A 72,089-nucleotide genomic window follows, 5' to 3' on the forward strand; every position below is an offset into this window, starting at 1 on the left:
AGAAGCCCTTTGATGCATTCAGTTTTACTGTGAAATAAAACACTGTGTATTTCTTACAGCTTTTGACGAGATTCATTTTGAATCTTTGTGTCAGGAGATGTACAAGTGTTATCTGTAAATGAGAAATGTATGCAAGGTACTCAACTACTGCTGAATTTCAATGAACTTTGTGGTTCTAATGTCATGAAGCTCTGTCAAATGTTAACAGAAATTAAAGGTAAAATTCATATGGAGCTTTCACAAATCACAGCCTTATCTGTCAACATTTTATAATAACCTAACAGTTATGATCTATCAAGGTATTAAAGTGCAATTCTGAGCCCCAAAGGAAAAATCATGACATTCTCAGACCAGTAAAATAACAATAAATATTTTTATTGAACAGAATTGTCAAGCTTTCCTTTCAAACTTCTCTCACTAATTGCATTTCAAACAACTTCTGTTACAAATGCTGAGAATAGACAGGAAAAAAACAGAGACTGTTATAACTTTGAAATACTTTAGATACCACTGTTTTTTGTTTATTTAACATTTCTTTCTTCCTGCATTTTTAAAAATAAAGCTGATTTTAAATTTTTGATAAGGTAGTTTTCTTTACAAGCACGTTAAACTGTGGCACTACAATTCTCATTTAGTAGGGCAGGAGAGACATTAAATACATGAAAGCATTCCATCTTATCTGTCAACACTTAAATTATATGAATCTAGACACTGTACAGAAATGTGTAGCTTTACATTCAACTACTTGGCCCTAACTCTGAAAATCTATCAGGCCTATGAAGTTCATTGTGCTTATTCAAAACTATATTAATCTTATTTTCTGCTGCAGAAAACATAAAGGCTTAGAGCCAGATTCTGGTCTGCATTACAGCCTGGTTTTGCTGCTCCAAGGTTCAAAGGGCTAGAAAGCCAATCATAAGAGTCAGTGAAGGGTTGGATCAGCTTCATCTGACTCCTCCCTAGCTTTCCAATGGAAAAGTCATGGAGAATTTCAAGCGTTCCCTGTTGTAACAACATCCGCTTGGAATTATCTGAATAAAAAATTATCTGTGAGGATTATATCTTAATTAGTTATCAATCTGCTGTTGCCTTTTCACTGAATGGTTCAGAAGTACATGTTTGTTCAAGGTGTGGAAAATCAAAGGTCAGTTCTTATATATGTATATATATACATGTATATATATGCATCTATATTATACACAGATATATACACATATATACACGCACACACACTGGTCTAGGGGGATTAGAGCTCACATACCGAGAAGGTTCTGTGATGTTTAAGATGTACACTACCCACCCTCTAATATTGAAACTATTTTTTTTTCTTACCTGAAATAGTTCAACATTCAAAACATCAGGGACAGGATGAAGTACCTTTGACCGCACAGTTGAGTGCCATCATTACAGCACTTCAGAAGATTGTTCTTACTGTTGTCTTAATCACTAAATAATCCATACAAAGTCAGAGGGAAGCGGGGCACCTTCAAATGCCTATTTTTTCAGTTACAAAGGTAGAATACTCAAGTTCAAACCTAATCTTTTTCTGCTTTGGCACAGTGTGTGATTATACAAGCAAGTACACCTAACTCTTAAATGGGTACCTGAATATTGGAAATAAAAGTGCATTTCGAAAGACATCTCTTTCTTGTATCTTACAAGTGATATATAAAATTTCTAGTCATTGTTTACATTGAGAATCTAAGTTCAAGGCTTACCCTCTAAGCCTGGTGGTTAGGACATGTGCTTTAGAAACGTAGGTTCAGCTCTCCTTAGCTGGAGGTAGCTGTTGAAACCATATTTCCCATGTGTCAGGTGGAAGTTGTTACCAACTGGTCTATTTATTAAAAAGAGGTTGTCTTCTGTTATGGGAGTCTGTCCTTTCATTTCCTTTGCAATTTTACACAAGAAAAAGAGAGCTTTTTGAGTTTTTTCATTTCAGCAACAAAAGTCCTAATCACTTTAAGTTTTGTCTGCTCTGAACTATTCTTTGAGGAACATTTTTCTCTTTCAGTTCAGCTGCCAAACCACAAATAATCTCTATCTCCTTATGTTATAAAAACTTAGTCTTAGGTTGAGGACAAACTGTAATAGCTATAGTAATTTTAGAACCTTTGAAGAGCTGCCTTTTTACCACTTTTCCTCTGTAGAAATACCAAGTAAATTTTTCATACCATTGTCCATTTAGTATCGTCTTTGTTTATTTGTAATTTTCCACAGAGATACCCTCTGCACTCTGTACATAAGTTTTGACACAGTTCATGTGAATCATTGTTTTGAGAGTTTTCATATTTAATCTATATGGCGCTGTCATCAATCCGGCAGAATTAACTTGTGGTCAAACATGCTGTTTAGGAGAAAGGCACAAAGTGTTCTGCTTCTCTAGCAAAGAAAGCGCTCCAGAGTGAGCCTGATGCCTTGGACCTGGAAAGGAGGGTGGCTGGGACTTTCCTTCCTTATGCAAGTGGGACAAGGATCATTGCATAGGGATCCTCTTGCATGGGACTGTTGGCATGTTGTGGAAAGTGTTTTTCATGTGCTGGGATAATTTCACTAAAACCAAAGCTAAACTAAAGAATACTTTTCCCACAGGGAGATTTCCTGCCTTCATTATAATCCTCCGTAGCTGTACGCAAACCTCTAGATGTTTGCTGCAGTTGCCAACAGGTACCTCATCTCAGAACCTTACTGGGTCTGCATTATTGCATTCACCATTTTCTCAGAATACGCTTGTTTTTTAGACCCTGGCACTTAATATTTCTGCCTGGACTTCAACTCCCTCGTTTGGCTTTTTTCCAGTATTCCCCAGATCTATTTCCATTCCTGATTAGATCCAGGAAGTGCAGCAATACAAAAATAATCAGTGGAAAATAGAGTAAAATTGATTTCCTTTCTAATTCTAAGAATAGTTATGAATGTTTATTTGTAGGGAATAACGGTCTGTGCTCTCTTCACTGTATGATCTTTAAAATGATTTCATGCAAAGATTATGTCTCTCCTGCGAAAGGAGCGCTTGTGTTCCATGCGCTGACATTCTTGACTTACATGCGTGTATGAAAGCAAAACTAGAATGCCTGAAGAAAACCCCCAAACTTTTCTCTTAAAATAAAAAAGCCAGGTTTTCAGCATTAGATCTGGGTTATGATTGTTACTGCATTCCAGCTTCTAGGCAGGAACATTGGGATAGATAGAACTATAGTTAAATGCTTGGACTGTCTCTCTTTGCTAAAGAGCTTCTGGTGAAGGAAGGTTGGTAGAAGGAAGGAGATTGCTTTCATGCTGCAATCTCTTTTTTGTCTAAGAACAGCCCCTGTACTGCAGAAGTACTAAGAACTACAGAAATAACACTATAAATATATTCCAAAGCCTGTCATTTCAGATGGAATTTCATACCATATCATATCAGATCTACAGTGGCCTAAAGATATTGTAAAACTGGTGAGTTTTGGAGAAACCAGTGCATGCACGTTTTGAATCCATTTCCGTTTGGAGAGTTTTCATCCTGAGATTATTCCCTTTGAACAGGAAAAAGATTCTGCTTGGAAAGATAAAAATGGAGATGAGAATTTAACAGGATCTAGAGTCCAGAAAAGACTACAAAGATACATTTCTTTACACATGTAAACATTCAGTGATTGAGAAAATGGTATTTGACAACAGAAACATTAAATCCCACTTTAAAACGCATCCTCTGTTTTTGTGAAATAAGTATTCCAAGTATGATTTGGGTTTTTGAAGTTACTTTTTTGTTATACTTAAGACACTGTGTTATGTTAGAATTGTGGGGTAGCTTTCCAATTTTACACATTTTGTGTAATACAGAGCATAACTTACATGCTTAGTTTTGAAGTATCCCTTTTGTTTTGGTAGAGAATGGATGTAAATTTTATGGTACCAGGAACTACTATTTTGTGGCATAATTCCTCCACAGCTAATGTCTCTTTCTTTTATGGTATTTTTGGAGATACAAGTGCCTGCAAATACCTAAGGGTATATACTATATTTTTGTCTCATAAGAAATATCCTTGGCTGTAACAGATAATACCGTACCTAAAACACAAGAGAGAATTTGTGGATAGCAAGCACAGGAGCTCAGTGTGTCTGTCTATGGTGGATTCTAGAATAATATTTTTCATTTTGAGTTTTCACCTATGTACACAGGTAATTAATATGTTTGCAGAATTGTATCACTGGGCACTATCTTGTGTCTCACTTGAGATCCCTGTGTCTTCAGCTCTCATCCTTTGATGTGTTGGATTTGAATAAGTAAAAAAATGAAAAGACTATGTTCTGGAACAAGAGTCTATAGCTTTGCTTTTGGTCACCAGAAATGTGGTTGGAGGACTTGTAATATACAGAGTTTTACTCACAGCCTTTAGACTGCAGCGAATTGGAAAGAGCTTTGGATCTGTAAATACAAAATCAGGTGAATTTCATATGTTCCAAAGATTTGTTTTTTGCATAGTTCTGTCTGTTTGCTCTAGACCCTAGCAAGTTTGCAATTTCAGCTAAAAGCTTATTCCTTAACAGGTGCCTGGACTTAGAGTCTACATAACAAAACTAGAAAATTGGATTAGGTGACTGGATGGAACCAAGACCATTTCATTTTGATTTTGCTTTAGTATTGCCTTTTTAAAACTAGTTTGTAGGAGCAGTTTAATTTTAATTTCCTGATTCAAATCACTGCACTCTACTGAATAAAGTTTCAATGAGCTTGAACACAAAAGATAAACAATAAGCATTTCTTTGTTTTCAGATAGCTTTTGAAGCTTGTTCACTAGTACCAGGCCTTGCTTTCAGTGAGATGCCCACTGTGTCTGCTAAAGCCTTCAGGGAAATGAAAGCAAAAACCAGATAACATGAAGACTGCATTAAAATGTGAGAAATATTTCAGTGTCCAAATTCAGCTAGTAGTGTCAAGTATACATAATGAGGAGACAATAAAGAACTTGAAGGAATAAAGGATCAGACAGTGTCTTTTGAACAGATGGGGACATAAATAGTCTAGCATATATCAAAAGTGCTACCACATTGTGTTTAGGAATGTTACTTTACTGTGTTCATAAAAACTTCACTTAATACAAAACAAAAATCCTTGCTTAATTAAATGTATATGTATATATATATATATAAAGTCTTCATGAAAAGCTTAATATTTGGCATCTTTTATTTTTCTGTTTAGATAAACTGAAAAATGAACCCTAATGATTTTGGTGCCCAAACTCCCATTAGGATTAGGTATTTCTAGGCTGCTTTGAAATCTCAGCTTTAATGGCAGGACAACATTAAAAGCAAAGCACTTGCTCCTGGAGAAGTTCTAGTACCTGATCATGCCCTGAAGGCCCTTTGTTGTCGTTAGCTAAGGGCTTTCTCCCTTGCAGCCCAACTCTCTCCTTGAAGCAGGGAAACCTCCACCCTCTGTAACATCATCCTGTCACTATGGAAACAAATGCATTGCTACAATTTCTGCACTGGGTGGAAACAGGTAAGCCACTAACCTGGCAGTGTGACTGGAATAATTCTGCTGATTCCAGGGCTAAACCTGAAATCCTTTATTTCACTGTCGGATGGAGAGAAAAGGTGGAATGTGAAACGGTAAAGCCTATGTTTAAACATAAGTGTCTCCAGTAATTACTAAAGTTCTTTTAGAAAACTACACAGAGGAGGGAAATATTTGGTTTGTCTTCCTTGGTATGAGTCCTTTGTTAGTGTGGTTCTGAATGCAGCTGTAGGTTTTGTACCTGCTGTGGTTTTGCATTTTTTATTTTTGCTTTTGAATCTCTAAGTCAAACTAAACCCATTCCTCAGTCTGTGCATAAACAAATCTGTATGTTACCTGTTTCACTGAAAAAAGTGCAAGGTGAACATTTGGCATGAGTTACTGAAAACATTTTTGGACAAATCTGGACAAGTTTATGACAAAAGCTGGAATCACGTAAAATCTCATCTGGTTCTGCTGAAATTTTTTTGTCAGTTTTCTCACAGCGTTCTCGCAAACCGTTGGCAACAGTGTTAACTTTAGCACTGTCAGAGATCTGGACTGGCACAAAAGAGCAATAAGGCATGGATCTTTCAACAATAAATGTGACACTAGACACCAAATCCGTTCATCACCACTGCTCTACAACCTCGTGCGGCACCTTTTGAGGTTTTCCATGTGAGGAACGTGTTGTTTCCCTGCACTAGCAGATAAAGCTGCTCGATCTGAACTACAAACAGGGAAGAAGCATTCAGCAGCTTCTGTGCTCTCTTTTTGAAAACATGTCTGTTTTATTCTTCTGTAGCCCCTGCTTCATACTGACATCTTTAAGTAACTCTAAAAAGCAGTTTTCACTGTGCTTTTCTTTCTACCACTTGTATTTAATCATTTTATTTCTAATATTTTTCTTTGCTTCCTCTTGCAGTCATCATCCTCTTTTGCTATTCCCTTTAGTTCTTTTCTGAAGGGAATATATAAAATATAGTTGAGTTCTTTCTCAATAGCTATTCATAACAGACAGAAAAAAGGAACAACATGAGTTTATCCTGTGTGGGAACTGTCTCCCCATTGTGTACCCACCTTCTGCCAGAGGGACGCTAGCTGATATGTAGCAATATGTATATCTCCTGAGATTCTCCAGTCTTAGAGTTGCCCACAGGGTTTTGTGTGCACGCACAGAGCTTCATTTACATTTTTTTTTTGCCTCCAAAGAAATAGTGTGTTTTGGACACGTTCCCCTATCATTCCTAATCTTAAAGGTGAAAACAAATTTCTTCTAGCAAAGCATTAAATTCTTGTCAACAAATTTGGAAACAAAGTTACAAAAGAGAAAATTATATATATATAAAAAATATTTTTAGATTATATTTAAGAGCCAAGTTGGTGTCTAGTTGCTCCTTTGCCCCTTCTTACTTGAGGGGCTGGTGACTCAGCCACCAATACTCCAAAAGTCTAACTGTACACGTTTGACCACAATGAAATGTACTTTATATTAAAGACAGCCTTTATACCCTGCTTACTTCAGTCCTTTGCTAAGCCAATTTCTCTCTGGTTCTTCTGCTGCACTTTCTTTCTCCAGGTCTGGTCTCCAGGTTCTTTACCTTTCTTTCAGTCAGTCAGTCCTCGTATAGGCTGCTGTAAATGTTTGCACTGTGAATGCTATTAGGAAATTGCAATCCCCAGTTGTCCTGGATGAAATTCCTGGAGCAAACAATGTTTATAGTTCAACATATGTTTTTTGTAGTCAGTGAGAAAAATAATCAATCCAAACCTCCTGTACTCCTAACAGACTTGCCTAAATAATATGCTTCGTGGCACCACTGGATGTTCTGGGGAAGCCAACATTGCTTGAATATTTCTCTTTTACTGCTATTGTTGCTTTGACAGCTCTGATTTTATAGCAACTTTAATCATGTGTATCCTATTCCTTCACCTCTGGCATTTTGCAAATATTCCATTTCTCAGTTTCTGCTACCATAACTACCTTCATCAAATTATAATTCATCAATCTCTTTCTCCTACACCCACAGGGGAAACCCCAAAAGGAGTCCATGTCAGCTAAACAAGAAAATGCTAAATGTATACATTTAAGAAAATCTATTAATTAAAAAAAAATTTAAAAAAAGAAGAAAAATTAGGTATATAAGTTAATGTGACCCCAAGGCAACATTGGCAGTAACTTATATGCTGACAGTTACGAGCCTGTTTATTCTATGCTCAACCATACATGGAAAAAAAAGTGCCATCAAGTAGAACAACAGAGTGGACTTGTGTTATGCTAAAGATACAAAGTAGCAATAAATCATATGAGGAACACTAATGCTATATTTACATTTTGCCCTAAAAAAAAAATCATTTTTAGAGGCTTTTATTTTCCTTATAACTTTTGTTTAGCTCCCTATTCCAGGCAAAGCTGTAGGAGTTTCTGCCTGGATTACAAAAGTTTATAGAGCTGTGCATGCTATCAGGAGCTATGGAGAATCGTATGTGCAGCACTCTTAGCAGTGCCCATTTCTTGGCCAGTGTAAGATATATTCTTCCTCATCACCTGTCAGCTTTTAAGTGGGGTGGGTAAGTATCGGGCCACAAAAATACTTCTGTCTTGAGTTATTTTGTGACACACTAAGGTGTATTGGCTGCTGGACCCGGCCTCTGAGCAAGACAGGATGTGGACACAGGCAGATTTCTTATAGTTTGTAACGCCTTAATTTTTTTTTTTAATCTGAAATCAAGCTTTGAGTGTGTTTCTGCTGCCACCGCCCCCCCCCCCCCCCAGCCCCTTATTGTCTGAGAAGATACCTGATAATAAATGTCATTAGGGAAGGCAGTACTGCCAGTCAGTCCCATGCAGAAGATAGTAGCTAAAGGTGGACAGCGGTCGTGCAGAATATGGTCCTGAGGCAAAAGCCAGTAAGCAGAACCAGACTGACAGTTTGCAGCACAAAAGGTGCTAGAAGAAAGTGAGAATGGTGAATGCAGGAAGCTGCAGTTGTGACACCTGCAGCTATGTGTCATTACCTGCAGAAATAGGTGATTTTCTAAGGGAAAAAGATCCAAAGCTGAATCTTTGATATGTCAGATTCCCAGATGACTCCATAGTCACGGGTAATGTAAGCAGTCAAAACTCATGAGTTAGCACTGAAAAATATGAGGTTGATTTTTAAGTATAATAGCAACTGGATTAATTTCATTCATCTTCTGGCTTCTGACCCAGGCTAGTACTACCAGTTCTCTTTTTATGTTCTTATTTGCAATCTGATTCTTGTTGAGTCAAAAGCGAGTCTGTTTTGGTCCAAGTTGGTTCTTTTGATGGTAGGCCTGACTGTACATTAATAAAGCACACTGCAACCATGAAAGCTGCATTCAAAATGTATCAAAATTACCTTTTGACTCAAGAAGGACCAGATGCAAAACTACCAAAACTCTGTAAAAGCTTCCTTTTAAGACTTGTCCCATATGATCAGAAATGGGAGTATATATTTCTATGCATGTAAAGGCATAGCATTTACTTGCTAAAATTCTGTCTAAAGATACAGACCAAGAGGTTCTAAAACTTTCTAAATAACTGAGTACTGTGGATCCTGACCCATCAAAAGAATAACCTGTATAGATTATTGCCCACACAGTATTCCCGGCAGATGCAAAGAAAGGAGGAGGAAAAACAACAATTACTGTTTGAAAAGATAACTGAGATGTAAAATGAACAAGTATTTTTCTAAGCGATGTCTGAGTTTCAAACCTGAACAGAGACCACTGAACTACACGCAAAAAAATGTGCTGTTAAGTTTTTCACTAGCAAATCGCTAATGACAGAGAGCTGTTGAGTAACACACCTTCTGCTGAGAATCTCCTGCATCTTACCTCAAGTGTAATCAACAGAGGGAAAAGGATCCATTAAATCCTTAATAATAGATGAAAGCATCAATTGATCTAAGTAGTAATTTAAAATCCACAGAAATATTAGAAATGTAGAAAAAGAGCATGACTCCATGTCTTTACCCCAATCTTCTTCACTTAGAAGTGATGTCATTCCTACGTGAGATCCATGGGAGTGACTTGCAATTAGTAAGAGACCTTAAGCAGCTCAACATGCAATGGTGACATTCAAGAGAGCTTGTTATAATTACATAGTATAGTTAGTAGAACAAAGAGGTAATGGGAGAATCTTGCTATATAGCAGCTCGTCAATACTACTGATGCTACTCCTTATGCTTGACCATTTGGTCTGTTATATTTTATGTAATTAATTTTTCTTAAGGTGTTGAAAGCTTGTTTGTCATTTCCCTGCAGACTTAACTATGATGACACACAAAGCTTAGTGTTTTGTCTCAAGATTCATTTAATAAAATGGGGGGCTATTATGGTTAATTGTAATGCACTTTTGAAGCAAAGTAGCTCGTTTGTTTATGATGTAACATATTCTCCCTACTCAAATGCAAAAATTACTAAACTGATTTAAATTGCCAATTTAGTTTGCACTGAACTAACTACTATCATGTACCAAAACAAGAATTGACAGCTGATTTTTTCTTGGTATAGTGTCAAACAAATGAAAAAGATTTTGTTAATAGATAGACTGTATATACTGTGCATCTTTCTTCCCCCGCCCAAATTCTTCATCTCAGCTAAGGGCGTTGGTGTCTATTGCTAGCTACATATCTCCATGCCACAGCACAATGTTAGATAGCAAGACCCCAGCTGAGCATGACAGCGTAGTATGCCCAATAAGCTGAGACAGGGGGAATATTAACTCTATTAGCTCAAAAGGAATGTTGTGCCATTGCAGGTATATAGGTTTAGTATTCACTAGCATGAATACTAGTGAAGAGTTACGCTACAGTGTGCAGTTACAAAATTGAACACTGCAGATGAGACAAACGTCTTTGGCCCTTTTCAGTGACGGTCTGTGCACCAGATCCTTCCTGTTTTTTGCAGGTAGAAACCCAGAACGTAATCAATGGGCTTGATGCAGCAGAGCAAGTGTTACCAGGAGTTTCGAAACAATCCTCTTCTTCCCAAAGGCCCAACAAGGAAGGAGGTGAATACAAAGAATAAATGCCATCCCAAATGCTGTTCTCTGTGTTGCTCCTGTAGAGGTAACAGGAATTTATAAAAAGCAGTAAAAACTTATTTTTCCACCTCCAAGTAAGTAAATATTTCTCTGAAATATGCAGGTGATTGATTTTCTGACCAAGAAAGCTCCATTATGCACAGGGATTTTGTAACCATTAAGTTAGCAGTTTGGTCCTAAAGACTGTTATAACAATTACATGGCTGCAGGTGACTCCTTACATTTAATTTTCTATGAATGCCCCAAACTAATGTTGAACAGGATCCCTTTCAGAGATATTTCAGTCCTTTGCTTGTCAATTTTAATTTGTAGTGATGTGCATTGATTAACATGCTCTTGTTAACTGCTTTTGTAGGACAGCAATCCAGACTCTAAAGAGGCAGCTTTGCAGACTTTGTTGCTCTTTTTGCTCTTCCTTGCTCTATTTTATTCTGTATTAGAAAAAACTGTCTATTATTTACCAGTGCAGTTAGGCATAGGCACAGGTAAACGTAATTTCCACTATGTGCAATATAGCATATCCACTCACCGTCCTCTCTAGAACATCAGAATTCCCTGCAAATTTTACTTGCATTGCTAAACTGGGCAGGGATCTTCTATTACTTTATTAAAAACTAAAATACTTAGTCAGCAAATACTTTTTAGTAGCTTTTCTGGATAGATCTCCATGGCTACGGGTGCAGGTCCTGTTTTCTCTTAATCATCCATCTCTCAACTATGGTTAAAAAAAGACAAGCAAAGAAATGAATAGCTGTTTCATCTACTATAATCTGCTCCCACTCTGTGCTGCTTTTAGATACTGGCACACACAGTCCCTCCAACTTCTGAGCTGTGTACTGCCCAGGGTAAGGGACTGTATTTCTTTTTTCCTTCCACTTCCCAATACTGCCCTGCAGCTTTCCCTTCTTCCTCCCAGTGATCCAGTCAAATTAAATTCCTAATGCCAGTGAGCCCTCTTGAGCTGTGAAGAATTAGATTTCCTCCATTCTTTTCATTCTTCTCTGAAATATTATGTACTAGGATACAATAAGTTCTAGCATGCAGCGTATAGTGATAGGATTCTGCAATAAATCCATGCTAAGTGAGACCTGTTATACAACTCACTAATCTCATATATTCACCTGTGCTACATCTTGCATCTCATCTCAGATCTATCAATAGAAAGAAGATCCGTTTTTAATAATGTATTACAGAATTTACTTCTCCGTGTTGGTCCAGAATGTGTGTGAAATATAGACTGCTTATATATACTCTGCAATTTAAGCTGTTGTGGAAGTTTCAGACAAAAGTTACAGAAATTCACAAAGGCAGAGAAGACAGTATTAATACATTTTCTGTCAGGTGTGTAAGTGCAACAAGAACATAGGGCTGAGGAGTCTATCAAGACCACTGAATTCTGTCCCTTGCCTTTTGCACCACAGATTTAATTTGAAATATATAGTCAAAAGATTTACTCAGTTACTGTTAACTTCTTTTATGTTACTGTTATATTTCTTTATACTATGCTGTATTAGACTTTACAGTTTTCTCAATTGCATTCTTCCAAAACCAAAAAAGCACAAAGTATCTGCAGTCACTGATTTGACTGGTGGTGTTTTGTGAAAGTTTGCGTCTGCAAAGAAATGACAAGAAAATGAAAGAAACTGGTGAAAAGACAGAAGAAAAACAATAGGTCCTCCCCGAAGAAAACCTAAACCAAACACAAACTGAACTCCACCCCCACCCCAGTATGCTTTTAGTTTGGTCCTAAACAAATAAACGAATGAACAAAAGAGCTTGAGAGGATTGTTGCTCTAAAAACCGAGGGAGAAACTGTTTAAGAAACCTGTCCCCTGTGCTGAGAGGAGCAGGATTTAGCACATGCCTTTGAAGAAAGAAGCATTGCATCAGTTTCTTCAGCGAAGGGGAACAAAGAAGAAATTTCTTCTCCTGACAGAGTCCTGAACTTCAACTGAATGCTTAGGTCAAGAAAGGGCAGTAATTTGAAGAGCTTATCTTTAGTCAATATCATCCTGAATGATTAAAGCAATTTACCTCATATTTTTAAATAACATCAGCCACTGCTGAAATACAGACTTTTTGGATAATGCGTTTCATGTCATGTTGCATTTTCTGGACCACGTGCATTAAGTTTCTGTGTTTCTGTGATGTTCCTCCCAATTTTCTTCTGACCACTTTGTTGAAAGGAGTGTAAGCTACAAGTTTGCAGTGCCTGATCCTGATTTCAAACCTTCCTGCGTTCAGAAGTATTGAGAACTGTGGGTTTTGGTTTGGCCCATTTCTTATCGTAATTAAATATATTAAACAATATTGGCCTTGCTGCTCGTCCCTAGGGTATCCCACTATTAATCTTTCCTATACTGAGAATGGGCTATTTATTCCTACTCCTTGCTTCCTGCCTATTAACCAGCTTTTAATCACTGACAAGAATTTACCTCTTACCCTGTGGTTACTAAATTTCCTTGATAGTCTCTTGTGAGGAACTTTATCAGAAGCTTTTCAAAAGTCATATGTATATCATATTCATTGCTTCTTCTTTATCCACTGTTTTGTTTACCATTTCAAATAATCACAGTGGGTTTGAGAAGCATAATTCATCCTAGTCAAAGGCAGGTTTTCTTTCTTTATCATATTATTCTATATAATACAGTCTTCTTTCATTTAAATTATTGCCTTAATTTTTTTATGGTGCTGCAGTGTGTTCACAAAGTAATAGGAAATGTGCTGTACCGTCTTCAGTGATATGGCTTTATTTTTCTAGTACTCAAGGAAGCTTTTCTATCTGTATTTCTTTTCAAGTGCCCACTCTTCCATAATTCATCCTAAAACAAAACCTGTTTCTCTTTCTGTTTATACACTGGCTTCCGCAAGGGGATCTAACACACAGCTTGTATGTTGAGTTGGTTGAGAATATGTCATATTATCATTCTGAAAAATAGAAATATTTTTCTAAAGAATACAACATAAACCAGTCATATATGATTCAGTATAGCATCGCCTTAGCTTGGAACAGAAGCTTTGTAAAATAGAAATTACTCTTCATCTCAGCTATTAATTCTCAAAATTATTTAAGATCAGGATTTCAGGTAATTTAGGCAGATAGCTGTGCATCCCAATTTTATGTGTGTGAAATCAGGTACCTGTCCATGCCAATGGGCAAATAACCAAAGGGAAGGAAGATGGATGCAGCTTAAAAAGAGGGGTCATGAATTATCTTTTCAGTACTGAAAAGCCCAGCATAACACAGGCAATTTAGCAATCGGTCTCAGTAATCTTCATTCTCCTCATTGAGTAAAAATCAACTCTTGTTAGTTTCATGCTCAGCATGTGAAAGGATATCCAAGTCTGGCATGTGCACCAGAGTCCTTGAGTAAACTGATCTTTGTCTGTAGAAAGCAGCACGCAGTGTGTATTTGGGATATAGTGCAGCCCTGATTCTGAACAGTGGCTGTAATTAAAAATACAGGTTGTACCTCTTCTCGTAATGTTTTTATGGCATTCGGCAACAATTACAAAATTAATTAATTAAACAAACCCCTAACTACTATTACATATTGTCCTAAAATACCAAAGAGCAAAAATACCATATAACACTTCTGTTGTATTTTCTGGTAGATGATTTGTACACTGAAGAGTAATTAGCATGGCATTGAAAATACACCAAATAAAATTAGATGGTGGTACCGCCTTTAACAAACATGTTTCCAGAGAGCCTGTCACAACAGGGCATTGATCCCAGATTATGGTACTTAGGTACTACCATGGTATGAATAAATGATGATAGAATAAAACTTTCCACTGCTGACTGCAGTACTTCATATGCTCTTCCAGCTTTCTCGGCAGCCCGTCTCCCCCCACCCTCCCCTTACCGCTTCCCTGGTGCTTTTCTCTTCCTTCAGTCAATACCAATGGTTCAAGTGACAAATAAAATTTCTGTCTCTCAGTACTTTTCTAGACTACAGGTTGGAACAAATGAACCATTAGTCACTTCATGAAATCCTCCTTTGTGCGACCAGGCTGAGAGCAGTTGCACCTTTATGCATATTTTATGCACATTTATGGGCTGCATTTCACAGTGCTGTATTTAGTTCCATTACAGTTTTCCATCATATTGCTCTTTTATTATGGCATTAATTATGTATTGTTTTTACTTTATCTTACAGTATTTTTTTACATTATTTTCTTAGTTGTGTTTTATAATGCATATAAAGTTAATTTGTAACAGTAAGGGTAATTGTATCCTGGCACTTTACATTAGCCAAGTTGCTATTTTCTGAACACTTTTGTTTGGGTACCTCTTAAATTCCCTTTTAAAAAACATCAACATTAAAAAGTCTGAGACACTAAATAATTCATAAGCAAAGGGAATTTTTATAAAAATACAAGAGCTTGTCTAGGAGGATGAGCTTCCACTGTCACCATTCCAGGTCATACGAAGCAGCCATGTTGAAAGTGGGCCACAGTCAACCTGAGAGATGTGGTGAAACAGTGGCTAATGAAAGTGACTTAACGAAAATAGCATATAGACTTAGACTTATAGTGATATAAAGGCTTTTCTCACCATAGATAGTTTTGATTCCCCACACGTGATGATATGCAGTGAGCCTCTGAGTTGGCAATAACTACATGAGTGAGTCAGTTATCACTTGTGGGTTTTTCCAGAGGTAATTCAGCGCACTGAGAGGAGAATCCTATTGCCTTTGGATATGAGTCAATAACAGAAAACACTGTTTTTTTCAAAAGTCCTAATAGAAGGGTTACATATGCCAAATAATAGTAATGCAGGTAAAAGTGAAACATTATCATCATGAGTTGTTGGGGTACATTGTGATTTCTTGTGAAAATAATAAAATCGTTGAGCTTGCATAGGAGATGAACTTATACCCAATATTTTCATTATACTACCCTAAGAGAAAAAGAAAAACTGATTTTTGTGGGGTATTTAGAGGCTCTGATGACGCTTATTTGAGTAACATCACCCCAGACTTTGGAATTGTAATTGTGGATATCAATCTGCAGGTATCACCAAATAATGACTGTATTGTCATGGAGGTAATTTCAGTGATGCTGTCTGTGTTCTACTTAAGCTAGCGAGTCCCAGCAGAAGCCAAAAGAAGGCTGGAAGTGTAGCACCCTTTGCAGCCAGAATTATTCATACCAGGAGATTCTTACAGTGACCAATTTCTAGGCCGTGTTAGAAACATGGGCTACAAAGCATACTGGTGAGAGTACTGCAACAGTCTGGGTGACTTTACCCAGAAATACGAAGTGATTTGACTGTGAGGCCAAAGATGCTTCTGAAGGACATATTGGGTATGGGTGGCAAATTTGGTCTTGAGATCTGAGCTCAGATCTGCCATGCTCCGTAGTGCAGGTGCAGCTGGTGAAGATGAAGACTTACCCTGCAACAGAATTCATCTGCAACTGTAAGGTTGCCTCTGCTCAAGGAGTACAGCTCAGCCCTGATAGTGGGAAGTTACTGCAGAGGCAGCAGCAAAAAACAATGAGGACAGCCCAAGTTTTACAAACCCAGAGTATATCTCCCTGTAATTGAGGTTCAATGGAATAACATCATGAAGTCCTACCTTATATTTCACATGGAGACTTGATTCACTGTTTTTTTAATTTCCTGCCTGGTCACATACCAGTAGTTCTTAATTTTTCATGGGAAGATTTATTCAAATCAGTCTTGATTTATAAGATACTAAAAAATTGCCCAAGTCTGTATTAAGGATGGGTAAGAAATTCTGCGATATTGATAGAAACAGAAGAAAAAAATGTTAATTGACAAAAGCTTTGATTATGTCTTCCTGCCTTATTTCTGGAACTTTCAGCTCTTTGAATTTATTACTTTATAAATTCTTTTAAAAAATGTAACAAATAAGTTAAAAAAGCTGAGTGAGGTTTTATACATAATATACAGCTGCAGATCTCAGAAATTGTGGCTGCTGACAGCTTTTGAAAATCAGACCATGTTACATATCATATTGAGCTTTTCCATATATTTTCTTCTGTTTTCAGAGGACAGAATAAATCTTGTAAGTCTGGTGATCATTTCAGAACAGTCATTTTGAAGGGATTTGCCCATTTGAAACAAAGATTGAAAAAGGGAGGCAAAGGGAAAAGGTTGTTTTGTCCTTTGTGGCTGTTTTGCTGTTTTTAAGAGCACAAGAATTCTTTTGCCTCTTTCATGCTGCTTTTCTAGCTGCAGGCACAGCTGGAGTTCTAGCTTGCTTTCCTACCTGAGCACTGGCTTCTCTTTCCTATCTAATTTGGTGTGGGCAGGAAAGGAAAAATATCTAAATGTAAACAGAGAAAACAAATATTTAAAGATAACAGGTAAAGTGATCATGCATGTACTTTCTCCCTCATTAGATTTGCCATTTGCATCCTTTACTTAATTATAAGGGTCATATCGCACATCTATTCTGTTGTTCCTGCTTCAGTGGTATTATTCATTCCTGGCATTTCTATGGCAAAAAAAAAGTCATAAATCTTTCTGACAGAAAAATTCTGGGAATTTGTTCTCAGTTACACTTTCTTCTTTTATACGTAGGTGTTGAGCTACTTGAACCCGAATTATGGCCCATGCAGAGGCTGCAGGAGTTCCGTCTCCTTCCGTACTCTCTTGTCCCCCTTCCTTGTTTGTGTTTTTCCCATTCAGGGCCACGGTGCGGGTGCAGGCATGATGAAGGCAAAGGGAGGGGTGTGCGGTCACGGCTGGGAGCCCAGCTGTGCTTGGTACAGCATCAACACGTGGAGTGCTGGGATCAGCTCATCGCTGACTCCCTTTGCTCACTGTCCCTGCCTGTTGGTACGCGGTTGTGCCTCTCCTCTGGGGAGAAGGTGGCTGAGAGGAGGCGGGAGCAAAGCCCGATTAGTGCCCTGGTGGAAGTGGGTCTTGGCTGGCTTGGAGGAAGCCTCGAAGGAAGCCCAGTGGCAGGCAAGATCCGGAGCATGCAAGTGCAGCAGTAAAGTGTGGGGGCCTTTCTCCAGCTGCCTCGCCAGGGTGACTTGGTGATACTGCTGTCGGTGAAAGACTGAGGTTTCTTCCTCTCTATGTCCTGCTCCTTCCTTTCGTTTTGTGCTTTTGTGTGCAGTGCTTGACAGCTCTGGTGTACAAATCAGACACATTAGCAGCTTTCAATGAGCAGCACAACAGGTATGATTTGAGTACAAGAAACACCCTGCATGCCATTACAGAGCCTCCGGCTCGGCAGAGTGACAACAGCTCCTATCGGTACTCATATCCATGCGGGAGGCAGAGCAGAAATTATGAGTTGTTCCATGAATTTACTAAAAGTAATGGATATAGGTACTGCAACAATAACATATGAAGCTGAAAGCAGTACATTAAGCAGAAATCACTTTTTAAAGAAGGATCGTATAAAACAGCATTAAGTTCATTTATAATTGGGCAATTATTTAAAATTCATGTACCTTTTAAAATAATTAATTACATTTAAAATAGTAGTTTGTAATGCATCATTTTAAACTACACTTATGAATTTAGATATATCATTAGAATGAAAATAAATATAGAATTTAATTCAATAGTTGTGAAATAAACCTAGGTTATATATTTGTGTCTTATGAATATAATAGCAAACAAGGCAAAATAATTTTATATTAAAATCTGGGTAACTGCGGGGCATTTACTAAAACTAATATTATCTTAGTTAACTTTCAAATATAAAAAAGCGCTGGGTAAATAACTCTGTATGAAATCTGAAGTATAATTTATAATGAATTTGTACTAATGATATCTAATGTGCCTAGTTAAAATGAAAGCTTTATTGAGAATAAATGTTACTCATTTACTTCAAAGGGAGTTACCAGACATATGTAATTTGACAGTAATTTAAAAAATAGAACAATATTGGCTGATAAATGCATGATTTACAAATTTCCCTTATGAAAATAAGATGCATACAGTATAAAATTATATTTAATTGTGTAATATTAAAAAAAAAATCTCCACTTGAGAATATTTTAGTTGCAAAACAACTAAAAAAGAAATTCCTGAGAAGCTCTCTCTATGATGAATTCTTAAATAATAAGAACTGCTACTTAAATCAACAGATGAATAATTTTAGTGAAATGTTAAGTTAGCTATTATACTGGTACTATGAGGTGTAGCTTTCTGGAAATGTTCAAGGATTAGTATTTTAAGTTCAGTTAATTTTTATGGCCAAAACATACATGGGTCCTGATTCTGTAGAGTGTTGTCAAATAATTTAAGCAAAAGCAGGCTTGTGCCCCATATATATTTTATTCCTAATTTTTATACATAAAACATTAATATTAGCATTAGATCTGTTTGGGTTCATTAAGAGAAAAATGCAGCAGAAGGAACCACATTTTAGAAAACAGTCATTGTTTTTAATGAATGTATAATTAGTTCTACTGTAATAAAGTGAAAATCTATCCTGTAGATAGATTTTCCTCAGATTTTCTTCACAGGCGTGAAACTCCTAATTTAGTATGGCATCTTCTAAAATATTTCCCCCCGTATATCTTTTCACGTTTTACAGAGGAACCATTCAATCATGCTTATGGCTTGCAATATAAAAATTTGTTCCATTGTTAAGGGACTTGTAGAGACCTTTGCTCATATTACTTGTTCCATGGGGAATGTTGGCTTTTTTTGTTTCATTTAAAGTGAAGCAATGCTTAGTGCATCGTTCCTGTTTAGAATTCACAAAATGGGAGGTCTTGCAGTCTCACACAGCCACACATTGTCATGTCTTGCTTAATTTACATTAAAGAATCTTTAGCCAAACAAAAAGAAAATCCTTATCTCATGCTTACCTGAACCAGTATATTTCATATGTTCAATAGCAAATCCTCCAGTACGTTTATGTTTAAAGATATGAGTTTTATAACCTGGCTTCCTGGGATATTCAAGGAATTGCAGAGTCACATCTGTAAAGTGTACTGATGTTTTCAGCTTTTGCAGATGGTGAAAAGGCATTGTGGGGTTTGTCCGACTGTGGGCTTTTTTTGTAGGAAGTTGTCGAGATTGGTAGGAATCATATTACATCAACTGTTTTCTGCAGGGGCTCCTAGAGAAACTCTTATAAAAAACTTTACTGCACTGAAATTAAAATTTGAAACCTTTCTTATAATCTGTTCGGTAGCTGATATCCTAGGGCAGTACCTTGATTTGACTGCATTTTGCATCATTGAAAACTGATTCCAGTGGATTGGATCCGTTCTCCAGCGAGCTGAAGCCATTAGTGATGCACAAAAAATGAGAACAAGCTCTTCCAAAGGAGGAATTTTGCTGCTAAAAGGACAGTTATATCACTACAAATGCTAGCAAAGGCAAGGCAGCTCTCGTGTCTCATCCAGTTCACTAACACATATTAGGTATAACATGATAAAAATTGTTTGACAAAGAAGTCTTTTTATTTACTGAAGATGTAGACTTTTGAGAAGAGAGGTGCCTTAGTTTCTGCCCCATGCAGTGAGACCAGCAATACAGTATAGCTGGCCAGGATCATACCAGAAGAGGGATAATGCTTCCTGTTTACCTGACTGCCACATTTCTACCTACCTTTACATGGTTTTGTGCCTTGGCACATGGACCCTTAAGCCACTTGGTCCCAGTGTAGTTGTACTTGCTCCTTCATAAAAGCTTTGGCAAAGGCTGAAGAAGGTTCTTATTATTATGACAGTATGGCTGTGTCTAAGTCTGATTGACTAACAAAAGCATCTCCCTTCTCTCAGTGACAGCCCTTCTCCCACACCTGCTGCTACCAGTGGTTTTGGCTGCAGCAGTTTAGTGGCATCTCGAGGTAGCCAAACGCTCAAGTACCATCTCTGTGACAGAGATGCCATCTGCCCTGTTCGTGCAGTACTTGTGTGACACACTGATGAGCTCAGAGAAAGGGAAAGTAAGAGAACACATGAGCATTTTGTTAGATGAATGACACTTGTGGGTCAGTACCATTTGCACGGACAAAACTATCCAATTCCTTCCTATACATATGCTCATTCCAAAGAAGAACACTGTGCAAGGGAAAAGCCTCTGATTTATCTGCATATCAGCAAAACTGACTTTTCAGTAATGATACTCTAATGTGGCTTTAACAGCAGTCAACTCCTAACCAAATTAAAAGGGGTGTTTTCTTACCTTCCACATCTTGTGAAAAGTGAAAACTTCTCTGCTGTTGTCTGTGAGTCTGTTTTCCTCTCCTCTGGAAGAAAAAGCTATGAGACAGTGGGACAAGTGTTCATAAAAATCTCAGGATTTGCCAAAATCTTCTGAACACGCCTAGAAGGTAGACTTTGGGATCCTGTAGGGAAGTTTCACTGGGAAGTCCAGAATACTAGCTCGCAGTATTTTGAGTCCATTCCTGTTGTCTCTGAAAACCAAAACCCAAAAATGTCATGAAAGTACTGAGAATATGGATACTGTTTCTGTGGGCTATGGGGCTGTCAGAGACCTTCCTTTTTTTTTTTCTCCTTCAGATTTTGGATAGTTTGTTCCTCATTTTATTCTTCTTCACTTATTTCTATGCTAAAGGGGAAGCATGATTAGTACCTGCGCTGTGTTGTATACTGTCAGTTTAGGATGGCTGCAGACCTTTTCATCTCATCAGCACTCATGTGTCAACTAATGCAAACGTAACACTAAACATGTTCTGATCATCCCCCAGAGAAATGACATTTCATCTCTAGATGTACATTCTGAGAAATCCAAAATGTTTTTCTCATTGGACTGAACACTGGGTGAATATCAAGAAAACCAGCTAAATTCAAAAGGTCAAATTAGACAATTCTGAGGTGAACAGATGTGACTGTATAAGGTTACAGCTAGGTACTTCATGTGTTGGGAATTGCATTTCTGAAACAGTCTCATAGGTGCTGTTATGCAAATTCAAGTGTAAATCACCAGGAGACCAAAAACCAAGCAAGTCTAAACCCTCAGTAATACATTTGTTGCACATTAGATGAGTGAAAGCGAAGCCTAAAGACATTCCCTTTTGTGGAGTAAAACTTTAATTAGATGATAAATCTGGAATGCTATGACCTGATAAGTAATCTTAAGATTTTTTTGAATGACTTTTTTTTCAGTTAATAACAAATTATCTGAGGAAAAACACTTTTAGAGAGCATGTTCTACTGAGTGAAATATTAGACTGTTTCTCTAATGAATACACACAGTTCTCATAGCCATTGACCACAGGTGTCAGTGTACTGTCAAGTCATGTGCAGACCTCTCTATATATTGGGATAAACAGAACTGTATTACAGTAAACAAAGTGCAAAAATACCAAGTAATGTATTTTTATTGTGGGATTAGAAAAGGATTAATGTAATTTGATACAAATATTGTATGACGAGGTGAGAATGTTTTCTAAGTGAAAAATCCTGAAAGAAGGATTACATTCTCATCCCAACAGTTCAGAACGTCTCAGATACACTATATTTTCACTAATGCTGAAGCTATAAAAATTTCTGGGTATCCATGTTGACTGTACTGATAACAACTGACACATAAATTTTGCAAGTGTCCTTTGGATTAATGGATGCTGATGCCTCAGTGTATGAATTCCTAACCTGTTGGATTCTGCTGCAATTCACAAGTCAAAAAGTTGTGGCACTTCTCACTGCTGCGCTCTGCAGTTAGCAAGTTCCTTGACTATACAGAATTGATCAGAGGTCCCAACAAGAAAACAGTTCTTAGATTATATTAGTTTAATTTCATAGTTCCTGCATTGGGAATAAACTCAATATGATAGTTTGTAAAGATAAAATGCAGAGAACAAAAATTCATGTAAGTAGAAAACTAAATATAGCAAATGGTCCCATATTTATATCTCAGTAGTCAGAATACAAATAAACATCCTTGGTGAAAACACATCAGTGCTTCCAATTAAGGTAATATAATTGCATGCTTTGAAGTGGAACAATGGAAAATTCTGACAATCCATTGTATTAATATGAGGCACAGACTTCAGAGACGTATAAAAATAACATTTAATCTGTATAAAGCATCTGCTACTATATTCTTTTTGTATAACATTTGTGTATTTTGTGTAAACACACACATTAGATCAATAAATAGATACCTAACTAGATAAAAATATATTAGATGAAATCTGGTCCAATCTTTCAATGTTTTCCACAGCTCATAGCTTTAAAAAATTCTAAAGTTTTTACACATGAAATTTAAGTGCATTTTTAGTAGGCACAGGTGCTGTAATGAAAACATGTGAGGCTAAGGCCTGTTACCAAAGAAGGAGTCATCACCCTCATGGCCATAACTGGCAGAATTTTTACAAACTGAAAAGTCAATCTTTATGTACATTTAGTCCTTGTAAATTGCTCCTGGACTACCACCAGCAAGGTTGAAAATTGTCCTAGTGGGTGTTCTGACATTGAAATTTTTTCATTAGGAGTATAATGTGACCAGCAGCTTGTTGTAGACATGTACAGATATACGACCTGTTTACTTATATATAGGCTTTTCTGCTTGATGTACACTGCAAAAGTCTTTGAAGATACTAGTGCAATATTGCAACTTTCTTTTGAGGTCACAAAGTGTTGCTATCCCTAGTTTAGAAATAAAGTTTCTCAAAAAGAGAGGCAGAAAGCATATTATATTTATATATTACCAAAATGCTTGGGGTTTAGCCATGGATTAGCACCTTGCCTGTGCTAGATTTTGTAAATCTACAGATCGTGGGAATACCCTAAAGTCATCCATGGATCCTGTGGCAGAGAAGGAAAAAAAAAAAAATCTTTTCAGTGCTGACCTTTTGCTAAGATCCCTCTGAGCAACACCAGCTGGGTACTCCTTGGTCGTAAATGCAACAGTGACCAGCTTGAGTCACATTTGAGCAGGGGGCTTGCTTATGAAAGTATCTGTAGAGGCTGATTCCATATGTAGGCAGAGGTGGGAAATCTCACATTCTCAGTTTGATCAATCTGACCATACCCTAGAACAGTGGTGAGGCAGCACAGTGGCTCTGTGATACGGCAGAGCCTTGAAAGCCTGGACTAAGTTACTGATGGAAGTATTCAGTCATGCATAAAGTGAATAAATAAGATGCATGCATCTTTGTTCAACTGAATTTTCTCATTAGCAGTTGTAGTTATTGGTAAATAAAGATTATCGATGTTTCATCAATTATACCAATGGCTGAACAACATAAATAAATTACTGGTGCTTTTTCTCATTGTATCGCATACTCTTTATTTTTTTCTTATTTGGAAATTTGTAGTAGAGCATTCTTCAGTCAGAATCACCAAAATGGGTGTTTACATTTCAGTCTGTGCCCATGGGACTTGTTTGCCTTGACTATAAAATTGAGATCTTATAAGTTAAACATCTCCAACTAAAGCCAGCTGTTTTGTCATAAATATTTATTTATGGACAGAGGTTTACATTAGTCTTTTGTAAAAGATATGAGCTACAATTATCTTCTTCGGGTGCACTCCTGCAATAAAGTGTTCTGTACAGCTAGTATTGATTTGCTCACAGTGTCTTTCCATAGGAAGGGAAGGCAGCTTCCTAACAAAAATGAGTGATTGTTGTTTACTCTGCCTCTTCAACGGTCTGACCATTGAAGCAGTTTGTCTAAAATACTATTCGGTCACCAGTGGGGAAACTGGGCCAGGATGCAACTCCAGGCATGCAGATTTCACATCAGGAAGGCAGAGGGAGATAAAGTGGGTTCATCCCCAAAAGGAGTCATTTAAATCATTGATACTGCTTCTAAAGGGCATGACACAGGTTCTTTATGCCAGTGCAGAGCAAATGGGAAAGGGCATGTAAAATGCTGCTTCTCCGATTTGGAAATGTTTTAGACCCTCTTAGCACTTAATGGCAGGTTACAAAAAGGGCAGGGCAGAGAATCAGAGCAATAGGTTGACACTAACACCAGGTGCCTGCAATTGCCTCTGCTGCTCCCTGTACCGGGGATTTGAGAGTGTGGCCGTCCACCAAAGCTCACTGCATAGCTAGCCTTCTCCTGAGGGTGCAGGAAAAAGGGACACAGTGTGCTGGTCTGGCCGTGCCAGCCCCACGCTTTTCCTGTGGGTTTTTTTTCCACAGAGAGCATTGGCACTGTTGGCTTCCTGACTAAGAGCCTGGAGCAAGTTTCAAAGCTGAGTCTACAAAGTCTTTGGATGGTTTCCACGCTCCTTCCTTGACAGGATGCTCAGAGGCAAAGTATTTGAGTAAACCAAGGGGTTTGTGAATGGGGATAAATGAAATCAGAATATGTTAAGCTGGGATGTAAAGAGTGAGGGATAACAACATCAGTGACTGCTGTCGCTGGTTGGAGGACTGCAGAACCTGCTACTACACTTGCTGCTATCTCTGCCTCTGCTTTTGTGTATCACAGTTGCAATGTGCTGCCACAATTATACGAGTTGCCCTTGCTTTTCATTCTGGCTTTATTAATGTAAGGGCATTTTTACCGAAGCTAGGGTGAATTTTGTTGCTGATGTGTATGCCAGCTGTATTTTAAAGCATAAAATCTCTTGTGGCACCTGAACTGGCCTGGCCTGAAGCTACAAAGCAAAGACATTGTAATGATACACTTTTAGGAGGAACTGCTCTACATCTCCCTCTCTTTTGTACAAATTTCTGTTGCCAGCTAGTTGCCCTTGATGGCTGGCATAAATTTACTCCATTTTTTTTTCCACATGATCTAATGCCACTGTAGCTGAAGGAAGGTGCAATCGCACAGTTTGCCTGTAATTTGAGCAATATGTTCTCCTGGCCTGATGGAATCACAGAATAATTCAGGTTGGAAGGGACCTCATGAGGTCTCTAGTCCATCTGCCAGCTCAAAGCAGGGCCAGTTGGAGGTCAGACAAGACTGCTCAGGGCTTTGTTCAGCTGGTCCTTGGAAACCTCCAAGGAAGGAGACTGCACAGCCTCTTGGGTCCCTGCTTCACTGCTCGGATGGCCTTGTGGTGCCCTCAGTAAGCGACAAACCTACTGGCACAGCGAGTCTGGTGGCAGATAGGTGCCACTTTCCCTGCAGGAGGAGGTCTCCCACTACTGTCACCTGCTGCATCCTGTTGGTGAAGCTGCCCCAAACAGAGGTGTCTGCCCCTAGTCTGCTACCAGAGAACCTATTTTGCAATTGCAGACCTGCAGGTGGAGAAGGAGCCTTTGGTCTGTTGTCAGAAGTTGCAAGCCTTCAGCCTTCCCTATCTTGGGAGTGCAAACTATCGCTTTTTTGTTCTTGTGGTTTCTATGTATTTTTAAGGAATTTTTAGTGTTTGTGAAAAGGACACAATTGAATAACCCAGTAATGGATTCCTAGGGTAATGGTATCTTTACTTTTCCCCATTGGTACTGTATTTCAATCCTGATCTTCAAAAATCGTTAAGGCAGGTTAAGGCAGTAGTTCAGAGTCTTTGGCCCTAGGATAGCACCATCATGACAGACGCTTATCGTATAGTGTGTATGTGTCAGACGTTCAGAATATGTTTAAACGTGGGCTCCTACTACATTACATAGAGAATGCCTGGGGGTGATAGTGATTGTTCACTACTCAGTATTACAATATGGGGTTGTGTTTTTCAGTAGCTGCTATGTGAAGAAAAAGAGAATACAGAATTTTAAATAGGAACTGCTTATAAAGAATTTATTCCTTACAATATTTTGTCAGTGCAACACTGCCATACCAAAACACTCTGAATTTAAGAAAATGAGAAATGGATATCTTTTTTTTTTTCTTTTTTTTTCTCCTCTGTGCACTTCTCAGATGCTTAGTAACAACCTTGAGAGTTAAAAACTAAGTACTGGAGCCTAACTGTAGTTATGCTTTAAGTTTGGAGTGTCAGCCCTTAAAGTTAGTAGAATTACTTCACATACACTTCATTTTAAGTGATGATAATCTTATTTTTATCAGAAGTAATTATATGGTAATAAGCCTGTAGTTCAGAAATGAGAATGGGCTTGTGAATATGTAGCAAAATATTGGAAATATGGTAAAGTAGATCATTAGTGACAAAGTAATAATTGTCAGTGAAAAAAGTCTACTAAGAAACATTTTTTACTATCAGGCAAAAGGAATAAATGTGAGTATGAAGGTGTCTTCTTCAGCAGCTATTTCCTATGAACACAAGACAATGACGTGAACACAGGAAAGAAATGATTTCAAAGTACCTTTGCAATACCACTTGACAAAAGCTTGCAACAACCAGTTTTACTTTGCAGTTTATGGAGACTATTTAAAATGTATGTAAAGAAAGAAGTGTTAGGAATAATAGCCAGAGCTGGCCATGTTGCTGTATAAAAGACTATATGCTGCATTGCTGTTGAATTTGGGTCATCGGGCATCTTAATGTTGTTACAGAAACAAAAATATTCTGTGTTCAAAGGTCTATATTTACACATTTCTCTTACCTTTTGAACCATGTTTGTATTTATACATTTCTCACAGCTTTTGAGCCAAGAAACTTAATAGATTTTTATATTCTTTGTTAAATAACAGACTTCAATTAACTTTAATTGAATTCACCTGAAAACTCCATTGAATTCTGCTAACTAAGCTGCTGTCCTTCAGACGAAAGGACATCTCTATTTTTCACTGTCAGTTGATCCATTAGTGAGAGAGAACAAAGTCCTGTTTCTCAGTTCAGTTGCACAGCAAGCTCTTCTCTTTTCTTTTTTTTTTCACAAATCAGTCATCTTACAAGGAAAACTATCTGTTAAAAATACTTAGGTGTCATGGTTTAACCCCAGCTGGTAACTAAGCACCACACAGCCACTCACTCACTCCCCCCAGTGGGATGGGGGAGAGAATCAGAAGAGTAAACGTGAGGAAACTCATGGGTTGAGATAAAGACAGTTTAATAGGTAAAGCAAAAGCCGTGCGTGCAAGCAAAGCAAAACAAGGAATTCATTCACTACTTCCCATCGGCAGGCAGGAAAAGCCTACAGCACCCGGTATTCCCAGAGGGTCTCCCATCCAAGTACTAACCGGACCTGACCCTGCTTAGCTTCTGAAATCAGACAAGATTGGGCGTTCTCAGGGTGGTACGGCCATAAACCAGCCTAAACCAGCACATTAGGGAAATGAATGCATAATGGAAATGGCCTGTGCTTGAAGGCGAGTATGGAAGAAAGCATTGTTTGTTAGAGAGGAGTTACTAGATATTACTTAAAAACAAAATGATGGCGCTTCCAAAAATAAATACTGAAGTACCTGACATTTTGTTTCTTGTCTCCTCCTGAGGTATTTTTGTACCACTTCCTTTCCTTCTTGAATAATATAATCTTTGTTTCCTTTACAAAATACCTTCATTGTTTTCCACTGTACTTAATTTTCAGAATGGAAACATGACCTAAGAAGAGTATTGTTGTCTGTCAAGATAAAACACAATGCATTCCTGTGCTATCTTTCCCTTGTTCTGTCCCTATTTCCAGGCAGTTATTTGTGGTCCTTTTCAGCCCTGTAAGTAGTGAGGCGTTGGAGGAAGAACAACAACAAAAAAATGCTTAGCTGCAGGGAATAAATACCTTGACTATGGTCACAAGTGGGATCAAAGATGGCAACAGTTTCACCATCCATAATTAAAAAGAAAGAAAGGAAAACAGAAATACACTAAATGAACAAGCTGGACCAGAAAATGGATGGGGAAAATTCCAACTGTTTCTCTCTCTGGTATTAAGGTCAAGCAGATAACTTGTGTTTTAATACGCCATTTTCTCTTAGTCAGAACTTGCTCTACCTACTGCTATTGGGCATCGGTTAAGTTCATTCTCCATTTTATTAACTCGTCCTTATCATAAACTGCTAAGCGTGACTCCCAGTGAACTTTTCTGTGAACCCTGCCAAAGCTCAGGGCCTGAAGTCAGAGATATCTCTTATTCGTTTCCACGGACTATTCCTACACATTGCAGGGTGTACTTAGGGGAAGTCTGTCAGCAGTAATCTCATATTACCTACTCTAGATTTTTTTCATTTCCTCACTGTCTTTACTTTTCTTTGTGGCCAGTCCACATGTATCTGTAGCAGTATTTGTCAGGACCTGCTAAGTGGGTGGCTGGGCCAGTTGCATCCTGATGAATGTGCAGGGAGTACACAGAGGTCAGCCACAGGCGTGTTTTGCAGTGCAAGCAGCACAGGGCCAGATTGCTGCACAGACAGAGGATTAACTATGTGAAAATACAATTCAGACAAGACCCTTGACAAATTTTATGAAAATGATCTGCAGTGAGGAATTTGAGGAGGCACTCAGTGCTGCAGTCAGCACTAAATCCCTTGTATTTTACAACCCAATAATCAACCTGCTGCTGTGATTATCAGAGTGGGAGAGGATGAGTGGCGAGAGTAAGTGGCTGTTGGTATGGTGCCCAGACCTACCAGGGCCCTGAAGCAGCTTCAGCAGGAAGCTATCCCCATTTGACATCCTTGCAGTCTAAGCAGACAATGAAGATTTGGGGAAGAAGAGATGCATGTAGAAGGTCTTAATTCAGTTGCCTTTGTCCTATATTTGTTCTGATCAGAATCCTTTCTTCACTCTTTTCTCTATTGTCCCAAAGCCAATGAAAAAATAATAATGCCAAGAGACATAGTAGAACACTGTCACCTGAGGAAAATGTCATCTAACAGTCTGCAGCTTTACCAGCATTGATTTATTCTCCCAGACACAATTGTCACCAGCTACTAGGGATGCCAACATTTTCAGTAAAATATCTTTAAGAAAATGTCTTAGTTTTTCTTTTTTTTTCCATTCCTTTTTTTTCTGTAGAAAAAGTCCCATTTCTTCCCATCAGGAGACAAAGTTTTCTGGCAGATTGAAAGGTCTGCATCTGTAAAACCAGCAACGATAGCAAACTTGGGTGAAAATATCACCAAACTGGCTTTTCAATTTTAGTTAATGAATTTTTTTCCAGTTCCTTTTCAGTTTGTGGGAACTCTTTGGCATTTTTAATAAACCAGATACTCCTGGGGAGGTGTGAAATCCTATGGGTGGGAATTCATCCATTAAGTAAGAGGTGCCTACATAATTACTACACCAAGATCATGCATGAAATCTGAGACCTGCCCAGACTCCCTTGTGCCTTTGGCTGTATCCTGCCTGAATTGCTGTGGTCTCATGAGCCCTTACCCACTCCAAACCTGCAAAGAAGAGAGCAGGCAGTGCCCTGGAGAGCTGGCCATTACATAGCAATGGCATGAATGGTTTCCAAGCCAAACAGGATATTAAATAATACAGATATTGGGTAAGTTCAGTCAGTTCACCTTGACTGCAAAAAGAGAGATGAGGATTGGAAATGTTCCTTGTCCTGTAACTGTTGTGTCACCCTCCAAAAGTGGCAGTGTGTGATAAAGAGGTATAGTTGAGGCTAACCTGCTTTTAAGCTCTTAAGTGACTGTCTCCCTAGGATGAGACTGAAGTTAGCAACCCAAGTCTATCTTCTACTCTGTCCTCAACTGTGTCTTCATTTCCTACTTGCAGTCTTTAGTGAGCCCAGCTCAGCTGGACTGGAGGATCCAGTTTGGAGGGGTCACTTTTGTTGACACATGTTGCTTTCATCCTTATCTGTTGAGCTCTTTGCTCCAAGATATCACTGATTACAAATTATTGAATAAGAGCCCCCAGAAAATGACATTTCATATGGATAAGAAAAGTTTATTACAGTAGGCAACTTTCAGTTATAAAGGTTAGATGTGCTCTTTCATTGGCACAGAAGTAGGGGAGTGGAGTGAAGAAATAAATGCATTCAAAGGACAGGCTACTCTGCACACAATGTGGAATTCCAGCATTTCCTTTTGAGTTACCTAATGCAGCCTTTCAGTGGCAGGAGAGTGGTTTGTTTGTAATGAAGTTCAGCTTCTCAGATTCTAGGAAAAGTTGAACTCTTGCTGTTCAGTGACTTCGAAAAGATTTAAGGATCACTGATCAATTGCCATGCTTTCTTGTATGTGAGGGGGAGGATATCTGATTAATGCCCTATGACACAACCTTCACCTGTCTACAGGAATCTGCATACCAGCTGAATACTAAGATGACAAATTGACAAAGCATCTTGTACAGCCTTTATTGAAAAAGGCTATGTGGTCTGGAGGTCAGTTTAGCAAGTGCAAATACATGGTTATTTTTAATTATACATAAGCTTTTCTTATCCTCTGAAATAGCAGAGAGGATTGGGAGGGAGTTTTGCCATCAAGTTTGGAGTGTGGGCACACTTGTTCTTGTTTCTTTTATTGGTCTGGAGATTTCCCCGATGTTAATCCTTTTAGAACTCAACTCCATACTTTTTTTTTTTTAAATGAATGTGCTACAACTGACTCCTTGTTTATAAGCCTGAATCTAGTCTTTTGTTTAGTGAGGATAGACAGATTAGACATACATCTGAATGACCTATTATGCATTGTAAGGGCTGTGTTTAATTGGAAAAAAAAATAACAGCTGCTTAATTTATGGATATGCACAACAGGACAAACAATTTCAACATGGCAAGCAGACCACTCATCATTCATAGAGTTGGCATCGCTTCCTCACACATCGCAGTTGCAGTAGCAATCTCTTTCTTTTGGAGTTAATTTAGTGCTTTTGAAAGGTGCCGGATGGTAACCCAGGAGACTGCAGCCCTGTGCTCGGCACGGGAACAGGTGTGGTGCAGGCAGCACGGGCAGCGACGGGGCAGCCTCTGCTACAGTGCCAGCATTAACTTGCTCACCACACTAGGAGGGAAAATCTTCAAAGGAGAGAAAACTAAGGTGCCAGTGTCCCATGGCCTGTGTTCTGAGATTTTCAGCAGTGGTGTCGGTTTGGAGATAGACATCTGTCTACCAGGAACTGGGCTCTTCTCAGAAAGATGATAGTGAACACTCAGTAGATAGTAATGAAGCTTTTGTCACTACACTGGCACCTTCTCTTTTGTGAGGAATTTGCTCATTAAAGGAATAACATCCCTTTTAACCCATAGATATGATATGTTCAGGAAGAAAAACAACTAAATGACTGGAAACATGACTACACAGTCAGGTAGTCCATGCTCTCAGTTCTATACAGGCATTGTGCTGCACTCATTAATCTTTTGTGAGTGCCTTTCAGTAGATTGTTAGGCAACATCTGTTTAATTTTTATTATTTTATTTCCTTATTGCATTTTCTTTTTATTCTCAAAATATTCTCCCTAAGGGCAAGAAAGCATGCGTAGTGGAGGCTATGATTTTGACAGTATTACTGTTGGTGTTGATCCTCTCCTCTCCTCGCCTCGCTTCGCCTCGCCTCGCCTCGCCTCCCCTCGCCTCGCCTCGCCTCTCCCCTCCCCTCCCCTCCCCTCCTTTTTTTTTTTAATAACAATATGTCTTTTGTAAAGGTTGTAAGATTGCAGAAATGCACACTGAATTCATTTCTGTCTTCCATCGTTGGGGATGTACTGTCTTCTAGGTAGACAAGTTGTAACTCTCTGAGCATTATGTTACTGAAAGGGTAAAGCTGTATTTTAAGGTTGTGGATCCCAGAATTTTATTTAGTCTTCTAAAAATCTTGGGCCCAGGCTATTGTTTATCTTAAAAGTAGTAACTGAGCATTTCCCTTGATTTAAGAGTCAATAAGAAGTCACTGTAAGAGAGGATAGATTTGCTCAGGGCAGCTCATGTATTACAGCATGTTGTACTAATTGGAGTTTCCTAAGGTGTGATGGCTTCATGCCCAGGAACTACATGGCTGTAATCCAGCTGAGAGGGGACACATGTAAATAACCAAAGGCTGGGCTTCATCTGCCAAGATGGGATGGAGCCTTGTAGCAATCAGTAATAATAGGAACTGCTGCTTATGGATAGTGCTCTGTAACTTAGCTGCACCAAGGAATCCAAATACCCTCAAGCTATGTATTGAACTGGCTAATTTGGGGCCAACATCTTCAATCAAATAAGAATGCATCTTCCTTCATATTCTTTGTAATGCCTTTCTCTGCCCCTCAGCACTCTGTCTTTTTTAGATTCAAATGCAGCCAGGTGTTTTTATAAATGAACTGATCTTATCTAAGCACTTTGTGTACTGGAGATGTGGTAAAACATAGGAAGAGCTGAATATCATAATTGTTTTATTGACACATAAGTCTAGATAATCTGACAAATTCGCCTCGGTGATTGAGAGTAATATAGAAAATGACTGGAGAGAATTGATTCTTGTGGGATGCCACAAATGAATGAAGTAAAACTTCTCATTATTACAGTTTGAGAAGGACTGAAATCCATGTACTCTTGTCTCCTCTTTCAAAAGATACCAAGACATCTTCTGAGAAACTGTTGAATGCATTTTTACAATAAGGGTGACTATCTTCCACCTATTTACAATTAAAGTTCCATCACTATTTCTAAGCAGTTTCAGTTTCATGGTCCAGTTTTACTCTAGGTTGTTTCGGGTCTAGAATATTGGCAATCTTTTAATTCATTTATAGTTAAATTTGGTCCATCTCACTTTTGAGCCTTTTAAAGTATATGTGGATTACTCCTAGACTCTAGTTGAATTGAACTGGATATGCAGGGTGGTCTTATCAGTGAGGCCTGGGAAATCATGGCATATTTGAAGAAGGAAGAGAACAGTCTCAGTTTATATTGCTCACTGGCACGAACTCTTATACCAGAAATCAAAGGGGTTTCTGTCCTTTAACCATCCACCCACAGCTCTGGCACTCCCTGGTGTGCAATATGGTTCCTTAGTCTCTTGGGCCCATCAGCCCCGCTACCGTTGCACTGCTTGAATTCTTCATAGCTAGGCTATGATGATAGTCCTTGTTATAATGATGCACTGATTACTTCAGTCAGGAATGTCCTAAGCTTGGGATTTTTTCTGTTTTTCTTAAGCTAGGAAAGATACAGGCTGAATTCAGAAGTGTTACGATGCAGGATGTGATGGATGTGATGAAATGCCAGGACTGAAGGTATGCTATTGTTCAGCAGCTCTGGGCAGAGCAGCCCATGGGATTTGGGAAGGCTTTTCAGTGGATGTCATCTTTAAGTGTAACAAGGTGATAAGTGTGACTCAAGTCCTTGCCATTACTGAGTTGTCTGTTTCAAAACAAATCTTTACTATAATCAATAATGTCTGAATAATAGCATCTGGTATTGCAGAATTTCAAGAGTATCTAGTAAGTTTAGAAAATGAGAATCAACCATGGATCTAATTATATAAGCTGGTCTCTTGGTACATCTCATCTGGATAGAAGTAGACAGTACTGGGTATCTTTTAAAAGCCTGGTCTTACAAGATTTCTAGCTTCATTGGGGAGATCCATTAAGTATTTAAAAGTTAAGGAAGTTACTGAACCTCCCAGCCCTCTGAGACTAACTCTTCACCAGCTGCAGAGACCATTAAATATCTGTATTGTATGTTGCATTTTATGAGAAAATAGCTAAAGCTTTTTTTGCAGTCTGAGGGCACTTAACCTCTGGGCAGGATAACGTAGTCTGTGAATTAGGCTGCCAAGGCAGTATACCCTTTCTTTTCCAGACTTTAGTTTTAAGGCAAAGCGTATGTATCCACGACTCCGGATCAGTGTGTGTATTATTGTTACAAAATCTGATGTGCAAGTCTTAGGATTTGTTGAGGTGAACTGCAAAAATTCCTTTGATTTCAGTGGCAGATCCTCCTTGTATTTAGAAGGACACAGTAAGCTAAAACTCATAAACAGAACTCATCAAATTTCCTGTATTGTTAATTATACCCTAAATTATTAGATTGATGGAATTTTCTAAATGCAATTTATTTTTCACCACCTATTGCTGCTAGTCAACTTCCTGTTCAATTTGGACAGAGAAAGGATTGATCCTTTTATTTTCTGAACTACATAGTATTGTACTGTTTGGGTTAACATATAACACAAAGGAATGTTAAAAACCTAACAAATATTGTTTTACCTGGTATCATTACCTATGATCCTATATTTTTTGCACATTGATTAGCATGAAAATAATAAAAAGCTAGATCAACCTCAGCACATTTCTTTCTGTGAGAAATTCCTTATTACGAAGTGGACAGCACTACCTGTTAACGTGCAAGTATTCTGCTTGCCCTACTCTTAGAAGTGAATTTCTTATTGTTAAGAAGGAATAGTGCCATGAAATATGCTCTCTAACTTCGACAGAAGGGAAAAATGATTTAAAAAAAAATCTCACCCAGATGCAGACCTGATTATGATCTTTGGACATAATCCATTGGGAGTTTTTCATTACTATTTTTTTAAGTTTAAAAAATGAAGTTTAAAATATGGTCTGAAAAAACTGAATATAGACTACATTCTTATGCAGTACTGCATTGTAGAAAAAAATGAAGAGAATGGAAGTCTTCAGCATAATAAAATCTGATAAACTATAAAAACTGCATATATCAAGCAAACTGCAGTTTACAAGAGGCAGACTTTTATGCATGTGCATAAGGAACTAAGAACAAGACTCATGCCTGAACATAAATGAGAATTTAATTGACAGCTCCCACAATTATCTGTGTAACAATACAGTCACATAATTAGTATTAAAATAAATGTGCAAGCCAAAGATTATTATAGAAAATGCAGTTTTACTGCAACAAAGACTAGTGACAGGAAGACACTAAACTACAGAAATGTGCTTAGAGTCTCTTCTTTAATCACTCTCAAATGATATTCATTTTACTCACAGTGAAATCCAAATGGGTTTGTTTCAGCAGTGTTAGCATGGGAAAAGCAGTAGCTGAAGGGCACTTCTTGAAAATGGTCACTAACATGATAATAATTCTGTAAGCAACCAAACGTCTTACCCTAATATGAAGAGTAGATGAACACAGTATGTGCTACAAAGATACTACTTTTCTCAACTTTGGCTGTAGTTGCATCTCTGATAGCAGTCTGCCAGTGCAACCAAAATAATTGGCAGCCAAACTTGCCTGTTCGCATAAGGCTCTCCTGTTTCCCAATTCTTAATTCGTTTCTACCCCTGTGACATACACTAATGCTAGTGGAAATAACTATATATCCACCTTCCAGTCTCACTGAGAAGGAATTTCTGCCAGTCTAATTGAGAAGGAAGTTCTTGGCTTAATTATAGGAGGGAAAGTACCTGGTTATTTTAAGATCAGTCTAGAAAGTGTCGTCTTGCTGCTAATTTCTACTCTCCACATAACTGGTATTATAATGCTTCCATGTTGTGAGGCCTTGCAATGGTCCTGGAGCTATCATCCATCATTAAGGTAAAAGTTAGTAGGATACAGTTTTAGAGGAGATAAGAATGAATCCCTTATCTATAAAGATGTGCTACATAGTTCTAACATGAGTATTTTGAAATGTTCACTGTCTAAACTCACACCTTGTATCACTTTATTGCTGATACCCCTTATATCTAGATCACTTATAGCCGCAACATGTACAGTCACCACCTATGTCACTGCTACTATCCTCAACCTAAGTGAAACATTCCAGGGAATATCTATCACTATAAAGTCTGGGTGCAAAAAACCTTGGGATTTCATAAAGATGCCACTGTTTACTGTTCTTAGGTTTTGTGCTTTTGCTTATTGTGTTTCCACTTATTTATTTCCTGACCTTTCCTTTTATTTTTGTTGCATACCAGTATGTTGTTAGGTTATTGAAGTTTGAATCAAGAACTTTTGGCGCATCATCATGGGAGATGCGAGGTGCAGGGGGGAAGGGTAAGACAGGGCTTCTGAACAATGCAGTTCTAATTCCATATTAAATGTTCAGATTTTACCCACAAAAATTTGTTTTCTAAACATTGAGCCAAAAATACTATATTTTTCAAAGGGCAAAGATATTCTTCCTAGTCCCAGCAAAGCTGATCCTCCCCTTCCTTTCTTTTTTAAATGAAGTGGAGCACCTGCCATAGAATTGAAACTAATTGAAGCTAACAGAAATTGCGTGGGAAAAACACAATTGAAATTTTGAAGGATATCTTGAAGGCAAACAATCTCAGAGTTAAAACATTAGAGTGGTTTCAGTGTTCCACTGGAAACATTCCTCTGTTTCATCTAAATTCTTTTATAAACCAAAAGACTGTTTGCTGATGTTCTGCCAAATGCATATTTTGCCTTTTTTTGAGGGATCTGGAGCAGACAACTGATCTGGTTGCTGTCTTGAAGTCCCATGCACACTGGGGATATGTTTTTGGCTCTAGTCAGCTACTTGAAGGATATTCTGGGTTGCCCCTTATCTTCAGTAACTCTGGCAATCAGATGCATGGAGGAGGATAATCAGCCACTGAATCTGCTAGACTTAGAGAGACTTGGAAAACCATCACAGAGTTTGGTATATGGGGGAAGGGCTTTTACTCATCAAAGGAAAATAGAAGTTCCTTATTCCAGCCAGGAGATCTGCTAAAGATATTTGTCCTATATAATGCAGGATTTTTCACCTGATGGTGTCTCTAACAATTTTTGTTCAAACAAAAAGCTTTCATTTGTAAGACAGTTATTTTTAACCTCTAAAGCCAGAAGAAAATCTTCCTGCTACAACAACAGACACACTATACAATTTTGTAAAGCCTTTGCTAATTGTAAAGCTATTTAATTTGTTTTAATATTTCCTTTTTTCTTTCATTTTGCTTTTGCAATTGGTCTTTATGCTAAAGAAGAAGAAACCTTGAGAAAATAGAAGGCAACTGCTGTTTTCTGTAAGTGGTTTTAATTCATAAGGTTTCTTTGTCCGTTGCTCACCCCCTCCCTCCCGTATTACAACAGCTTCTATCTTATGCCACAAGCAAATATAATTTCTGTTGTTGCCTCTTTGCAAAATCCAATTTGTTATGATGTATTATGCATGCCAGTATAATTGCAGAGGAGGAGCTAAACTGAATGACAGTTTAAAGAGGTGCATTCCTTTGGCTGTGTCACTCACAAAGAGCAGCAAAAAGAAAAGTGGGACAAATTGATGCCCTGATGAAAGTATTAATCTGTTAAGATTTCAGATGAAACAATGGGACTGCCCTAATCAAGCCATATCCTCCAGAGAACAAAATAATGGCAGGGACTTCTGATACAAAGAAGATTACTATAGCCTCAGCAGCAATATCAGTGATAATATCTACCGTAGTCTTTGTGTATACATTACTATCAATTAAAAAAGTGATTGTCAGTACCAATCTTAGCATAAACCATTTTTTTCCAAGAAATGTGAGAGTTTTATGAGATCCTGTATAATGAGTTAGTCTTTTGCCATTTATTTTCTTAAAAAGAATAGAATAAAATATGTAACAATAATAAATAAGAGCAAAATAGCAAGGTACGTAAGTATTCCAAGTGAAATCTCTTTAAAGAAAAGGTGTAAGATTTTCACTGCAAATGAGGATAGAGGTTATAAATACAACAAATTATACCTTTGTAATTCTGATGCTGGGGAACATGATGTATCCATTAAAATAATGGTAAAGTGTTTTATACTTTTTATTTTCTTCAACAAATTGCAGTGGTAAAAAAACAGCTTTTAAAGTCAAGCTTTTATTTTTTACTCCTTACACCACTGAACTACAATTCCTTTGTAATATTTTAGAGATAACTGTTCTGAATACGTTTGTGTCATTTGTTTCTGCACCATTTCCTGAATCTGTTCCAGACAGCCAGATCAGATGGTAACAGATGTGTGGGGCAGGAAGATTTAAGCAGTAACCTTTGATTCACTGGAGACTTCTTCGTGCCTGAAACTTTCAAAGTTACTCACAGCTGCCTACTGCGGGAAAGGACCCTGCAATCCAGGGTGATTCTTCTCCCCCACTGCCTTGCATTATCCTGCCCCAGGTCTTCAAAAACATTTAGAGAGCTCCTCATGGTCCTTGAGCAGAGGAATGAATTTATTGTTGGTCTAAACTAGGTACACTGGTCTCTACAATACAGACAAAGTTCTGCATGCAACAGGAAAGTAAGACAGACCTTTCATAGTCTTTAATCTTGTAGGAATCAGATTAGATAAATCAGCTCTTCAAATGAGCAAACAAAAGTTTTGATGGATGAGTTGAGTGGGAATGGGCAGCAGAGTCAAACTGGCCAGTTGTAGTATCATATCAACTCTCTTCTTGAGGGGCATTGCATTTCAGAATAAAAGGTCCTGTCCGTTCCTACTGAACACCATGAACTAGGCACTGAAAACTTGCCTCTTACTCCTGGAGCCTCTGCTCATTAAATATCTAAATATTTGTATGTGCAAATCACCAATTTGCAAATTCACTCATGTTAAGCTATTATTTGTGGAAGCTTGGGCTTCCTGTAATTGTGAAAATCAACCCCCGGAACTTTTCACCATGTCTCAGTATATAAATTCTACAATCCTTACTAAGGACAATGTGAAATCTGAGAAAAGTATGCCAGGTCCTCCTTCCTTGATAAACTGGTTAGGTGTGAATACTACCAGATGAGAAAACAGTCTGACATTGTAGGTGCAACATTATGAGATCTCCCCAAGAATCCTGAAATGGAGGAAACAGTAACTTGGTTTTTTTTAAATTTCTATTTTTTAATGGAAATGTCAGTGTATTGCCATCACCTACTATTCCAAGAAACACTGAATTTTCTCCTTAGATCTGGCTTCAGACAGAATCAAGTCCCTGCATACTTATGGACTGAACAGGATCCTATGATAATAGTTTTATCCCAGTGAAGATCAATTCAAAGAAAAAGACCTCACGCATAAAAGCCTTTTCTGAGTGCTAGTTAGCAAGTCCATTATAAATAGAATCTGTTTATTATTTCCTCAGAGTTGTCTTATCAAATCCTCATAGAAATGAGATCTATCTAAAAGCGTCTTTAGAAATTGCAAACAGACATACAAATTGAAGCGAAGTGTTGCTATTCATGAAAATAATCTTTTTACAGGATATTTTTGTACAAAGAGAAATATTATGTTTGGTAATTTCTTTTCAAAGAGACACTTTAGGCTCTGTAATAAATAGTACTGTTATCAACACACACGCACTAAAGTCAAGTGACTACAGATTCTTATAGAAGTGTCATGTACTTCAGTAACAAACATTTCTTACAGTCACAGAGTTGTATGGTCCTGAATAGAACAGAAGTACTCAGAAAACAAAACAAAACAAAACCCTTCCAAGTTTTGAGCCTTTTTTGTGCCGGCTACCCCAGCTGGTGAAAAAGTAATGTACCAGTATAAGTATTGCATATGTTTTCAAAGCTGATGACCTAAATTTTCAGAACACTCGTCTTTCCCACTGCCTTCAGTGGGTGTGTGGGTGCCAAGTGCTTGAAACAGTCAAGCCACCAGTTCAAGTAAGAGCAGTCTAGCCCAGGCAGCCTCACAAAGCATCACTCCCAAAGAAAAGGTGAAAGAATCAGTATACAGATGCATTTCAGAAATACTCAGCTGCTGAAAGGACTGCATGAGCCTGCTCAAGATAGTCCTGGCATCTGCGTGGCCACCAGCCTCAGGATCATGGATCCACAGAATGGAGATTGCCAAGGCACAGTATTTCACAGCTGAGAGAAGCATAGTTCTCTCTCTAAAGTTCTGGTACTAAATGTAAAGCTGGAAAAAAAAAAAAAAAGGATTGGCTTAACTGTTCCTTTCCATTTCATAGCAGATGAGACACTGCTCATAAAAATCAGCACTGATTTCTGACATGGAAATCCTGGTGCATACATTCATTGAGTAAAGAATCTAGCACACATAGGATACATCAAGTAATTGATTTTAGAAATCAATAGTGAAATTAATAGAAATCAGTCAGTGGTCATTTAGCCCCCATTTAACCACAGTATTATCTCTGGGTATTTTTATTTTTCTGTTCTTTAGTTAGAATGTCTGTTTGGACAGTGTAGTTATTACGGATTTCTTTATAAGGGTCACTCTTTTCCCCTCACTGGGTGAAACACTTTTGGTCAGATAGTTCATTGTACATAGAAGCAGGCAGATGTGAAAGAATTTTGGGAAACCATTAAGCAAGACCTATAAAGTTTGGCTCAGGCAAGCTTTTTTAAGAGTGAAGAATAACCTTGTTCTTAAAGTCCAGTTCAGAAGACAAAGCACTGCCATTTCATGATGACTTCTGTAACTGGAGTCAAAATGCCTTCAGTGCAACAGGGGTGGAAGGTGGGTCTAATCCCTCCAGCGCACATTGATTTAGACTTCATGCTGCTCTGAATGATTCCTGGTAACCGGTTGTCCAAAGAAACCATACAGGCTAGATGGGATCGTGAGTTTCTCAATATAATGAACTTCAGTGTTCTTTAGGAAGATTCCCTTTGTGGAAGATGGAAGGAAAGAAAAAAAGATACAGCAGCCTTGCACTAGGTTATCCATAGAATAAGCCCTACGGTTCAGTTAAGTCATTTCAAAGGTGATTTCTGCTACCTTGTAAGTATGGCATAACGGAAGAGGCTCCACACATTATTACAGGAAAGCGAGTCATTCACTGTAAGGTGCCTTTCCCTTATTGCTCTACATGTTATAGCTCAAAGAAGAACAAAAAGCACATTTCTTTTAAAGGTATTGTATTCCAGTTGGTATTTAGAGTAACTCATCTGAAAATAGCTGCTGGCATTGTTTTTTCATCGGCTACTTGGATGGATAGGTCAGTTTGAAAAAGCTTCCTTCTCTGACTTTCAAATATAAGCTAGAAGAGTAGTATCAACCCTCTTTTTGTAGTCCTTTTATCCACATCGTATCATGATATAAGTGAGCATGAGTATTAATAGGGTCTTGAGATATATTAATCACAGGTTAAAAAAAATCAATATCAAGAAGTACAGAATTTAGTCTGGAATATTTAATACAGAAAACTCTTTTCTTGTTTTAGAAGCAGCTGGTAGAATTCTTTAAATTTTTAAGTACTGGAACTTCCCAAACAAGTTCAGTTTTTATCATCTTGTACTATAGACTATACATGTCTATGGAAATAGCAGGGTCACAGTTATTGGAGATTTAAAAAGACCTCTTCAGTCATTAAGTCAGCCCCCTTTCAACCAAAACTATGTTGTTTTCTGTAGAACATGTACTAATGCCTTATCATGGGAGACTTCTACGTTAGGGTACTGCCTGTTTCAGAAAAAACAGATAAAATATGAGAATAAATACTTGGCCTCTGAACTTTCCTCCTAAGCTCGTGCACTCTTCCGTTGCATAAGGGAATGACCCCATATACATGGTAACTTCTTCAGAAATGCCCCTCCTTGCTGTGCAGTGTATATTTCACCAGCAAGGTTTAAATCTGCACCTGCTATGATATTAATGTGGTTTCACAGAACAGCCCTGGCAACAATATGTTAAAGACTTTCAGAAGTCAAATGTGGGTTTCAGTGAATCACAGCTTCCTACCTAGACTTTGACCTGGAATCACCCCACACAAAGTCAAGAGCAGACAAGGACAGAGTAGTCCCATTGCTTTCACTTGCAGGTGTTCTGTGCAACTGTTGCAACTTGGAGTAGTCTTGAATGTGCCATGAATTTCATACAGGCCTTTAGCTCATCTTCTGGCCTGCGTAATCCCGAGCAAAGAGGGAGAGCTGAGGCTGGGCAGCCCGGGCTGGCAGGCAGCCTCAGTGACTCACGCAGAGTTTGCTCATGCTCGTGCTCTTGGCCCAGTGTTAGCGTTCTGAGCAGTAAGCAGCATAAGTACATAAGAACTTCTCTGGGGCAATGGTTCAGTAAGAAGATTAAACATGAATCCAACACGAAGCTCTGCCATGCGTCATGCAGAATCGGGGCCTGATTCAAGACTAAAGACTTTTTCTTTTATTTCTGTGCCTTTATGATTCATCTGAGTTTATTTCTTTGTTCTGAAATTTATTAAAAGAAAAACTGCATATCAAAAGGGAAACAGGTTTCACAATGTTAGCTTTGAAGCTTGTAATCTCCCACAGAAACCCGACTGAAACTTCCAATATGGTTTGCCCCACAGAGAGCAGGTGAAAACATGATTTGGAACAGCGTGACAATGGCTCTCAGCTCCAAATGCATCAATTAAAAAGAAAATCCTTCTGCCCGCAAATTCTGCCTGTGTTCAGTTAGAATGAAGATTTAACAGAAAACTAGATGGATTAAAGAGTACTTGTTTTTCTTTCTCTCCAGTAGCCTAAATTCAATATAATGCAACTTTGTTGTTTTGTTTGTACAGATCTAGTTGCTTGCTTGGTCAGGCATTTCTGTCCCAGCCTTCTTCAGCTACTAAAGCTGCTAGTGCCGCTTGCATTCTTTTCATATTGTGTATACAATGAATTTGTATTATCTATTGTTTGTTCTAAACTTCTGACTTTATTTTGCCAAGGCTATCTGTTTTTAAATTAGTAATTTTCACTCCCTCATGCAATTCTTCTAAATTACTTTTTGAAGTACTGGCTATTAATATTTTAGGTAGCTTTGATGTTGTACTTTATAGTCTTCAATTTTATTTTACATTTCACAGGTTCCTAGTTGCAAATAATCCTACAGGCAATTTTCTCACATTGCAACTATTCCTTGAAAGATATGCTAATGTAGCAAGGCACTTGCAATACTGGGGGTTAAGTTAATCACCCAAAATGAGCCGTATTACTGTCAGTGGTATATAAAGACATCCCATAGTGAATTACTAGGCAGACTAGCATTAAAGCTCCTTTATAAAATACAAGAACCTGAAGGTGTGCAGAAATACGCATTCATTTCAGAATCTGTTGAGCTAAGGAATCTGTTTTTTGTTACTTCTGGACTTGAAGGTACCAAACAAATAGAATGTTTGTGTTTCCTTTAAAAAATCTGCAATATTTTTTGAAAAGCCTTTGTGAATCAAAAAAGAAAAAAAATAGTAATTATTGCCTTTATGGTAATATATTTGCACAGAAAAAGGAGTTGCCTGCTCTTTGTTCAAGGTAAGCAGGGCACCCAAATAATAAACTGATAGACTAGATTACATCATTTAAAATGAAAATTGGAGCAATTCTCATAGCCTTAGACTTATTTGCAAGTAGCCAGAAGATATGTGCAATAGACATATATGTTAATTTATTCTTTATATAGTATAATTCACAGTACGTGTTTAAACAGTTCATTGAAGAGACAACATTTTAGGCTCCTACATAGTAATTGTCTGCCAGATATTTCTACATGTCCCCTAGAATTCCCAATAAAGTAAACTTCAGCTAGGATCCATTGGGATGTGAATGATGAACCTTTTATCCAGAAAAATTGAGCACTGTGCTGGAAATGTACCCCCCTGTACCTATCAAACGAGGTGTTCCTCTGCTCTAGCTGAGCAAAAAGAAACATTTAACTATGCAGGGTGAAGAACGTAGTTAGGAACTTCTGCCAGGTCTGATTTTTGTTGGTTGCATCATGTGCAATGCCACAGCGCTGTTCTGTATGGAGAGTAGATTAAGGAGTTTTGGATAGTCTTAATCTGTTCTGTCAGAAGGGTACTTTCTCAGCAGACTGACTGCTTAGAGGGAGGCAGAGGTACAGTTCAGGGCTGCATTTTAAAACAGCAGTACAGCAGTACTTACAATGATCTAGATTTCTGTTTCTTGTCTTGAAAAAAATTGAAATAAGATTTAGTTACATTGTAGTGATATGCATTTTTATGAGAACAAATATATTGCAAAGCAGAAAAGATAGGGAGTGTGCAGGAAAGGTTTACGTGGAACACAGTATTTATTTGCCATGCATATTTGATATGCGTTCATTAAATACGCAATAGAAATGTCAACATAAAGTGCTGTTTAGATCCTCCTATAAAAACAAACTGCACTGGTATTAAAATTGGAATGCACTAATCTTTGGTTAAATACAAGCCTTATTTGCTATCCAGCAAAGAAATGTTTGGTTGAGTGTTGTTAAATAACTATATATTTAACCTAATTTAATTTGCCCTTCATTTATAAAGTCTGATAGAGTGATACTGTGTAAGCGTAACCAGCACTTTCACATACCATCATCTGCCATTACATGGGGTTTTTTTCCCACTCTCACCCATTGACATTCAATCATTAACAATTATCACCAGCCCATGCCTAACTTGAAAGTATTTTTGCAGTCTCACTGAACCATGGTCAGTCCTTCTTACAAAGAGGAAAAAGCGTCTGTCTCTTCAAGGAATATTTTTGTATGACACAGTCATCTCACATAACCACAACAGATAAATCTATTCACTAGTAAAGTAACATTTGAGATAGATGGCCGCATTTGTGAGTTGGAATTTAGAACTAAATGCTAACCATTGCTAAGTTAGGGTATTTTGGTTTGGGTTGTTCAGGTTTTTTTGCTGGTATATCCATGCTGACTTAAAAAGTTATTCCTTTCACCAGATTGGACTCAAGCTTTTAAATAGTGTTTATAATGATGGCTTACATATCCTGAAAAGATTCCTCTACAGCAGTCATGGGAAAGGTACTTTTAATCAGGATATCCAATCAGGAATATAAAATACACCATACAGGATTGTCATCCAAACCTCACCTGGACCATCAGTTTATAGGGAGCTTTAAATTGGGGTTTATGCCCTGTAGCATAATAATATCTCTTCCTTATAGCCTTTGCAATTATTTCATTCTCTGTAACGCAATCGTGAATGTTCCTCCTGCCTATGTATCTAGTATTTTGGGAGGAGTCTTACAGCACTATACTATTAACTTAATAATATTTTTAGAAGGAGTTCCACAGGTGTACAATTTATCTAAAAACTGTCTTTCTACAAGTCTTTCGGTAGGTTTACCCAGCAATCATTCAAGTGCCTGCAGTGTAATGCAGAGAAACCTGAGCTAGATTTAAATTCAAACACGGGTAACAATCTAACCAAGGCAGCACTGAGCTCAGCACAGCCAATTTACTTTGCTGAGAAGCTGGGTAAATTAGCTCATGCTGAGCTCTGCGCTGCCGTAGCTGACTGCTGGCAGTACCTGGGCTCACTAGTTTAAAGCTAGTGTGCTATCTCTCTGGTGTACTGCAGTCATTGCTGATGTACTCTTGCAGTACAGTGTACACAGACACTTAAATCATTGCTTTTCTGTTTCAATGGGTGGCTTTTTGTTGGGTATGTTCCATGTAAGAATTTCCTAATTTTCTTGCTCTGCCATTGTTGTTATAATTGTTATCATATCCCCTTTTCTGTCTGTTTTTCAACAAACAACAGCAGTTCAATTTTTAATTGTTTTTGCCTTTGGCCTCCTCTCCAGTCCTGCCACGTGTTTCGAGTTGGAGTGACCAGAGTAAGAAGTATGTTACCTCCTTCCATGTGCTTCATACTGCTGTCTATGTCTGCCACATGTGAATGTCTTCTGCCTAAAACAAATATCTATATGGTGCCCCCACAGACTTTAGGGAGATTTAGTTAACATAATGCCATCAAGATTGCTTCCTCTCCCCAGTGTGTCTGGGCCCAGTGTCCCGAGGAACGTACATAGCAGGTTTACTGCAGCCCAGTACCCTGAAGGATGTACACACCACACGTTGCACAACTACAAAGGAGTTATAGTGTGCACGAGATATGCTGGCAAAAATTAAATTGACGAGGGTAATCAGAAATAAATTTTGAAAAAATGAAAAATATCAAGAATAACTGATGTTCAATCATTTTTATATTCCCTCTCCAAATGTTGGTATGCCTTTTTTTCTCTCCTCTTCCTGTTCCCATTTCTTTGTCCTTTTCTACTTTGCCCACTGTGAGTCTGACTCTTTCAAAATATGCTTTGATTGATACAACATTCTCTCAGCTCATTAAAAGCACAGAAGGGTTATGCATTGCTTGTGACAGAATAATTCAGCACATATCTTGGTACATGAGAAATACAAAGGAAGAGTAACACAAAATTTGTCTCATTCAACAGGTTTAATACAGTTATTTATATTTTTAAATAGCTGGTGAAATAGATACTACCATGAAGGGAGCCAGGCAGGTAGACAGACATGCAAGTAGGTCTCTGTACTTTATTGTTTTGGAGGATTGATGAAAAATTATCATCTTTGGCAAAAATTCTAAACTTTATGAGAGGAGAAGGCCACAGAAAAAAAGTGGTACTGTATTTAGGGATTTCATTACATCCTTCATTAAAGATCAGAATGAAAAACCAGGATTTTAATAATGAGGTATAATTCAAAATAATTAGAAAATTAGAATAAATGCCTCATTAAAATAATGAGATTTGTGTGCTATATAATGATGCTTGTTTTTTCCTCATTCCAAAAGATGGAAGTTTTGGTCAATATGTTGAACTCCTAGAAATGCTGTTCTGCTAAGGGTGGCTTTTATCTGAGCCCTGAGCAAGGACTAGCCTGGACTGCGTGGTGTTGGTGAGCACTGCGAGCTCTCACCACTCGGAGGGACACAGCATGTCCTTCAGAGCAGGTCAGCAGGGACCATACTCCTTAGCTGTCCTGAATGTTTTTTGGAAATCATGATGTGAATTTTGTCACTTTAAAAATGATCTTTTGGGGGAAATAGCCAACAATAAAATGGGTGTTAGAATGACAGGAACATCCTGCCCTCCAGGCTTTCTCATGAAAGAAAAGTATTTCGTTGCCATTTGAAACGACCAGAGACATATATTTGTTTGCATTCTCGTATCACAAACACCTAATCAAAATGGTATGAAGAGACAGGGAAAGCCATTACCAAGCTGAGCCCAAATATGCCAGGTTTCAGCCTGAGAGAAATTTGTAGCCTGAAGTTATAAGCCACTGAAAATAGGTGTTTATAATGGAAGTGCCATCTTAACCTTATCTGTAGTGGCACTACAGCTTTGCTATAATATCTCCTCTCCTAGCATCTGTGAAATTGTAATCTGTCCTATGGCTGGTAACTGAGGAGATGATGAAACCCAGGGATACGCTCTGAACTACCTTAATTTATCTGTACTAGGTTTTTACTGACACATAAAAAGGGAAGGTGAGCAGGGAGCGAGGGGCTGATGTCAGACAGCTGAGTACCTCAGACGTGCTGGGGAGAAAGGGAAACAGGGCACCAGATGACTGTCTGCATCAGTCACCAGATTATCTTTTTATACGTCAATATTTTTTCTTTCTCTGCAGCAAACATGGAACAAAATTGTTCATGATGTTTGAAGGTTTCATCTATAATATTTGTTTTTGAGTCTAGTGGACCTAAAAGCAAGCCAGTGTAGGACATCATAGTCCTGCTAATGAAGATGTTATCTCTGGAAACTTTCTGCGTTACTCAGCATTAATGCCATCCAGCTGCCAAATAGTGGTATGTGCTACACTGATTCTTTGTAATTAAAATAGCTCGTCTGTTATTGCCTCTATCATGTAAGCATGATGAGAGAGACCTGTAATTCTATCTTAAAAAAAAGTCATGGTAAATATTTTTGTTGTATAACCACCTAGTTATTTTTGTGTCTGAAATCCTTTGTTGCCTTACCTGACTTCTTTGTAAGTTGGCCAATTGTATCTTTACTCACACAAATTACCTTTAATGGTCCAACAAATTAATTTATTTTTCAGACAGTTATGTTTCTACCCATTAGCTCCCAGTAATGTTCAAGGATATAGGATTTGACTCCTTAGAAGTTTTCTTACAAAATTAACCATTTTCCCATTTGAACAAGAACACTTAAATATTGGGGGTACAAGTGATGTGAGCCTTGAAAGAAGTCAGGATTTTAACCTTTGGCAGAGAAAGCTTTGCTTATAACTTAAGTAGTAGCTCATGACTTTACCTGGGGTGAGGACCAAACAAGGTAGAACTTCAGTCCTGCTATCAGTCTGGAGGGCTGTTCAGACAAATCTGGTGAAGCTTTGGATTTGATTCTCTACAGGAGAAAGGGATTGGCAGAAGTTTCTGTTATACAAAATCCCTAAGTTTGAACTACTCCACTTAGCATATCTTTCTGCAGCCAGTTTTCATTTATTTCATATGCGTAACACAGAACTGCTAGAATGAAGGGCCAGAGGGGGTCTCTTTGGGGCACTATGCAATGCAGCATGTACCTGGCCCTCTGGCCTCATTCTCTCAGAAATTACCCTTGTTAATACTCTGCTTTATCCTTGCATTACCTTCTGATTCTCTTACAGCTGTGTGAGTGCTCTTATTCTGGCTCACACAGATACACAATAGTCATCAATGATTTCTCAGCACTTCACATTATTCAGGCTTCTGCTAATTCTGGGAACTATTTGACTATAAAGGACTAAATTTGCCTGAGGGTGTATAGTTCGTAGTGACCCTGGGGATAGACAGTGTAGGCAGAGTTGGAGAGGCAATTCATGTGTGTGCATACATGTGTGTTCAAGACTTGGAACATGGAGCGCTCAGCCTATGTGAAAAGAGCAGTCGTATTTCCCATACACAGATGACATTTATATTATTTTCAAATATACTATTCCTATATATTTTTTTCTGAAATGAGTATATAGAAGGTTATGAAAATCAATATAAAATAGTAGGTATTTTGGAAAACAGGAGAAATCCTAAAACGAAAGGGACATAGACATAAAATGCTGTCACCTTTAGGCCAAATCTAATTGTCAGGAACATGCAACACCGAGGTTGCAATTCATTACATTCAGAAGGATGTGTACAGACTCTTTCCCATATTGTATCTTGTAACAGTGTTTGCCTAATTATCAGAAGACTGTTTCAGACTGTTTCAAACTGTTTTGATTTTCTTCTTAGTAGTGAAATATTTTTTTTTTTTAAATTGACATTACAATTTCAGATGTCTTCCTGCAAAAAATGTGATTGCCATGTAAATAATGTTTAGATAAACAGGTTGCTTATCTGAAATGTCAGTTTTTCTAATACTTGTTAGGACACTTTAGAGCAGTTCCAATCCAAAAGTGCCATAACTCTTTTCCCATACTATTTTCTACCTATCCTGACCCTCTTGTTCTGTCTGTTATCCAGATGTCCTTCATTATGAAGATAATTCTCTGAACAGCTGCAACAGTGCTGGGAAATGCCACCTGAAATTGGAAGACAAGATCAAGTTTTGGGAAGAGATAATTTTTTATTTTATTAGTTTACAATAAACTGTACCTTCCTTGGCAACAAACAAATTAACTCAGAGACTTTTATCAGCTGTTTGGCTGACATGTGTTTGCATGCCTAGTTTTGAAATTAGGGTCGTGCTTCCTAATAGGTAAGTACAGAATGGCAAGTGAACAGAAACGTGCTTCCAGGGAGCACTTTTAAACATATTTGCTGCCTTTAGGTACATTGACTTTTTAAAGTATAATAAAATAAAGAATTTTATCAGCACCAGTACCATCTATAAGATAGAAATGGAGACTTTAATAGTGCTAATCATGTGCAGACAAACTGACAGAATGTCCTGCTAAATGAACAAGTAGGTGTCCACCTCAGTGACTGAGCAGTCAATTGTCTTCATCACACACGGGGTAGTTGCACACATGTATTTGTGTAGTACTGTAAAAGCATGTTTCATGCATAATAACTGGGCCTAAATATGTTCCCTGTTTGCTTTCCGAGATCTTGATACAGACTGCAGCAACATCCAGCAGCACTGGGTAAGTCCTCTAACTGTAGCCTCTCTCTCCCTTCCACATTAGTGTGTCTTCGCAGACATTTTTGTTTGGAAGAATCTGGGTGGCTATTTCTTGTCAGTCTGTCTTGTGTATCTCTCGAGCCATTAGTTAAGAAGATGTCAGAGCTAGAGGAGTCTTCTACAGCAAAAACTGTAGTTCAGCTCACTTGATTTCCATCTGAAACAAAGAAATAAACCTGCCAGAAATTCAAGCAGGACAATCCAAAGAGCCGGCAAAGTAAAACTTTTTGCTCCATCTGCATAGACACAAAAACGCCTGAGATATTGAGTCTTGGTTTCTGATTAAATTCTGTAGCATTTGGTAAAATAAATCTATCCTTTTAAAGTTAGAATATATAAGTATATAAAATCATATGTAAATCAAACAGTTTTGCCTTAGTGAAGCTAGGTTAAAAACATTCTCTAGAAGCATAAACCACAGGAACGGAAGCTTAAAAAAGCATTCATTGAAATTCATGCCTCCGGAATTTATACATTTATATAACAAGTGTGTTGTGCTCTTTCAAACTGGTGAGCTAAAGTCTTTACTTTGCAAAGATGATCCACTGCCTCCCCCCCGCCCCACTTACAACTCTTAGTTTCAAGTAAAAACCATCTGCTTCTGTCTAGTGGTTACTTTTTAATTACCGTGAGTGCCCTAATTCTGTTGTGAAAAAAGTTTGAGGTTTCCAAGTCCAGTTGTGTACTGAAAAATTGCTAGTTTGTGAGCTAGAACTGAAGTCAGAGCTCAGGTATTGATCTCAGAAAAAAATTACTGACCATTACGGGGATTTTGCTCTGACAAGAAAGAATGACTTTTAAGGCCTCCAAAGATGCAAAATTCTTTCAGTGACATGCATTAGTGATAATCAGTGTGTGTTGCTATGGTTCAGGAGAAGTCAGTACTGAACTTCACAAAACTCTTTCAACCTTTCCTCTCTAACTGTATAAATGTGAAAGTAACAATAAATCTTGTTGACAATTACTTCCACATCTATTGGCAGTCAGTCAGCTGCAATGTGAACAGCATTGTGCACAATATGTGCAGCACAGCCAACACCCATTAACTATCTCCCTAGTTTCTCCTTTGACTTAGAGAACATGTTATTTTTCCCCAGTGAGCAGCCCTTTCAAATGTTGAATTAGTAATATTAGCACCAAATACTACTAATTTGTCAGCCAGGCTGTGTTTTTCCAAAGTGTTCACAATGGGATCTGATAACTGCTTTGTAGTGCAGCAGAGCAAAGATGAAAATTCAAAAACTTTTGTAAATCATTTGTATAAGACACAAAGAAGTGGTGTAAAATTCATTTTTTTACCATTAGAATAGACAGTATGTATCTAAAAAAAAAAAGGTGGAATTTCAACCCTATTCAGCAACAAACTTAAATGCATGTATATGCATTATGGCATATATATTACTTATGGCAGCATATACATAAGTTCTTTGAAGAAACACAGCTAGAAACATTTTTAACAATATGAGATACTTGTTCAAAGAGGGTATTGTCAGGATCTCTATATTTTCAGATTTTAGTGGCTAGCTTAACATAATATTTATGAAGAAGAAAAGAAACCTCTGCTATAAATAACAAATTTCTATTGCATATCATGCATTCATTGCTTGCATACAGTTTTCATTGACATCAGTATGAAATCTGAGCAAATAATTGTGTAGCATATGAAACTGAAAAGCACAAATGGATCAGGATTGATAGTCTTATTTCTCTAATCAGTTTTCCTATGCAATTCTTACAGGCATATGCACATACACACTTATATGTGAAACCATACACATATAGATAGATAAACCTGTATCTAATTTTCATAAATACATAGCTATCTACCATCAGTAAAAACATGATATTCAAGAGACAACAGAGATTTGCTGTGGACATCTGAAAAATTAATTCAGCTTCTTTCCTTTCATGAAATTGTTTATTTTCAATTCATGCTTAGTCAAATACAGCATATGAATGATATATAAGTAGGGCTTGTTACAGCTAAAGCTATCCATAGTTTTCCCCATTGCAAGATTCACAACAGGTCAGCATTAAGCTGACTGATTTAGTACAAGGAGGGAAAGGGAACCACTTCGGTGGCTAGGGAAGATGTATAGGAAGTCTTTGCCAGAATAGTCTAAAAGTTGGAAGGAAGCTTGTGAATTATGTGTGATTATCCAAGGAGTTTTGTCCACATCTGTATAGCACTATTTTTTAAAGAGAGAGGATGTACTCTAACTGAAGACTGGATGGCGTTATAGGAATACTGACTGCAGGGAGAGCATATGTTACTGAGTAGCTTTGTTATCTTGCACTCCCTGGAAGGTTCCTCATTTCCAGGACTACAGAACTGGCTGCTGCACACTGGGAAGGGCCACAGCATGAGAGACTGGATGCTGTCTTCTGTGACTGCCAGTCGTTTCTCAACTGGACTAATGAATCAGTTCCAGCTTCTAAAGGAGTCAGAGAAGTCCACAGAGTCTCTCAAGTCTGCAACTTGAATGTCCTTCCCAGGTTTTCAGCTGAATCATTTGTGGATTTTGATACAATTTTAGGATGACTTTCTGTGTTGCTTTTCTGTGCTCTGAAAGTCATATCATAGGAAAACTTATAATGTAGGAAAAACTGTATTTTGTTCCTAGTGTATCAACGTTGAATTAAAAAAAAAAACAAAAACAAAAATGAAAAAATACATTGGGAGTGAGGACTGTGGGGTAGGTTCTGTTCTGGGAGTTATCACCGATTTACTTGACTCTAGACCAATCACCGGCAAACAGTTTCAATTCTATATAAACTGGATATCTAAATCCATTTTAGACAACTGGCCTGATTAACACCCACAGTTCTCCCCAAAATAGTGACTCAGACAGTTCCTTACAGATTTGATAATTTGGAGAGAAGAACATTGCCCAGGGATTCTGGAAATAAAATAAATTTCATTACTCTCTAAAACGTGTTCTGAGGTGCTTAACATCTAGTTCCCAGTTTTGTCATTAACCTTCCTGGACCCATTGTGTACATTGTGGAACTAACACAATTTCGACTTATAGTTTTTTGGCATGGTTAGTCAATATTTTTAAAACACTATAAGATCCTTCCATGGAAATTTCTACATAACAGAAATGAACTGCCCCTTGCAGAATAGATTAGATACTGCCTCTTTCTTTTGTTTTACTTGAATTTGGATAAAAAGAGTTAATGGAATTATCCAGCACTAGCAGAGCTGCAGCGACGATGCTGGTCATAAAAACTGCCCCTGTGCAAGAATGTTATTTTTTTATTGATGTGAGTCTTCTGTTTTATGCTCAGCAATTGCCCTGTGTTTTAATTCCCTCATAAGGATCACAAAAAAGGATGAAAAAAGGAAAATATAAGAGTATATGCTGTAAATGTTATGTTCACATATATTTTCCCCACAAAGAAAAGGAAACTGCTAGAAATGTTGATTTGTTTTAAACCTTTCAACGATTGGAGATTATTGAAATACTAAATTACTGGCACACAAGAGAACTAGATGATTGTTGTTCCACATTTACAACACAAACCAAATGATGGCTTGGAAAAAAACAACAGCAGCAAATATTTTGAGTCTTAATTATCGGGCTGAAAAGGCTGACGAACAAAAGAGAGAAGGGGGGGAATGTGTGGAATAGTGAATGGAAGGACAAACACGTTAAAAAAGATTTTAAAGCCTTTGTCAGGCTCAAAAAGAGAAACAGACTTAATTATTATTTTCTCTTCATTCCATTTTGGGAGCTTTATCTGAAACTATAACTTACAAAGAGCAATTATAAACAAATGGCACCCAGCATGAATACTTCTCTGAGGTTTGATCGTCTCATCCTTGGCTCTTACATCAGCACAGTGATGTGTTGCCCATTGGAAACCAGCATGACTAGGAGTGTAGAAGAGAAGCCATGCAGTGATTTAAACCTATAGCTTCATTTATCTGCTCCATATGGAATTGCAACCTGGACAATAGTATCAATCCATTAAAATGAAGGGCTTATTCCAATGGAACCTGGCTAGATTAGTTAAAGTATTCTGCAATTCATGGAGAACAGCAGAGAATATGGAAATAATTTCCTAGAATAATCCAGAGAATTACTTTATGCTTCTGATATAGATCGCTGGGGAAATAATTTAAAAGCATTTTTAAATATCTTCCATTTTCTATTATGAGCCTTTGGATTTCCACAGTTTGAGAGAAGTGAGACATTGTGGCTTAGAAAACTAATTACAAAACATAAAAATGCTCAAGTCTAATGGAACAAATCAGACAGAAAAAAGATTTCCACACAAAAAGATCAATGTTGGAATGGAAGCTACAGCTTTTACGTAAGTGTCTTCCTCTCAACATCTTTGTTATACATTCTCTTTGTTCCTGTTAGCTTACTAATTAGCTGTGATTTTTTTTTAATGCCCCTTACACTGGGTTAATTTTGTCTTACTCAACAGCAGGGGTTTGTGTAATAATAATTCACATAGCAATGTCAATGATTAAAATCCTTTCATTAACATGGTATCTTAAAGATAATGAATGTGAAGCTTTTAGCTAACCCAATCTCTAGGCTCAGAAAGGCAGTTTTTACAGAAAATAATAAAAAAAAAAATCCTTGTACAGATTAGCTTTTGCCAGCAGAACAAATGAGATCTTTGTTTGGGTGTATTACAAACACAAAGTCATACAAATCAAAGAGCATTTATTATGAATACAATGATGTAGCATGCTTCTTTTGACAAATTTTGAATTCTAATAATGTACTTGTAGAATGCAAAACAGGCATTCAGAAGTGCTAATTTTCTGGCACTTTTTGTAGACAGCACTGTCAAGGCACAGATAATCAACTGAGGGGTCAAAGTGCCTTGAGCTGAATGTTGTCAGAGATGTGGCGGAAGGTGCTTTGGGCTGGGTACGTCATTTCTCTTCAGCCTCTTCAAGAATTTTAAACAGGTTTATCTGTCAGGATACAAGAAGTGTGGTTCAGTAATTAGGGACACAAGACAAAATACTGTTTTGGAAAGTTTTAATAACTGCTAGAACAACTGTTCTACTGAACTTGCTGCCTTTTTTAAAAATACCTTTCCACCTACATTCTAATGGTTCTTACATTTCATTTTTACTAAGTGCAAAAGATGTTTGCTGGATGAATTCATCCACATACAAACACTATAACTAATAAAGAAAGGTGCCTTAGCAACAGCAGCAGGGTAACAACATTGAGAAGACCAGTAACTCTCATTCAAATCAGTCACAGCATTCTCCCCTTAATATACTGTGCTTTCACTTCTATAAGTCAAATCTTGGTTTTGAAAACTAATATATAGTGTATCTGTATTTTCTACCATCCTATTGTACTATATATCTGGATTTTTTTTAATGTCAAATAACATTTGTACAAGAGCCAACTAATTTACATGAATAAATTCTGGCTTTAACAGTTTTATTTAAAAACTAGGAAAAAACTGTTCTTGACACCATCTTTCCTAGTAAAGATTGTAGGATTTTTGTACATTTTAAACTGTTTTTTTCCCAATGCAATGGAAACTTCTAAATCTCAAGTTAAGGAATCATGCTGCAAAGACTCAAGCAAATCCGTGCCTTTATTTATGTAGATGCTGAAGTTAGCTGTGTGCTTGCTAAGCCTTTACTGTATTAAGGTTTTTAGCAATTGATCAACATGAACAGAATTCCTGAACAGATGAGCTCAGCTGACATTTTCAGTGGGGTGATAGCCAAATGGGTCTTTCAGATTGTCTCTCTGCTGCGTCATTCACTCAAGTAAGTAATTCAAGAAGGAGGTCAGTGAATGGGTAGTTAGTGGGAACACTGACTGCAGCTGTAGCTTTTCTGTAATTTTCCTGTGGATAATTTAATATATTTTTGTCTTTAGTGCATTGCTGTTCCCATTGCTCTTATAAGCACAAATAATTGCTTCCATTTTTTAAAGGAAAGAAAGCACAAGATAGCCCCCTAGAAAGCTGAGTCACTAAGCTGGCTACTAAAATTAATATAAATATGACTAAGTAAAAGTTTCATCTGATAACGGCATTAATATGAAAGCTGAAATAAATGCTTTTGTGTAAGATACTGTCAAGACAAAGCTTCAGGGCTTGATTTGCCCAGCAAGATGCAGAACCTGTGAAAATTCTTAATCTCATCTATGTAAACCAAAATGGACTGTATCTTGTTATTTTTCCTCATATTTTGGCTTACAGGCAATAATAGCCTGGTAAATTTGGTTCAGCTGAGCAGAGTGCTACACACTATGTAACTTGCCTTATAGCTCTCCTCTCAAAAAAACCCTGCACTGATCTGTATGGATTCTTATTTCCCAGAATGCTTTGCAGCCTGAAAAAGTAAGAAAAACCTTGTTCTCCAAATAAAACCATGCTGCAAAATATGGAGCAGCCGCAGTTTCTTTGAGTTCCACGGGTGAGGTCTGTTGCTAACTGGATGCTTTCAGCACTGTGCTACTTCCAGGCCTACGACAAAACAGAGCACAATGCTGGGACTTGCATAGTGATATGGCATCATATTGGGACCACAGAAAAGTTTTAGAAGGTATAAGAAAAATGTATAGGCACGTGGGGACTGAAGAGGGAATGTGGTGCATAGAGCAGTCACACTTCTAATGCAGTTACACCCAGGTAGTTCTGGTAAATTGGAAAATATCCCTTTTTACCCACTTAGAATGTAGACAGCTCAAAGGTGACATAAGACCAGCTTTCCCTCTTGCCACACTTTCGTGTTCGCTTTTGGTACATCTCTGTGTTCCACACCAGAACATAGTTTATCCCTTGTTACACAATCCGAACAACAATTTTGTATGATTCTTTAGATTTTATTGGCAAAACTCGATGACTTCTTCCTGAAGAAGTAGCATATTGAGTTCATGATTATAATTATTTATTCTCTTCTAGCAAATGCTTCCTAGACTCTTAATAACATCATTAAATACCACAAAAGGAATTCATTGGCCCTGATAGAGTCAAATCAGTATTTCTGTTTTGGCAGAGACAATGAAAAGGCTAACCCAAGAGCCTCAGAAATTCTCCTGGGAGTGTACTTTTAAAATGCCAATTTGTATCTGTTTAGTATTGAAGTAACATTTTCTGATTGAATATTGAAATAATATTTTCAGTTTGTTTGGTTTTATGTTTAGTATTTTTGGACCTCTTAAGTACTCATGGAAAAAGAAGTGCTCGACAGCCTCCTCGCTCCTCTTCCAGGGATGTCCTCTCAGCTCTGTATTTCACTAATTTCCTCTGCCTTTTTTCCATTCTGACGTGCAATCCTCCCCTCACCCTTCCAAATAATAATAAACTGTTTCTTATCAATAAACCTATTCCTAAAAGAATGGGCTCAAATGGATCAACACCCTGACCTCCATCCCTCTGCCCTGGATGGGCTGTGCTCAATGGAGACATAGATAGCTACCTACCAGGAGATACCTGCTTCAGTATCTCTTTTATATCATGCTATGCCAATCATATCTTATTTAATTGAAAAATGCATACCTTATAAGAGTTATAATTCTGTTCTCAGCCTGCAGATGTATGAGAGTGTATCTTCAGTAAAGACTACTAATAAAAGAACCAGACCTATTGCTCCTATACATATTTTGCTGTATTCTGATAGACATTTCAACTTCTATGGCAGGTGGAACGGCATACATGATAAAAGAGAGAGGAAATCAAGTGAAATTGAATATATACAATTGCACAGTGGATGAAGCAGTTATTTTTCCCCTAGAAAATATTTTGAAGTAGCTTATTCCTGTATGAATGGGGACTATCCTCCAGTTACTAGAAAGGCATTGGAACAACTTGATTTTTTTTTTTTTAAATTGGATATCTCTCTGGTCTGATTGCAAAAGGAAAAATAGTGAAATAAGTAAATAAAAATAGCTTCAGAGATTGAAATAATTGTTAGTATTTTTTTTTTTCCTGGAATGTCTGGTTGGGGTGTGAGAGCTTCTAAGTGTATTGGGCTTTTATGGCTCTCTCTCATTGTGGAGTTTATAAGAGGCCCTATTGCAACTAGCATAGCACTGTCAGTGTCCTTATTGTCTGGGCTGAGATTTCATTTCGGTACATCACTTGCAACCAAGACAACCTTGGCATTGCAGTTTGTTGCACTTTTTTATGAGCTCTGTCTCACTGAAGTGCATTCTCCCCAGCCTACAGCCATAGCCTACTAGTCTGGAACAAAACTCTTGCATGTAATGAGAAAAGTAAAATCATACCAGAGAAAATTAATGGCCAGTCCTTTCTACTGGCTTTGTAAAGACTATGACCTCAGCAAAGGTGAGTCAGTGTTCATGCTGCTACTTCTGCCTGGAGCCATGCAAGATTTCATACTTCTATAAATTTGGTCCAGGGGAAACATATTTATGCAGCCAAAAGCCAATAGATGTGTAGGTCAGGATTTGGTCTCATAGGTCTAAAGAATAACAGTATATTCTCAGCCTATATGTGATATAAGTAGGTGTTCTGCCAACTACAGTTTGTATCTTGTCCTTGTGCTAGACCTTGCCCCCAGTGAATCTTGTTGACTTGTTTCACCTACGGTATGGTGGTTGTGGCTTAGTTTGTGATCTAGATGTACTGTAAATCCAAACAGAGATTATTGCCCCCTTCTGACAGGCTTTGGAACAGCTAAAGGCAAATGCTGAGAGGGAAAGGAAGAGAGATTTATAATATAGAGATTGGCACAGTTAGAGTAAAAGTTTGCTTGATTCCCTAACCAAAAGGTTGTGAGGCTTTCTGCTTTGTGGAACAGAAACACAAGAGGGACTATAATTCCTTAGAGTAACCATTCTGACATGTAACTGCCTGAAATATAACTCTGAAACAACTCTTTGCTGTCTCCGGTAGGGACAATGGTTGCATATAACAGAAAGGTCAGATGCCAAGATGGAAAACCACCACTCTCCAAGTAAGAAAACTCTGAAAAGGTTTTGGAAGGATTGTTTAATTTCTGTGGTTTTACCTTTAAGAGAAAATATCAGATGTATGGAATTCCTCTCTAAAAAGAATTCCTATTGCAAATGCTAACTGTCACTTCAATGATTACTTGAAAAAAGCATCGTCTTTGACAGGAGTTCAGATTTTGTGTTTGCGACCTATCTGTACTGTAGGTGTTGTTTTATTGTCCATTGTTCAGAAAATCTCCATGTGGTGAAGGAAGTGGAAGCAGAGATGACTGGCAAAAGTTAATAAACAGTCAATACAGTCTTGAGCTGTAACCTGTGCTCCTTTCCTTACTATTCCTGAAATAATGAGATACTTAAGGTGTATCTGATCACTACAGTATGGTTTAAATCATAGAAACATGCTCCTCTGATCATCAGGTGATATTTTTATGTCTTTGTCTTGGACTGGAAACTAAACAGGGGTCCATAATTAACTGATCATTGCAGAATTACATGGCATTAAACTGAATTTATTTTAATAAGCTGTACTACTTGCCCAAATGAAAGGCTCAGTGCTCTGAAGGACCTCCTGAAAAGAACAGGGAATAAGCTCTGTACAACAAATATCTTTTCTGTTAATATAAGTTACTGATGTAATTATCTATGGTTAAAGAACGAGAGAAAAGTAGCTGAGCCAAATATGTCTTTAAAAACATATAATAATGGTAATTGCTGCATATCCTTATATCACAATAGGAAAAAACGAGAAGGAAAGATGAAAATATGCTATAGGAAAGAAGTTAAATTATAAAGAAAATAGAGTATAAGCACACTTGTTAAAATTTCTTAGGTTCAAAAGCTTACTTCAATGTGAAATTCACTATTGGCTGTTACAACCACTAGAAATGTACATGCTAATACTTAACTGTCTTGTTAACAAAAGACTGGTGAGCAAGGATTTTAGCCTGCATTGTCTTGAATTCACTGCCACACTCATTCTCCATTCTGCCACACTCCCCCCCGAATTCATGTCTGTCTTGTTTTCACATGGGTAGAACAATTTTTGGAGTTCATTTATGCTGCTTTTAATTTGGCTAGATGGGTCACCACCGAATGATGTGGACGATGTGTTTCTGCATTTTTCAGCACTTCCAGCGCTTTGTGGTCCCGTATCATGATAAAACCTAAGTTAACCTAAGTCCTTCCCACAAAACATTGCAGAAAACTAATCCACCGTAACTCAGAAACCACTTTAAGAAAAGGAACAAATTCCAACGCAGTAAGTTACGCTACTTGAACTCAGAATTACATAGATTACTCATACTGACACTCATGAGTACAAAATGGGCACATACATTTGTGCAAGTGAGATGGAATAAGGCATAGGAAAGATATAAATAGGATATGATCTGCTTTTAGCATACATCCTGCTAGTAGCTGCTTTATTGGTTCTACTTCTCTCAGTAATTTTCAACATCAGCAGGTCAAATTCAGTAGCAATGTTTCAACTATATGCTGGTAAATGACCCTATGATAAATCTTAGGGACTCCCCTGGAACAAAGTTAAAAATTATGTCAACTAAGAACTCTTTCTAAATGTGTTTAGATACAGCTCTGAATTCGATGTTATTTGTGTTCATGTCAATACAGATCACAGTAGATGATTTTATTGCAGAATACGTTACTCTCAAAATTATCTCATATTCACTGGGTGGTATCAGAATGGTCTTTACTCTGCTTTGCTGCAATTAGATGGTGGTGATGGTGTGATGACGGACATCACCACAGTGACAGAAAAAGGGACACGTAAGTCATCCTGAGTGTAATAAATGCTTGAGAATTTGACAATAACAATTTGAAAGTCAACAGGGAAGCTTGGCACGATGAAGTGCGGTGAATCAGGATGATCAAATGATTTTATTAGTTCGCTTTTATTAGTCAGATCTATTTCCATTTTTTTAATATGACCAGGGAAAAAAGAAGTAATTGTAATCAGTTTATCAAACACAACCCTGGCAGAGAGTATGCCACTGGTAACTTGATTTTGTTCTAACTGAACACACTATGTTTTGACTAATCTTCAGCATCCAAGATCATTCCTCTTAAAATGTCAGGAAGATGAGTCAGAGTAATAGTTTATTTGTTTTGTTTTGGTGTTTTATTTAAAATAATCTCGAAATATGTTTCAGAGCTGGCCTCATTGTTTCTGGCAGACATGGGACAGATGAAGCTTAAAAAACTGAAAAACATCTCAATTTATCTTCAGACCACAGACTGAGAGTCTACCATGAGCAGCCACAGTATAAGCTTTGCCAGTGCCCCTGCCCTCTCCCCCTGTCACGTGAACTTCACCTAAAATAATCATGTACTCAGTGGGAGAGAAGGGATTCTGTAACTGCGATAGCTAATGCCCAAGGCTCCCCTAAGCAATGATGAACAATTATTATAAACTGTTCCAAATTATAGAGAGTAGGCACTGTGACGGAGACTGTTGTAGACTGGACTGAGACAATTACCAAATGAAGGAAAATATTATTATTTTAGGAAATGTAACATTTTAATACATTGTGAAAAATGATGAGAGAATAATAAATGGAGGGCATAAAAAGAGCTAATAATAAAAAGGAGCTTGGTGAGAAATCCCGCTGTCATATTTGCATTTACCCTGAAACTAATGCCGTGCACATTTTTGAATGCAAATAATTCACAAGAGGAAGCAAAATGAGGATGTTAATAATCATTTTTCCCTTAATGAGAAGCTGTACTTTGATTGAAAGGAGCTTTAAGGTGGCCTAAACTAGGCCTAACAAAGGAGCTTTTGGTTTGGGGGGTTTTTTTGAGACTTTAAAGGAATGAGTTAGAATAATATTCTGTCACTTAAAATCCCCAGCATTAACATTGTTACCACAAATCTTATTTCAAATTAAAAAAGACGTGTTAGGAAAATTATTCATTCCATATGGGATTTTCTTTTTCACTTTTGCTATTAACTTAAAATGCTTCTTCTTTTGGGAATAGCTTAAGTTTTTAGGTTTCTTTTCTTTTTTTTAAATCTCATTCACAAAATAGATTGTCGTATCGGCTCCTTATCTCAGGACTTCCACACCAAGGCTCTAGGTTGCCTTCCTCATTCTTTTACCTCGTGAAGGCTTGTTAGTCCCAGACGGCTTTAATGGAAACTGGCCTCCTGAATTGACTGGAGTGTCCATCTTCTTACCGCTGCTTAGAAACACTCATGTATTTCATATGAAATACTTTAATGAATTAAAACTAGGTTAATTCAGGTTTGAAAACACCATTTCCAAACATTAAGAATATGGAAATTACATTGGATTAGACTGGAGACACCTTGCCAGTGTTGGCCAGCACCTTTTTATCCACTCAAGGCAGATCTTAAGTGGATAGAATTCTATTAAATTAAACACACCTTCTATTAAAAGGAGGTGAACCTGATTGATTTGTCCCCGTATGGCCTGAATCCTATCACTCTCCCCAACATAGGAGTATAGTATAATTCTCTGTGAGTCATCATCAACACACTGAAGAGCTAATCAAATATCCTTCACTGTCATCCCGTGTATGCTGGAAAACAGTGGTCATGTTTTCTATGAGAAATTCCAGCAAACCAGGTTTGATTTCTTTTTGTGTATTTGTTTTCACTAGGTATTTTGAAAACAGCCTGTGGGTTATGTATGCTCTGCACTGCGTGTGGTGTGTGGCTGATCACTGATGTGTCATGTGATGCACTTTCTCTTTGATTGCACCTGTTTTAAACAAAAAAACGTAAAATGAATATGATGAAGCAAATAATAAATAGGAGTAGTGTAAGGACCCCAGTCTTCAAAATGAGACGTGAAAAGTGCCCCGCCCCCTGCAGGCAGTCACATGGGCTGCCTGCCCCAGAAGCCCTGCCCCTTTTCTGGTCACATGGTATAAGGACCTGGAAGTCCCTCCCCACTACATACATGGGGGCAGCCATTCTATTTCAGCCACCATTTTGGGATAGGGACCCTTATGTTCAGTAATCAAACATACACATTTTCAAGTATAAAATTCCTCACACAGTTCTGTGAGCTAAACCAATTCATTTGAATGTTTAGATGGACTCTAAGAGGGCAAATACAATTTAATTGAACTGTGGCTCACAAAATCAGAATAAGTTGCCACTAATAATTTTTTTCTACAGTGACCATTGAGCTATAGTGTACATTCGCAGGGCATAATTAATATTGCCTGTCATTAAGATGCACCGTCTTTCTTATATTGCCCTTAATTACTTTGATTTGATGCTCCTCATTACTCATCTGCTGGTAATGGCACAGCAGTATAGATGCGTTTTTAAAAGCAAATGGTGACTTAGGGATTGTTGTTAGCATTTTATAGAACTAGTTTCTTTCTGAACTGAACTAGATAATCGTCTTGGCCCCTGCGAGACTAAAAATAAGCAGGAACAAAGTTCAGTAAATAAGATTAATCTTGTTCTGTATGCCAACCTTACACACTTAAGTAATTTTCTGTTCCATGTTTATAGGTTGTTAAGACAATATGATACCTCCAGTATTGGCTTGATTAATTCTCCCGAACAATGCATGAAAATAGTTTGATGATAATAATGACTAAAGATTTTAACATATTTTTTAATTAAAGAAACATTTCTTTGATTCTTTCCCCTGAGGTTTTTTCAGGCTTCTCATTAATGTTGCAGCATGATTATACCTTCAGGTTGATCAACCAAAAATTGTCATCTCTAATGGTGCAATGCTGCCATTTTTCTCATGTTGTGTAGCATCAACTCCACAAGTAATCAAATTCAAATGCACTCAGTTGGATTACTCAATTAAATCTTAGCCAACATTGAGGATGGCTGAGTATCAATCTCAGGAACAGCTTCCCAATCATCTGAGCAAGCACTTACTTAGGATCTGATCCTGTAACAGCTAATCTGTCTTGAACTACACGTGTGAGATTTATCCATGAGGTTGTTTGTGTGCATAAAAACATGCATAAATCTTTGCTTGATGAAGGCCTTACACAGTGTAACTAATGAAATGAAATTATTTGTCCTCTTTTAGGGTCATGGGTATTTATTTCTCTTAACAAGTACGTGTGATTTTTATGGGCTAGTTTCTGATTATGTGTTAGACTTAGAAAAATATTATTTCATGTGGCTATGAAACTGTGCTCAGTAACTCTTTTCAGTTTTATTTTCTTAATGGTGGTATAAGAGTTCTTTTGTTTGTGGAATGGCTTCCCCAGCATTTGACAACTTTTAGCTCAAGTTTAATAGGTTATAGGTTTAATAGTTTAATTAAAATTTCTAATGTGTGTTCACAGTGCTGCTTATATATACTGAGGTATTCATGCAAAACTATAAAAACAATCATTGCACACAACAAAGGATATTCTTTAAGTATATATATAGATCAATTTGGAAACTATTCTGCCCGAAAAGACAATCATATGCAATTCCTTGATTTGAGGAAAAAATTCATGGTGACACTATTTGCCTTTTCTGAACATATTTGATTGTAGCAGATACACTTTAATGATGACAATAATAGAATTTTATACATATAGTTATATATTTTCATATGTATCTATGTTGTGTTAATTTAATTGAAATATTGGTGTTATAAAATGTACCACAGCACTCTATATCAGCTAACGTTATTTAAAGCAAAGTTTTTAAAAGATACTAAAATAACCCTTGGATTCCTATTACACAAAAATTGAAATTAATTTGAATCTCAAAAAATTGCAATCAAAAGAACTACAAAGTCTTTGGCATGTGCTGTGTGTGTATGTGTTCAATATTCTGTTATCAGTGACAATTCACTGTCTTGTGACATGGGTGTTTACTCACACTGATTTATTGGCTTGTCTGTTTCTATGCATACATGTGTGCACTTATTTTCAAAATTTTTTGTCAGTGATAATTTCAACAGAAATATGCCTAAGAATCTATCATACATGGTACTTGTGTTTGGATTCTACTTTATGCCCTTTTCCACAACTTGTGACCTTTTATCCAGGCTATTTTTCTCTCTCTCACCCCCTGAGCTTTGTCCCCAAAAGACTTTTGAAATTTTATACCTTCAGATCTCCAGCAAAGAATAACAGGGGAGACAGAAACAATTGGATAAAATGTCACGGATATAATCGAGTTCCACAGAAGAACTCCGATTTGTGTTTACTTAGTCTTTAGTTTTCAAGTATATATGACTGTTTACATCTCTTCCTTTACCTTCAGCAAATGCTGAATTGATCTATATCACATTTGCTAATTGCAAATGTTGTTGCAGGTTGTGCCATCTGATAACTGACGGAAGCTTTATATTCTGAGCCAAAAGCAAATGCACACAACAACCACAGGTGCATATGGTATTGCTATAAACTAGTATTTACAATCACCCTCTGTTGTTCCTCTGACTTTGGCTGAAGAGCAGCTATCCTGTATTCTCTAAGAATACTATGTGTTTATTTATGTAATTGTAGAACGTGGCAGTATTTTTCCCTGGAAATCAGGATTTGCAGGTACTGAGGGCAATGGAGAGATTAATGAATCATTCTTTCAACTGTGTTGTCTATCTTTTTTATATATATATATATATATGTGTGTGTGTATACACACACACACACAAAATCTGGTTTCTGTTCAAATAATGTATAGCTATATTTTAACTAATGTTAGACCTAAAATTCTTTCAGGCTAAAAATACCAAGAATATATTAAAAAAGTAAACTTAATCACCAAGCATTCCTAAGGCAGTCTCCTGGCTCACAATAATTGTTTTTATGGCTGTAAAAACTGTCTTGACATCCCTAAGATTAAAGTTTTTGTCAAGGAAGGAAAACTTCTAATATGTTAAAAAGGCTAATATATTTTACTGTGCTACATAAAGTTATAATGTTCTAACATATACTCTACACTGCATTTTCATTCTTGGAATAGGATTTCCCACCTAGACAACCTTTTATCAGATTGTATTAGGATTTTTGTTTTCCCCTTGACAGCTGTCATTAGTAGAGAAGTCAATGGGCTCATCAACAAGGTAACAAAAGAAGAGACCATATAGCCACAGTTTTACTCCACAACAGGAAATGTAATTACCTGCATTAACTGTACTAGGAATGCTTTTCTTCTAGCATTGGAGGTTGGAGACTGAATTTACATAGGTACTGATGTAGCTTCTAGATCTTGATTTCTCTCTGTGAGACACCATGCTGAATACTTTGCACTGGCTCCCTATTGGGAGTGGTAGAAATCATACCTTTCACGCTACTTATGGTAGCTGCAAGATAATGACTCAGGAAGAGTCACTGATACGGTTTGGGGAGCTTTGGTGATTTTCTTATTGTTCTTTGCACAACAGGCATTAGGGCAAATGTTTATCAGGAAAAAACTGGAGGGTTAAACAGAACTAAAGAGAAATTCAAGCATGTTTAAACAGTTTTCTCCCAGGTGTTGTTCCAGTTTTTGATTTGCATACCTCTACCAAAATTAAACGGTGTTTTAAACTTAGCAATCGTTTGTATCCCTTATTTAATCCTTAACTCCTGACTTGAGAATTATTAATAACATTAAATATTAGTCTTACAGTGTTAGCTGACTAGTAAATGGAAAAGATGTCTAAGAAGTCTTATTATTACCCTTACTGGAATAATTTCAGATAGTTAAAAGGTACAAAAGACATACTAATATTAGAATCCTGCTAGTGGAGCTACCCAATGAAGAATAAGAAGATTCAATATAATACCAATTAAAATGAGATGTAAAAAGGGATCTAATACTAATTGGTTTTATCTCTAAATTACTCAATAGTTATAGTCTACAGAAACAAGAATCCTATTATTCCTAATTTATTCTGTAACAGATAACTGCAGTGGTTTAGAGATAGACAGAGGAATTCAGTTTTAGGATTGGTAAATCCTTGCTGGCATTTTGGATTAGCTAGCAGTTAGTAAATGCAGAAATACAAGTGACTTTACCTAACAGAATTAAAGGTGTTTAACCTAAATAATGGGATAAATATCAGTGATTTTTGCTTGTTAGACCTCTCTATAAAGAGTGTTTTGGAACAGACAAATGAATTAATATCAGAGATGTCAAATTACAAATAAATTCAATTTCTTTGTTCATTAAAGTTTATGTTCTTTCCAGACTGCACAATAGACAGTACAATATGCATTTGGAGTGATTTATTACTACTTTAAGTTCTGGTATAATTCTCAAAATCCTATTTATTGATTATAAAAACTGATTAATCTCTTGGCAGATCTTTTGCCAATAGTATCTCACCAATGATGCTGAAACTAAATTGCAGAAACAAAGGTTGTTTTTTCATGGCACTATAATGCAGCTTCCTTTTTATCTTTAGCAGTTTACTAGTTTAGGAGGAATACGGTGAAAGTGTATAAATGTGGAATTAGCATCTCATTTCAGAGAGAGATATATTTAGCACTTGTAGATTTCCTTGATCTCTTTTTCTTTCCTGGCACAGTGAAGGACCTTTTTCAGGGATTCAGGAAGTCATTCCTTCATGAGTGTAACATGGTATATTGGTAACGTCTCATTTTACGAACATGCAGTCTGCTAGCATAAGTACAACAGTGCTGTAGTTCTTCAGACCCAGAATGTTAGGGCTTTATTGACAGATTTCTCTGAATCTTGTCATTTAATTAAATTTACGAGGTAGAGCTTTTCTTCAATCATGAGTTATACATCTGTTTCAAAATAATCTAAACCACACCTAATGTCTTTGCCCAAGTCTCTATATGTAAATGAACATCAGCCACCAAGTTGTCTCTTAAGTTTTTCTAAAGCTGATTCTTAACTTTGTGAGTTTGTAAAGGAAACTGGAAAAACAGTTCCCTAGTTACTTAAATAATATAAATATTTTATATTCAAAGAGATTCATGTACCAGTAACCAGTTATTTTATGGTCATTAGATTCTCTGCTCATGGAAAGAGTATCAGACTATTTTTATAGTAATACATAATGTCAGAGAAGATTGGAGACCATTTTCAAGAGGCAGCTAATCCACTAACATTATGAATTCCCAGTCGGCCAGGACAGCTCTATAGTGTGAGCCGTGAGCTCAGTGCTCTAGTACAGGCATAAACCACAATGACTACCACATTTTTCCCTAGACACTTAAAAAATGTGCTAGTCAGTCTGTTCTTACAATGAAATGATAAATAGTTCCATAAGCTCCAGGATAAATTAACTGTAGTTTTCTATGGATGTGTGTCTTCTAGTTGTTCGACACTCATGTTTACAAAAATAGAAGACTGAGGTGAAGTGTTGCTCACTGATGAGCTTTTATAAGGCTTTCTTCCATCTGGTGTCATTTGTGGCCATGCTGTAACTTTCATAGATGCTCCTTTACTACTTGACCTGGCTGTTTTCATAAAATTTGAGTGCAGTTAATGATCTTTAACAAGTCCATCCTTCTGTCAAATTTGGTTAAGAAATTCAAAAACTTTTGGTGGACCCGTGCAGAAGCAGACAGCATTTATGTGCAAGATTATTTGCATAAGAAAGAGATACGTTGGGGGGAAAAAAGCTTTACTGACTATTCTTGCACAAATAACTGGCATTCTATTCTCATTTTTCCCCTTTCCCTTCATGGAGGGAAGGAAGTCTTTTGTCTTTTGGGGGAGGAAAAAAGAAAAAAAAGCCTTCTCTTTAACTGTGCACTAATTGCGATTTATTGCTCTGTATCTTTTACAGTTCTGGGTTTCTCCAGAGCAGAGAAAACATGGAGAAACACAGTTTACAAATGTGTATTTTCAGCCTTACCATGGGGGGGCCATACATTCCAGCTGGCAACACATTAGCTTCCGATTTGAAAGCCATGAGCTTTGTTCCGGCTCAGTTCTTAATTAAATGCATGTCCTGAGGTTAGTTGTCTCAAATTCATTCATATCTTCTAATACAATGGAAAGACATTTCTGATATCACTAAATTTGGGGCTAGATCCCTTACAGTTCTATTTCTAAATTTAAAGTAGGATTTTTTTTAATGAGAACAATATTTATATAAAGTAGGATTCTCATTTTTTGGTCCTCATATGAAGAATCTTCTAAGTGCTAAGGGTATATAATAACTGATTAAGAGACTGGAAAGGCACCATTTGTTTTGTGAATTGGAATTCCAGCTGATCTTAGGTTTAGTACAATAGATATATTTGATGCCTGTGTATCTGCACGTGTCCTCACTGAAGAAGCCAAGGTTTGGCTTGTGGAGGTCCATTGACAGGAATTCAGCGGGAGTCTTGGATATGTCCTTCTCTACCTGGCTGGCCTAAAATCATTCTATTCATCTTTCACACATGTAAGCAATTAATTCACAGCTCTACAAAACCCTGTTAATGTTTTAAAGAACTGTATATTTGTACCTGATATTTTTAAAAAGAGTTCCAAATGAAAACATTTAGAAAATATTATCCCAGAAGTGTGCCAAGAAAGCAACCTTGCATTTTCTACTGTGTAAGGAGCTGACTGCGTGAATTAGAACTTGCGACAGTGCTCTGATTTGCACAGATCATATCTGAGATATTTTCCCAATTTAAAATTAATCTGAAATTACTTTTTGTACTTTTTGAGAATTTTATAGCGTAGTCATTTTTGCCTATATTACTCAAAATGTAAAATTTTTTCTTTAAAAATTTAATCTTTTGGAATTAATGTTGGAAGTTTTCCAATAATGTTTTTAACAGGTATAATTTGTTCAAGATCAAATCACTTCTTATTTTGCACCTTGGAGGTTGTTATGAACTTCTGCATTTCCTTTAAATGATCCTATATTTTCTTCAGTAAATGCTATTTAACTATTCCAGTAATTAATAAAACTGAGGAATGGTTCCTACTGTGAGTCTTGCCTACATGCTTTTAAGTCTGTGTATCATAGGTGAAGATATGCTTGTAAAGTCTGACATTTAATTAAGTTGTTTTGATCTTTTGTTCTCCTTTTTGCACATATTAATTATTATACCTGTGAAGTCTAATTCAATTGTTTGATATGTGTTGATGTTTTCATAATACAACAAGGCTTTGCTTCTTGTGTATTAGAGTTATTGTGTAACTGTGATCACAAGATACCCAGAGCTTTGTAACATACAAGAAAATTGTGCTCATGACCCAAGTTTACAATACTGATTATTTTCCTTGTAGGGTAAATGTCAGTAATTTGAATATGTGGATTGATTTCCTTTTCAATGGCTACATTTGATATAATGGAACTAAGTTCAAAGCTTAGAGAAGGAAACACTTTTAAAAGCCAGAAAGGGGTGAGCCCTACTTTTTACTGTATATGATTTTTAACAATGAGTTTGCCCAGCTCATTTCAGTAGGATTCAGTGGAGCTCATGTATGAATACAGTCATATGAAAGAAATGTCCATATTCTTCTATAAACACATCTGCATCTGAAACCTCTTTCCTACAAAGAAAGTTCATGCACTGAGTGCAATTGTAATTTGAATCTCCTGGTAGGTCTTTCCCCCCCCCTCCCCCCACTTCCCTAGGCTAGACCTGATCCCTCCCTGCCAGCTGTTAGTGAACCTGTTAGGAATGAATGACAGCAAACAGTATAAAGATCTTATTCTGACAGATGTCTTTGAAAGAGACTACAGAAAGGAAGTCTCTTATGAAATAGAAAATCTTTATCCAAATTGCTTGAAGAAAAATGCTGTTGCATTAAGCAGTGATTACACTGAATTTAAAAATGAATTCTCACTTCATTGAACTAGCCACTATTCAAAATCATTGGATGTTTTGCTGAATACTTTGTAAGATGGAACCTTCTTTTGGTTGACTTTTGTTGGCCTTTAACAGTCTATACTATGGACTAACTAGGAAAGTACACCAACAGGTCATAATTCATCCTGTGGGAGATAAATGAATATGAACTGAGTAAATGGCTTGAGATTTTTCTTATACTTTGATCCATATTAACTCTTTAATACCTTGCAGGTTCACGATTATGTGTGTAATATATTTTCTCATCTGTATGTGCACAGTTCTGACCTTATTTCCTAAAGCTGAAGGGAAGGACACAAGAAGGTACACAACTGATCTGAAATGCCTATAAACCTCAAGTCCAAAGTTTGAAGCTCTGTCTAGCCTTCACGGAGTTTGTTCTGTTTCTTTCATAATGTCTTGCCTATAAAACCAAAGGATTTGCTTTTGTCTTTATCCACTATAGCAGTTGACTGCTCATGTCACTCAGTATGAAACTATATCCTTTTACCTTTGCTTTATGTGTGTTGCTTAGTGACGCACTGGGAATGAAAGTCATCAAGTAATATGTACTATTATTATTTTAGATAAAATAGCTGGTTAAGTTCTTCCTGATCCAAATCTATGTGAGGTGTATTTCAGAGTGACTAAGAGAATGTATTTGAATTTTTTCAAAGATTTAGTAGGTCTTAGATGGTAGGAGCTTCTCCATTGTTTAGGACATTGATTTACATAATCTGGAGAATAAATGATTTTGATGAGCTAAAATTTTAGTTCTTCAGTTCATTTGCTTTGATGTTTAAAAAGTCCAAATGAAGCAGTCAGTTACACTGCTAGAATTCCCTGGTTATTCTAGTAAATTCCCTGGTTATTCTAGTAAACTACCCTAAGCTTTTTCAAATTTTACAAGGAATATGTTTTCCAGAAAATACTTTTTAAAGTGGTCCTTGTGAAATCTTTGCAGACTTCAAGTTATTAAGGATTATAAACTCCATTAGAGTTGTTTTGCTTGAAGATAAAGGAACAGTTCACAATACCCAAAAGATCTCCAGAGCTTCGCAGGTATCCCAAAAGATTCTCCGAGAAAAGAATTCTCTGAGTGGAAATCTCTGTTCTTTGACAATATGTCCTGTATATATGTAGTGCTGCTGCCGATTCCCTTATGAGTATGGTGTCCTTCATGCTTCAGATAAGTGCCATAGAGTAGATGGGATATTTTTCCATTATTTAGGTAAAAATTAGTGCTAACAAGGATTATTGTCTTGCTAACTTCATTAGAGTTTTAGATGATGGTTTGCTAATGAGTAGACTTATCCTTTTTTGTTGATATTATTATGCAGGCATGCCTTGAATCAAAACTCTTCTGGAAGGCATTGTACATGCCAGTGCCTTTATATATTATATCTTGCTCCCTTGTATGTATATAGGCAGCAAAACCACTGTAAAAGCTCAATGGAAAGCCTTTCTGGGAGGCAATAA

At 37.3% G+C, this 72,089-nt stretch overlaps 1 pseudogene; it reads right to left on the minus strand.

Annotated features, from left to right (window-relative positions):
* Positions 1–27,459: 27,459 nt before the first annotated feature.
* Positions 27,460–27,578, minus strand: LOC127019420 (uncharacterized; annotated as a pseudogene).
* Between the last annotated feature and the right edge of the window lie 44,511 nt (positions 27,579–72,089).

The sequence above is a fragment of the Gymnogyps californianus genome, chromosome 8 (genome assembly GCF_018139145.2).
Source record: "Gymnogyps californianus isolate 813 chromosome 8, ASM1813914v2, whole genome shotgun sequence".
NCBI classification, from domain to species: Eukaryota; Metazoa; Chordata; class Aves; order Accipitriformes; family Cathartidae; genus Gymnogyps; species Gymnogyps californianus.